The following is a 72,089-nucleotide window of genomic DNA, read 5'->3' as shown; positions in this document are numbered from 1 at the left end:
TGTCGGTTGGAGAAACAGCACAATAGAAACATAAAAAAAATTTTCAAGCTTGTGTAGATTCCAGTCAAAGTATGAATTAAACAGATAATGGTATTTTTTTGCAACATTCCATGGAAAAGATCCCTGTGATGATATTGGTGGTAATCTCAAATGAATGGCAAAAATTCCAGTCCTGTTCGCAATAAGTAATTGGAAAGCATTCGGACAGGACATTCACAAACTCAGGCTCAAGTTCTAGTACGCGAACCGACTAGGCTTCAACGTGAATCATCGAAGGAGAAATAGTATTGGTTAACAAACTATAATTTTTGATGTGTTGTAAGCCTGAGATAACTTATTTATGTAACAATTCTCGAACGTTATTTTTTAATAAATATTAAAAATGTAAGAGTCGTCAAGATAGTAAATTTTACACTTTGTTGTTTTTAAGTTGAATTACTCAGTTCTCCTTTATTATTTAAATTCGATCAGTTAAAGATCGTCAGTCACATTCTCGACCGAACAAAGCGGAAAACTTCAAACGAATAACAAGGGTGGCACCTCGTTTGTTTGCCAGCTACCTGAGATCAAATGATCTTTCCCTTCAATGAACCGCACCAATCATTGCCCATGGAGGTACTGTAACGATACTAAATAGATCACCGAACAGCACATATACAGTCGATATGTACGGTTTTCTACGACCCACAATCAGATGATTGTTACCGTGGACAGCCTTTATGATGGTCCGCCCGCTGGTAACGATGCACTCTGTGCGTATCATCTGAAGTTCAAGTATGAAAACAGCCACCGACTGGAGACTGGCGGCAGCACAATTAAAATGCAAACACTTTCGTTCGATTTTTGTACTGCTGATAGCGATGGCTCGTTGAAGTGTCGGTAAGTCTCTAGCATCTTCTGGGAACTGCACTCGTTTGTTCGTAATAGTGAATGCGGCTTTCAACGAGTGGCGGTGGGTTCCGGAGATGGAGCACAACGGTTGATAAGCGACGAACCTTGTTTTGTGGCGTGGGTGATGATTATTTCGTCGGATGTTTTCGAAAACAGTTCAAAGATGCCAGAAAATTGTGCGGTTATGAGTATGGGAAATGTTAAATAATTATACTAGATACAGCGGAAGACACTTTGGTTACTTTTGTACCTTTCAACATGCTGAGGTAGATGCAAATGTTTGTACATACGAGTAAGTAAAATCTTAAAACAAAAAAAAATCGTTCACCCGGATTTTCACAGTTGACAAGTGTGGGAAAGTGAATGCTTAGTGCTACGCGGACTGACCATGCAAATAAAATGCATATAAAATTGTCCTCACCCAAGGGTGGTAGGACAAATGATTCAACACTGATATGATTTGTCTTCTGTGGGTGAACGTGAGACGATTCACAAATTGATTGATTGAACCTACAGCAATGGGTAAAAACGATCCGGAAAACCTTGTGTTATGCCCATCATCAGCTGGTTCATTGTTGTCTTCATACACTAGGAAATTGCGCACAAACCCAGGCCAACACTAAACATCCTCCAGCTGATTTGAATGCTCTCGGTGTTAGTGTCGTAAAGTGAATCAGTAATTATTTTACTCCGCACCCTGCACTAATGGTGATGAGTCGTCGTAGTCACGATTTGAATACACGTCGGTGTCGTTGACAATTTTACATTTTCTCTAAGTACTTTGGTGTAATTAGTATGCATCGTTGGCTTGCTGGATCGATAAAAAAGGAAAACGGAATGAGAGATTGGCTCGACTTTTTTTTTGCGCACTGTCACTTTTATTTGTGCGAAGACGCCCCCTGATCCCTTGTTGGAAGGCAGATGGAAGATTACGCTAATGGAGCGATTATTCGCGGACAATAGGAATGTGGGTTAGTTAAGCTAATCAGTACCGGTTAGAAACCTGCGAAGACGTTTGTTAGAATAATCACCGCCGAAGGGAAGTATTTCTATCTGAAGGTTACACACATTACTATTATGTATAATTTATAAGATGTGGTAAGCGCCTGATGGAATGTCAATGAGTTTAGTTCTACTTGCGTGCAACCGGGTGTCGTTTTATAATTTATTTTTCGACCTTGTTTAAACGAATGACTATTATTATTGGTTTGGTACATTGATCGTTCGTGCTGTTTCCGAGTGTTTATACTTTTCAATTATTAGGTTATCGTTTAATCAGTGCATGAATGATATCAATATTTCTTCGCGTTTTGAATGTTGAAGTAGCGTTTTTTAGCTTCATTCACCTTCGAAACAAAAAATCAATGAGTGTACTAAATCGAAATAATTCCATTAATATTAATGGAATTTAATTGTATTTCGAATTAGTACTCTCATTTTACATTCCGTTAACAGTTACAGTTACAATTAGGAACTAAAAATTGTGTAGTAAAGCTTGCTTCATTTAGAATTGGAACAAACTTTTGCTCATATTGTGGCGCTCCTGGTGGACGGTTCTTGGCGCCCACGTATGGGGAATTTTGTCAGCTTCACGTATGATTTTTGACATTCCGCAAATCGACTGTACTTCGTAAACATTAAACAATCAACATGGAAGCTGAAAGAAGGGAAAAAATTGTGCACAGTTATTGGGAAAATCCATTGTGGTCTGCATCTAGGCTAGCTAAACTGCTGAAATTGGCCAGGAATATCGTATGGCGCATTATCAAATGGTATAAGGAAAAATTGACGACGATTCGGAAGCCTCAAGCCAATCGTCGGAGTGGAACTGTCGACCGGAAACTGCGTGGTAAGATTTTGAAGACGATTAAGAGGAATCCTAATCTGTCGGACAGTGATTTGGCCAGAAAATTCGGTGCTGACCATAGTACCGTGAGGTGAACTCGACTTTGGGAAGGAATCGGAAGTCGTATCGAGCTAGCAAACAGCCAAATCGGACCATGAAACAGAATAGTGGGGTCAAAATTCGTGCTCGGAAACTATATGACCAGGTGCTGACCAAGTTCGACGGGTGTCTTCTGATGGACGATGAAACCTATGTCAAGGCTGACTTCGGGCAAATCCCAGGTCAAAAATTTTTCTTGGCAACGGCTCGGGGGGATAAATTTGTTTTTGCCGACAAATTTGCAAGAAAATTTATGATTTGGCAGGGCATTTGCAGCTGTGGCAAAAAAAACGAAAGTTTTCGTTACAAATAAGACAATGACATCGGAACTATACCAAAAAAAATTGTCTCCAAAAACAAATTTTGCCGTTCATTCGATTCCACGACCATCCCGTAATGTTTTGGCCAGATTTGACAAGCTGTCATTGCAGCAAAGTCGTTCAAGAATGGTATGCAGAGAAAGGGGTCCAGTTTGTTCCGAAAAACCTTAACCCACCCAACTGCCCTATTGAGAAATACTCGGCAATCATGAAGAGGAGACGCAAGGCAAAGGAAAAGGTTGTCAAAGACACCAATCAGATGGCGACCTGGTGGAATAATATAGCTAAAACGATGGGCGAAGAAGGTGTGTGCCGTCTAATGAGCCGTGTTACAGGAAAAAATCGAGAATTCCTTCGAAACCATGACGAATAATTTTATCCGTATTTTTTCCTAAAAGTATGAAGAAAACGCTACATTTGTATAAACAAAGATCTTGAATTCAATAATAAATAACTGAAATACAGGCAATTGTTCCAATTCTATATGAAGCAAGCTTTATATGATTATGAGTGCACAAAAGCAACTCATCGAACATCTGGACATTGGCCAACAAGCTACCGTTAAGTGGCGTTAGTAATTCAACATAAACTGTTAATGAACTGATGATTCGGAGACGAAACGTAAAAATAAGAACTGGTTTTTGATTTTTCATAGGGCTAACACACACTTGCGGGCAGTCATCAGTCACCGGAGAATCCGAAGGATTCTGTCTTCGATCTTGTGTTGTTCTTATCGAAGTGTTTTGACTGCTGTCGTTATTGAAAGGCGTCAGAGATGTCTATCTCCTCTGTGTGACACGCAAAATCAGCAAAATAAAACAAATGTATTCGTTTTTCCTTGCAAGTTTTTCATAGCAAGGCCAGATCTACTCTCTATTAATTGAAGTTCACAGAAGTGTTTGCTATTTAGGTGTATTTAGGCGAGAATACGTGAGAGCGATTCCTGGGAAGAGAATGTGGTTCTCTCGCACTAGCTTCTTTCAACACAAGCACACACTCAAAGTCTGTCTAATGGACACTGAGAAGAAGTGCGCTTTTTTTGTGTGGAGCAAACCAAATGCATCCGCAGTGTAGAAATGAAACTTACACACTGGTGTATCACTCTAGTGAAATACCATCACAGTAAGGCGTTAACCTCCAACTTCAAGAAGGTTTTGTTCTTTGAAGCAAACGTTCAACAATGGCTCTGTAGTTTGATGAAATTTTGACGTTTTGTTTTTGTTGCGTCCGGAAACGTACATATGTTCGAAATGTTCTAGAAATGCGTTTTATTGCAATATCCGCTTCAATGCTCTCTGATGTTTTTTGTGTTCACGAATAAGGGAAGACAGTGCATAGAAAATCACTACTTTCGAAAAAAATCCTCCTGTTCTTCGTTTCGTCTTAGACTCATCAGTACATTAGCAGATTATATTGAACTGATAATGTTACCTCGCTGTTCAAAATAAACCGTGCATACAAAAATAAAAAAGTGCTGTATGCACGAGAATAAGCTCAGAAACAGGTACAGAAAGTACAGGAACGTGTACAGAAAACAGAAGAACAAAAACCCAACAGAGAGTATAGAAACAAGAACAGAAAGTATAGGAACAAAAACAAATAGTACGGGAACAAGTACAAATAGTGTAGGAACAAGTAGAGATATAACGGGAGCAAGAACAGGAACAAGCACAGAAAGTATTCAAACTAGTACAGAAACTGGTACAGAAAGTACAGGAACAGGTATAAAAAGTTCAGGAAAATATACAGAAAATCTAGGAACTAGAACAGAAAATATAGGAACAAGTAAAAAAAGTACAGTAATAATAACAGCAAATACAGGAACAAGTACAGAAGATATTGAAATGAGTACGGGGCTTAATACAGAAAGTATAGGAACAAATGCCGGTACAAGTGTATAAAGTCCAGTACATAAAGTACAGAAATAACAGGAACAAATGCAGAAAGTACAGGAAGATGTATGAAAAACAGAAAGTACAGGAACAGACACTGTAAGTTCAAGAAAATATGCCAAAAGTATAGGAACAAAAACTCGCTTAAGCTTACAAAAGTAAGTTCTCGTTTAGTCTTTGAACAAACAAACCAACTATGAATAGAATGAACGAACGGCTCTGCAAGAACGGGAGAAGAAATTACAAGAACAGGTAATTGAAAAAAAGATTGATGTTAAAAAGTTAATGCAAATGTTATCGTGGGAACAATTTTGACTGGCAAATTCGAATGTGAAGAAAATTTTATTTGACACGTTGCAACGATACCCACTTACTCACTCGTCCGTTTGGATTTTACTGCACCTCTATCAATAAAGCTCAAGGGCAATCGTTAGAAGCTTGTGGTGTGAATTTGGAGTATCTAATTTTTTCTCATAAAACAATTGTATGGTACCTTTTTATGTATCGTCAAACCATCGATTTTATATATTTTTACCGAAAATTCAAAATTATTGATGTTGGTTATCATATTACCTTTTTTCCCATACTATATTATTTCCCAATAATCATTAAAATTCATTGAAAGTAGTTTTGTTTTCTTCACCGCGAGTTTCTAAATTACACATCAATAGTCGTTTTAATGTTGAACAATTTTAGTAAAATCAAAGCCCGACCTTGAATTGCTGGTAACATTTCAAGTCGCGAAAGAAAATATAACATATCAGATAACACTTTCCCCCATCACCTATCAAGGAAGGAAAGTTTCAAATTTTTTTTCGGTGCCAAAACATTGGTATGGCACACTGACCAAAAATAAGCCGCCATTGGGTGGCAAGTGAATTTCTGTCAGTAGTAGCATGATTTGCATGAGCTTTTGGTTTGTCATTTGTATCTGCTGCACGGAATCATTCGATTTAGTGTTTAACAACATCGACTGTCAAGTAACAGGTTTCCTGGTTCAACAGAGCAGATAGAAACGAGTGCCAAGTGTAATGAATAGCTTTTGGCCTATTATACTGGACGTGAGGTAACGATTTATCTAATGCAGATTGGAAAATTATATCAGACCGGAAGCCGTTACGTCATCTAGCGTTAGTATTCGATGTGTCGCGTTGGCTGGTTTGTGAAGGTGGTGTGACTTTTGAGATTGACTTGTAGGACATCGAAAAATGATGTGTTTGCATAGTGCTGCAACATTTTATAAGCTAGGTTAGGCATTAGTATAACTACTTCGCTTAGTGCTTAACTAGTAAATTGATAAAAATAATTAGAGTACAGTGTCTGGCTTAAGTGATCAGCAATTGATCTCGCAAACCAATTGTAGTAGCAAAATCCTTTAACAGGATAATTTCGTAGTGGTAAAAGCCTAACAATCGTTATATACATTAAAAGTCTCGCTAAAGAAACGTTTGTGGTTAGTATTCATATTCTATAGCTTTAAGATGTGCTTTAAATAAAGCAAATTGAAAAGATGATGGGCGTGAAATTTTTAATAGCAGAGCAGGCTCAGTCTTACTCCAGTAGTCTAATTTGCTGTTACCTTTCAATCTGGCTGCCGTTAAACATGTACCATTTCTCCATATTGACTCGCCCAACATTGCACAGAGTCGTCCAGTAAGACGTCCACAGAGGAAACAATTGATGTCATCCCGAGGGATAGTGTTACAACAGCACTCAACCGACTGTCTGGTATTGTCAACAACTGGTGTCCCGGTATTTGTCGTGTTTTTTTTTCATTAGCAGGCTGGCCGAACGGATTTGATTGTCGGTCGGTCGGTCGCCGGCTTGTGTGGGCTGCCAGGCGGGATGGTTGACCCAGGAGTGTTTTGCGCAGGCGTGAAGAAACTAGCGGTAATTCTGAGTCACGTTCGTACCGAAGTGCATTTCCGATTTGAATTTGTTGTGTGGTGATTTAATTGGGAATTGTACAGAACTGACGGAAAAAATTAGAAAAAATCATTGGACTTAGTTTTGCAGCTACGGTATTCAAAAAGAGTGCAGTTCCAGAAACGGGTAGCAAGTCATCCGGCTTCACTTACTCTGATGAGGATGAAACTATATACACGCTTTCGATTTGACAACCCGTTTATTTTACACGAATGAAGGGACCATTTGACCTCAAGACCATTGTCACGAAAATATCGAACAATCCAATGTCATATTCAATTGTCGGCATCATTTACCACTACCTAACGCAATTTTGATCACTCGAAGAGAGTATTGGCAAAATCTTATCCCATAATAATGAAATGATAATCATTAAAAATAATTCTCACGATTGTTAGCTATGCAGCGATTTTCACTGAGCATGATGATATCCAGTGAGGTGAGTGGAAGTGCGGTAATATCAGTAATATGTTTCATGCTGCTGTTACGAAAATATTATACTGTTTACACATATTGCATACACAGAAGTAACAGGAGCGCAGCATTTCGCTTTTCTGGAGAATCCAACAAACATAGCGATTACAAAGAAACGTTCAAACGCTGCGCATGTAGGGTGCTCATGACAAGCAAAGTTCTACGCTCCCATTATTTCTATAAATCAAATTCATGCTACATAGTGTTTAAGCTGGGTTTAATCGAAATAGTGCATGGGGTGGAGTCAACCCGCTGGAATTAAAACAAAATCTAAATTTTTGCTTTTCTCATATAGGAAGGTTATGCAATCACTGTGAAAATCAACTTACGAGCCCTGAGGGCCGAGTGTCATATACCATTCGGCTCAGTTCGTTGAGTACGCAAAACATCTGTGAGTATGTTTGAATTTGCTGTTTTTTTGCACTAACTTTTATTGGAGATGGCTGACCCGATTTTCACTAACTTGGATTCAAATGAAAGGCCTTGTGGTCCCATATAAAGGTCCTGAATATTATTCGGATCCAACTTGCGGTTCCAGAATTATAGGGTAAAATGTGCAACAAATGTGAAAATAAGTGTATCATCTTTTCTCGGAGATGGCTTAACTGAAATTCGCAAACTTAGTGTAAAAATTCCAATTTCAAATTACTTACTCACTTTTCTCAGAGATGGCGTGAACATTTTTTACAAACTTAGATTCAAATGAATTGTCTTATGGTTCTTTACAAAACTTCCGGTTCCGGAATTGTTGGGTAAAATGTGTTGAAAATTGTTTACCACCACTTAGAGGGGCGAAACAAAATAGGTAAAAAAAAAATTCTAAACTGGCTTCAAAACTACTCCATTCGATAGTCAGTATCAGTAAACGGCCAAAAAAAACCGATTCCGGTCGCCAAACAATGCATTAACCCTTTCTCAAAAATTATTTTTAGAGTAGAACCGGCCTCTGCATCCATGTAAAATTACCGGCTCTTCGTTCTGAAGACGAATACAAAGTTTCATCAAAATCGGAGCAAATAATAGTTAAATAATAATTCCATCTATTCCGATATTCATTTTGACAGAATTAGTTTCTTTGTTTCAGGATTACTTACGTTTTACTGTTAGGGGAAGGAGGGATTTCATTCATTGAGGTGGCTAGAAAAACATTTGTTTCTTTTTTATAAAAAAGCTAAAAAATTATATGAAGTAGAAATTTAAGTTTCGCATAACATTCTGTCGAAAAAAATATATAAATGAAATGACACTGACATCGAATATAATGAAAATTAAATAGTTTTTTTTCAGTAACAATAATAACAGTTACAGATATTGTCCGGCTCGTAGAAAACACTATAATGTTCGGGAACAAAATGAGATCATTATTAAATACTACGAAACTTTTCTTCAATATGGATTCAGATAATATAAGATAAGATAAGAAATGAGTTTCTAGAATCTTTTTACTCACATACTAATGTTAATAAAAATGCCAAAGGCCGTTTACATCAGGGATTCCAGATTAAATTTTTAAGCAAGTTTTGAGAAGTTTATGCAATCAAACTGTTGCAGTGACAGTGAAAAAATATCGTGAAATACTTTGGCGAGCAAATTGAAAGTCAAATGCCTTAAGACGAAAATTTCAAATATTTTACATTTGATAATGAATAAAGTCCTTAAATATCTTCAGCGTTATCCAGAAATCTGTAAATTCAGAGATAAATCTGCATACGTGTCATCACTAGTTTTCATATACTGGGATTATTTGTATGTGTGTACTGCGGAAAACGGACGGTGTTAATATTTTTTTCTACAGAAGTCTAATCAAGTATAAAATGCTCAATAAAGACACACTCAAACCAAAGACTAGTGTCATCAATATATTACTTTTACAATAAAATGGAAAACCAGAAGCATACGCGGCTTTGCTCCGCTTTCCCCTACTTAGTTTGGAACAGCAACTGAAAGATATGAAATTTAATAAATAGAACTGGACGTTGAAGAAGAGTCTAGTGACCAAAACAGGAAACTGGCAATTGTACACTACTTCTACCAAATAAAAGTTGGTTTTTCTCGATTTATTTTTCCAGAAACTGAAATTTGGAAATCTTCATCAAACGATTGATTAGCTATACACTAAAACCTGAATTGACGCGAACTTAATTTACGCGATTTTTTACGCTCTTTTTTGTAATAACGCGATTTTTTATTTAATTTACGCGATGATCGCGTAAAACAGGTTTTTGCATAATGGAGGAAATCCTAATTTTTATACATATACAAAACAATTTAACATGCTTCAGGGAATCGAATATTGTAAAGTGTACATTAATGAATTGTTTAGTTTCAAAGAACGTCCCGGGTTGGCGATTCAATGCATAGGGCGCTGGTCTTACAAGCCAGTTGTCGTATGTTCGAGCCCCGACCTGGAAGGATTCTTAGTGTCAGTAGGATCCATAGTACTAAACATGCAATGATTTTGTACACTAAGAATCGGCTGCGAAGTCTGTTGAAACAGAAAGGCCAAATTCCACAAAAGGAATGTAATGCCAGCACTTTGCTTAGTTTCAAAGAATCTAAATAAGATCGTGGGTATCCAAGAATTATTTGGAAAGCAAATATTGTATATAATCAATTTTATATGACTATTGAGTGGGGTATGTACTCGTAGTACTATTCACAGAAAATTGACATACTGTGATAAAATCTGTAGAAGAACTTGCTCATCCAAAACCTCCTCGGAAAAAGGCCTTAAGGACAATGATGGCTCTAGGCCATCCAAAAACTACCTGGAGTTGAAGCTCTACGACTATGAACAGCATTGAAAAATTATGCACAAACTGTGGAATGTTCGTGTAAATCTTAAGACCTGTTCTCACTGAAGTTCTTGGACGACTGGGAACCTACCTGGAACAGCTATAAATAGATAAGTAAGCATTGTGTAGCTCTAAAAGTATGAACCACAAACAAAACGGGCATTAGCCGTTGTAGTTCTTGCTGTGACCCAGTGTAGTCCCTAAGGACAATACTTCAAGTAGTTCTTGGATATTGGAGCATCTCTTAAGCATTTCCATTATCTCAGAACATATTTAGAGGGTCCTCAGGCGCTAAAGCATCGCACGTAGTAGGATTGTTCATTTTATTTACACTAAAATCAAATGAAATTTGAAAAACCTTTATTTATGCGAAAAATTTGAAATAACGCGATGTTTTATTTAATTTACGCACCCCTAAAAAAACTAATGTTAAAACTAATTTTCATTCTACTTTTTTAAAATTAGTTTGGTAAAAAAGAAAAAAAATTCAGCTAATTTTGTTGAAGCTTTTGAAAGCATAAATGTTTTAAAAAACGGCGTTTCATGCAAAATGCGATTTGCCTGTTATATCTTTCATATCATTAACATATGTCTCCGGAACTGGAAGTGCCAGCCATTTGATTTTCGAACTTGATCAATGACTCAATAGTAGCTTGCGACCGAGCATAAGAAAATGAGTAGGGAGGTGTATATTCACACATATACACTTACATAGTTAGGCATACAAAGATATTTTTCGATTTCGTCGAGTTGAGTCGAATGATATACCCTATGAGTCTCGGGGGCTCCTATCAAAAAATGGGTTTCCTAGCAATTATATATAGAGAAGGCAAAAAAACATGTTAAGCAAGTTGTACGAATGTTTCATTCAGTTTTCAGTTTACAGTTTACGAAACAAAACCAAAACCTTAGGTATCACTGTTAGACGAGTGATGGAAAGCGATGACTTTTCGCAAATTTTAATTTACGATTTTTCATTAATCAATGTTTTTCAATCTAATTTTATTTCGCTTCTCATAAAATATTGGAGTAGTAGAATTTAGATTTATCCATTAAAATTTCAAAACATAGCAGAAAACACGAAGAAACTTTTAACAAATCACAACAGTTTGTTCGTTTCGTCTAGTGAATCGAACAAAAACTTTTTCATTTTTTTTCTCTAATTTTAGAAATCTAAAATCATCTGTAAACCGGAATGGTTATGCACATGCTGTTGCTCCGCGCCTGCTGTGTTGGTGAATTTCAACCTACACCGACCAAAGCACTAAAATTCATTCCTCGATCTAGTGCGCTGTTTGATTTCGTTGCTGGAATAAGCATATTGGTTAATTCTTTGCTGGATTGAACTTACACTCGACCACGCAGAATTTACACTGTTTGATTTGTCGTCGGGCGGACGATCGAGACGCAATGTTCGCTGGTTTACGAGATACGTACATTTATCGGATTTATTTATTAGCACGATTTTACAATGTGGGCAGACCTGGTTTGGTTTCGGAACAAAGACCAACTCTAATTAATTTTTAACAAGTCGTCAACTGAAGAGACAAAGATTTTTCTTTCGCAAAACGAGTCCCAAGTTCAATGTAACCTCGATTCCAACAACTGACAGTGATCCGTGGAACCGAGCACCGGCGGCCTTGTTTTTTAATTGAGGAGTGGGTTGTGCGTCCAGCCACCATATTTGGAGTGCACTTCATTCGCTGGTTTTGTTGAAGGAATCAAGGTCTCCGTAAGGAGACTATTTTTTTTCCAGTAGGAGCCATGACATTACTCATTTTTTTAAGTAGGTTAGCTTCTAAAACGTACAAGGCATGTCCGACATGTTACTTAGAACCCGTGATGAAAATAATTTTGATGATTCGATGAATCGTATCGTAAATACCCGGACTTTGCACTTTGTATTAATTTTTACTGATAACAATAATATCATAAAACAAGAACAGTGTTTGACGGTAAACTAAAACAACTTTGAGTAAATTCGAATATTTATTCAATTGAATTTAGACTAATATCGAACGCACTGCTCTATAAATACTTATTTACAAGTCGAAAAATGTTGAGTATTGTGCCTGCAAATGTACACCTTAGGATCCTACATGAGTAACCACATTCACTATGCCTCTAGACGTCTCGCTTCACTCCTCACGACTTCCCCCAGTACCACTGGAATTCGAATCCCTTAAGTCCGGCCTGCTTTTCGGTTTCCTCCCGGGGCGTTTCCTCGGGACTAACTTTTTCGAACTTGATGTGCGGCTGGAATCCAAACTCATTCGCCGTGTACGTTACACCGCGCCGAATACCGTCTCGGCCGATCGTGTAGTAGCCGCCTTCCTTGTTACCCTGTCGGTCACCCTGCTCGTGGTGCCCATGGAAACCGACGGTGTAGTTAAACCGGTACAGCAGCCCATTCAGAATGTGTTGAATCATCATGTTGGCGGTGTCGAGCTTTGACGCCGGCGAGCTTTTCGGTGGTGCAGACGGTGATGATTGTTTGTTGGATGGAGTCGACTTAAACGACGACTGTTTGTCACCGTCACCGTTGTCGATTGCGTTGGGTGCCGACTGTTGGGATTGTGATTTTGACTGGGAGGTAGGAGAATTGCTATTTGTTTGCATACCGTCAGGAGATTTAGACTGGTTAGTCGACTCTTTCGAGCTAGTATTTTGATCATTAAACTGTTTCTCGACGAGCTTTTGTGGAGTTTCTTCTGGATCTGATCTCGGTGTGTTACTAGTGTCTGCAGATGTCACAAACGATTTAGGTGCGGTGGTCGTAGTAATACTTTCAATGTCATTTTTGTTTACAATCTTGAACGGAGGAGCAATTGCTGTACTAGTTTCAGGCAGTGTATCATCTGTGGTGACTCGCGAAGTCGTGGGCGGTGGTTGTGGTATTTTACAACCTCCACAGGCAACGATGTCGGATGGTTTAGGAGTGGTAAACGACCTGGCAGTGGTTATTATCCTGAAGGGCTGTGGAGTGGTCGACGTTGTCGTTGTAGCTGTAATCGCCGTTCTCGGGAAGCCGGCTGTCGGAGGACTTGTGGGGCCCAGTTTGTAGTTTTTCATGCTGATAATCTTAAAATTTCCATTCTCATCGGTAGCATAAACAGTCACGTGGTACACATTATCAGCGGTAATGAATCCGAACTCGCCCATAACGATGCCATTTTTATCTGGAAGAGTATAGAAAATGTTAATATCTGTATTTCGAAGCTGAATGAAACTTGTGAAGATTTGTTGCAAAAAATATTGAAAATATATGAAGTATACTTATTTTATTAACATATTTCGAGCTTTGGTGCAAGTTTTTTTTAGGGATTTATGATGATTCACATGTGACAATTTGTACTCTCTATGTTTGGGATTCGTGTTAGCATACTAAATTCTGTCTTGATCTCAGTTTTTACCGAAGGAAAAAATAGATAATGAAAAATCGAAAAATATTAAATTTGAAAAAAGTATTACCCAGCGGAAGTTTTCGATCCTACAACTTTCCTCTTACCGTGAAGATGGTCTAGCGACTGAACTACTGTGGAATATGTGTGAACGCTAGGGTGGGAAAAAATTTTGATTTCAGCTCCGCCAAACTTATCGAGGTTTAAAATTTGTATGTTATTTGGTATGGGGAAATGGACGTTTTACAAAAAAAATCGGCTTTTGTATGCTTCGCACAACATTCGATAATTTTCACAACATTTCGATGAGGTGAAAGTAAAACAGGAAATTGGGGTTAAACAATTATAGCATTTTCAAAACTAAAAAGCAATATTTCTGTACACGCGTAAGTTTCAATTGTACACTGTGGATACATTTGGTGTGCTTCACACAAAGAGGAAAGCTCACTTCTTCTCACTGTCCATTAGACAGCCTTTGAGTGCGTGCTTGTGTTGAAAGAAGCTGGTGCGAGAGAATCACATTCTCTTCGCACGAATCGCTCTCACGTGCTCTCGCCTAAATACACCCAACTGATCACTGGCGCGTGATGGTTTGCAAGAAAAAAAGGAAAATTAAACAATAAATTGTTTTATTTTGCTGATTTTGCGTGTTTATACGCAAACCATACACCAGAGTGCTACACCCTGTACACCTCTGTAAAAGTATCTGCATCCACCTCAGAGAATTTCAAAGCTTTGCTCTAGCACTTTGGAGCGATTCAGTGGAGGAGCTAAAAGCAGGCCTTCCGAATGCTCATGCGTGCACAAATGCGACAGCGAGAGCGCACCGAAAATGTGTGTGTCGCATATAAATCCTATGAGCGTGAGCGCCGACTAAAAGAGCAAACCAAAAGCGTGTACGAGACGCGTAGCGAGCACATAGAAACGGGATGTGCTGCTCGAAATTTCAGAGCATCGCATTTTCTTCTGCGCGCGACTCGTGCGCTTTGGTCTCACGAGACAGCGCACGAGATTTTTTATGAGCGCAGCGTGTGTGCGATGTGAGCCACACTAAAAGTTGCTGTTATGATTTTTTTTCGTGCCTAGAGCGGTTCGTGCGGCTTGTGTCGCAGCACGGTACAAGTTGTTGGGCAGAGTTGGCGATCGATTTCAAAATAAAATAATCTTAATAAATTGATTATGATATGAATTTTGGAAAAAAACATTATTAATGCATCCTTCCTAAGAACAATATTTTCTATCGCAGCTCAAGACATTGACTCAAATTATGGTTGCAATTGTGCTATGCGTTTACATTGAATTGTATGGAATGTCAAGTGATATGGCACGTCATTTCCTCGGATATCAAGTAAATCCGAATATTATATGATATCAGCGGTTATGTGAAAATACTATAAATGCGAGGCGAAGATATTGGAAATCATTGAACATTAATCTGTTGATAAGCAAAATGTTGTGGTGGCTAGGAAAGATTAATATTGGTACAATTGTCCAATATCGAATAATTCTTATTATTACGATGATGCAGTCTAGAAATAGCAACTTTTGAGCATTTTTAAAACAATTGAATCAGAGTAGCAGATTTGAATTTACAAATAAATGACCATGAACGGCATGTGCAACGATACTTCTTTATATCAAAGTCAACAAAAAACCCATTTTTCATATAAAAACTTAGATGCACCCAAAAGTTACATAGTTTCTTTCTTATATTACTATTTTTGTCATAACATAACATTATATATAGAATTATGTTCACGCAGCCAGCCAGGGTCGATTCCCAACTCCGCACATAGGCTCAGAATCTTTTTCTGGCCCAAAGGGGTGAATCACTTTAAGGTTAAAACCTCCATATTAAAAACAGAAAAAAGGAATTATGTTTACTGCAAGCATTGTACATTTTTAAATTTCTTTGAGGTGTTGAAAACTGATTTAACGCAACTCATAGAGTAAAGCTTTGTCAGTACGTAAAATATTTTAATCTAATCCATAGAATCTAATGTCTTCCAATTTTAACTTTTATACGTTTCTCAGCAATAGCGAAATAGATTTTTATGAATCCTGATACTAGAAGTACCTTGCACGTATTGCATAATGAAGTGAAGTACATTATGTACATATCAAAAACTTTGAATAACATTTTGGTGATTCGATAATTATGTTCGAAAATGAAAAAGATCACGACATTTGTCACGATCACAAAGAAAACTGAATATATTATATTCCCTGTAATCGATTAATAGAAATACAGGTGACGAGAAATGACAATGTTATTGAGACCGTAGCATTTTTCCAAAGCTTTCATTTTCTCTCCCCTTCAAAGTTGGTAACAAAACCGAATAGCAACGAAAGTTCAGTTTGGGAAGTGTTTATTACAATTTGTAGGTATAACTATTCATAATTACAATTCATTTTCTTGTTCGACTGTTTAGGGTATTGGCTTTATTAAAACTCTTATAGCGATTGTGAAAATCAGTCTAAATATTCAACAGCAAATGTATGATCAATCTCAGAATTGAAGAATCGGTAGGAACGACGGTTTGCAATTGATGATTTGATTGAAAGGGCCATTTCTAGTTACATATCACGAGTGATTGATAATAAGTATACTCTTCAAGTATCAGTTCAGGAAGTATGTGAATACTTTTTTGGAAGTATGTGAATATTATTTTGTCAATCTTGCAGATCCTCATTTATTATTCAGAAAGAAACTTTCAGTTCTTCGTCCTAACCGAAGGAGAGTTCATTCCCACCGTATCTGTCGACGCGATCGGATGTGTATTCGCTTTAATCCAGTCCAGTACAGTCCGCATTAATCCGCTTTCAAGGTCGTTCTTTTGTTTTCGCAGTGTCGATTGTGATCGGACACTCGGGTGTGCGAGTGAGTTGAGTTTTTTTTGCACCGAGTTAGATATCGTGATTTGTGCTTTTTCTTCGTGGAGGTTTTTTCACCGTCACACAGCCATAGATAGACAATTGTGATTGTGCTTTTTTCCTCACGGAGTTTTAGGCATCTATTGAAGAGGCAATCGACCAAGATCAGGTCTTGGTGGCCGTTTGTTTTTGCAGCCGAACAAGCTAAGTATTGTTTGTATTTTATTGCTATCCTCTGATTATTTCACTTACACCATACATAATCAAATCTGTGCGGAGATAGCTCCGTGTAATAATAATGGTTCCCCCCCCTCCGGATGAAAAAATGGAGACAGATCCAAAACCACCCCCACTTGTCCCTACCCCTTCAGCTGACAATAAGATTCCGAGGGTAAAGAAGTATCCCGATGATCCTTTGCTTTCGACCGGTTCCTGTGTGGTCTATTTCCGGACCAAGAACAACAACAAATTTAACCTTATAAAAATATCTCACGAATTGACTTCACGATACTCTACTATTACACGTATTGATAAAGTACGCCCAGGGAAGCTTAGGGTCTTGTTAACCAGCTCAAAGCAGGCTAACGAGATCGTTCAAAGTGATCTTTTTGCGCGGGAGTATTGTGTCTACGTGCCAGCCCGCGAAGTAGAAATAGACGGCGTAGTCACAGATGCGAGCCTGACATGCGAAGATCTTCTTAAGTACGGGGCCGGCGGTTTCAAAGACCCCGTACTTAAGAATGTAAAGATACTGGATTGCAAACGGCTGCATTCAGTGTCGATCGCCGGGGATGGTACAAAATCCTATCCCCAATCAGACTCTTATCGAGTGACCTTCGCCGGCTCGGCATTACCCAACTACGTTCTCCTGGACCGGGTTCGTCTGCCTGTTCGTCTCTATGTGCCGCGGGTCATGAATTGCTCCAATTGCAAACAATTGGGGCATACAGCCTCTCATTGTGGTAATAAGTATCGTTGTGCTAACTGTGGAGGGGCTCACGCGGATGGCTCTTGCGGGAAGAGCATCGAAAAGTGCCTCTACTGTAGAGAGGACCATCATGACCTCGCGGCATGCCCTGCGTACAAACTGCGAGGAGATAAATTGAAACAGTCTCTCCAGTCTCGTTCCAAACGGTCTTTTGCAGAAATGCTCAAGAGTGCTACGCCACCTAAACTCACCGGAAACCTTTACGCTTGCTTGTCAACTGACGAGTGTGATTCTGACGATCCCCAAGAAGGTACATCTTCGGCAGTCCCTCACAGCTATAGGAAGAGGATAAATATTTCCTCTCACAAGCTCCCTAGCAAGGGTTCGAAGGTATCTTCTGAGGGTCCCCCAAAAGTAACAGCAATGGGAAGTGCTGGTAAAATGAAAAAACCAAAGCAAACAGCTCCTGATCTTGAGAAACTCAGATCTAAAAAGGAATTCCCGGCACTTCCTGGGTCATCAAAATCCCCAAGTGTCCCAGAAAACCAACCAGAAAATCGACCGAGTGCTGGATTCATAAAATTCTCGGATATTGTGGACTGGATTTTCACAACTTTCAATATTTCCGACCCCCTGAAACAGCTTATGATGAGTTTTATACCCACAGTCAAAACATTTCTGAAGCAGTCAACTGCAAAATGGCCCCTCATTTCAGCGATTGTATCCTTTGATGGCTGATTTATTGAACGAGGTAATGGATCCGATCACTGTTTTACAGTGGAACTGTAGAAGTATCATACCGAAAATAGACCCCTTCAAAGTATTAATAAACATCTTGGAGTGTGACGCATTTGCCTTATGCGAAACATGGCTAACTTCTGAAATACCAATTACCTTCCATGATTTTAATATAATCCGCTTGGATCGAGAAAACCCCTACGGAGGAGTACTTTTAGGGATCAAAAAGTGCTATCCCTTCTACCGGATAAACCTCCCTTCGATACCAGGTGTTGAAGTTATTGCATGTCAAATCACAATGAAAGGCAAGGACCTTTGCATTGCTTCCGTATACATTCCCCCAAGAGCTTCGATTGGGCACCAACGGCTTTGTGACATCATGGAGCTCCTTCCTACACCTACGTTAGTTTTAGGAGACTTCAACTCTCATGGTACGGGATGGGGCTGTCTTCAGGATGACAACAGATCAACTCTCCATTCGTATCCGAGCAGTCGTCCGCGATACACTTGTTGTTTTTTCGCTCCGTATCGGGACGGTATCGATTACAAAACCTCGAGTGCGAAGGTGTTTCCCTAGCAAGGGCTGGAGGAAACATTTTTTTGTTCTCTTAGATCCAGTGGTTGATCGAGTGATAAACACCGGCAGCAGACAGTGGTATACACACTTGCTTGCGACCATTTCTACCTGTCGCTTCAATAGCATCGGCACCAGCAGTGAGTGACTGGATCATCAAGGTCACGCGAGAGAAATAATCCAAGCAAAGGACCAACTCACCCATCAGCTCAACAAACCATACCGGTGAAGTAGTTTTTTTCATTTTATATTTCAACTTTTTTCCTACTTCTCACTATCCTATCTATTTTTTCTATTTTCCTTGATAGTGTGGGAGACTTTGTTTCTCCTGCACAAAAAATATGTCTTCCGATGAGGGGAACCTCGGGGAAGATGATGATAAACCTAGAGATGAGGAACGTTTGGATGAATATCCTGATAGTGATACATCTGAAATGGATATCCCCGCTCCCCCTCTGGGAAAACCACCAATCCGTCAGAAGGTCTATCAGGATGACGGATCGGATGGCCCGTGGGTGGTTTACTTCCGGCCCATAGCTAAATCCCTCAGAGTCCTCAATATTTCTCGAGATCTGACTAAACACTACTCGGCAGTAAAACACATGGACAAAGTATCTCCGAACAAACTGCGCGTTGTCGTGACTGATCTAAAACAAGCAAACGACATTGCTACCAATGAGATTTTCACGAGGGAATATCGCGTCTACGTACCTTCTCGGATGGTGGAGATCGACGGTGTGGTCCACGAAGAAAGTTTAACTGTCGAAGATCTGATGAAGGATGGGATTGGCCGCTTCAAAAATCCCGACCTTCAACCAGTGAAGATATTGGAGTGCAAGCAATTGCACTCTAAATCGACACAAGATGGAAAGTATCATCCATCAAACTCTTTTCGTGTGACCTTCGCCGGTTCTGCACTTCCGAATTACGTTGTAGTGGGAGGGGTTCGTCTACCTGTTCGGTTGTATGTACCGAAAGTAATGCACTGCTCAAACTGCAAACAGATGGGACATACGGCTCAAGTCTGTTGTAACAAACCACGATGTGGTAAATGTGGTGAGGGACACAGAGATGACTCCTGCAGGAAGTCAATCGAAAAGTGTATTTACTGTGGTGAGAATCCGCATGCTCTTTTTGAGTGCTCTAAATATAAACAACGCGAGGAAAAGCTCAAGCGAACCGTGAAGGAGCACTCCAAACGATCTTACGCGGAAATCCTCAAACGAGCTACTCCACATATCTCTGACAACCCATTCGCTTTTTTGTCGACTGACGCTGATGTTTTAAATGACCCCGACGAAGGACCTTCTTCTGTTCAGCTAGGAACAAACAGGAAACGACCAATTATGTCCTCTCCTAAGCTTCCTCGCAAAGGTCTTAAAATACTAGAAACTAAAATATTAAAACGGAACCAAAACAACAATGTCACAGAGCCGAAGCCAATACCTCCTGGATTTCGAAAATCGAATTACAACCAGGAATTTCCAGCACTTCCAGGGACACTGAAAAACCCAAGTGATCCCAAAACACAACCAGAAAACCCGACAAACGTTGGATTACTGAAACTCTCTGATATCGTGGACTGGATATTAACAGCCTTCAATATAACTGATCCTCTTAAAAGTATTCTAACGGCTTTATTACCAACAGTAAGAACATTTTTAAAACAGTTGACTGAACAATGGCCCCTCCTTACAGCGATCGTATCTATCGATGGCTGAAATACCTACAGAAATCGAGAATATGATCACTATACTCCAGTGGAATTGCAGAAGTATCATCCCAAAATTAGATTCTTTCAAATTTTTGATAAATTCGCGTAACTGCGACGTATTTTCATTGTGTGAAACGTGGCTCACTTCAAATATAAACTTTGACTTCCACAATTTCAACATTATACGCCTGGATCGAGGAGACTCCTATGGAGGGGTTCTTTTAGGGATCAAAAAGTGCTATTCATTTTATCGAATTAACCTCCCCTTGATCCCGGGCATTGAAGTTGTTGCTTGCCAAACCAGAATTAGAGGCAAAGATCTTTGTATAGCTTCTATCTACATACCTCCCAGAGTCTCGATAGGGCATCGACGACTTGCAGACATCATGGAGCTTCTTCCCACTCCGCGGTTAGTTTTAGGAGACTTTAACTCGCATGGTACGGGGTGGGGCTGCCTATATGATGATAACCGTTCTTCGTTAATTTATGATCTGTGCGACAACTTCAATATGACAATTTTAAATACGGGTGAAATGACACGCAATCCAAGACCGCCAGCCCGCTCTAGTGCGCTGGACTTATCCCTTTGCTCGACATCACTACAGCTAGATTGCAAGTGGAAGGTAATCCCTGATCCCCACGGTAGTGATCACTTGCCGATTTTGGTTTCAATATCCACTGGTGCACAAACACCGACATCAGTCGATATGACATATGATCTCACGAAAAACATCGACTGGAATTCCTACTCGATCGCGGTATCCCAAGCTCTTGAAACGAAACAACCAGATTCGCTTGAAGAAGAATACAAATCCCTAGCTGACTTGATCCTCAACGCCGCGATTCAAGCCCAGACCAAACGAGTACCCAAAACTACAATCACTACGCGACCTTCAACCCCATGGTGGGATAAAGAGTGCTCGGAAATATATAAAACAAAATCATCCGCGTATAAAAAATTCGGGAACAGTGGCAAGCGCGAAGACTACGAAAAATATGCATCATTAGAAAAGACCATGAAAAATCTGATTAAAGCAAAAAAAAAAGGTTACTGGCGTCGGTTCGTCAATGGCCTATCTAGGGAAACATCGATGACCACTCTGTGGAATACAGCCCGTCGTATGAGAAATGCAACCACTAATAACGAATCCGTAGAATATTCAAATCGCTGGATATTTGACTTCGCCAAGAAAGTTTGCCCGGATTTTGTTCGGGAATCGAATACCTATCGCGTCGCGTCCTCTCGATACACTGAAAACGATACCCCCTTTACGATGACGGAGTTTTCTCTTGCCCTCTTATCGTGCAACAACAATGCCCCAGGGCGTGATAAAATTAAATTCAATTTGCTTAAAAATCTTCCCAATATCGCGAAAAAACGTCTGTTGAACTTGTTCAACAAGTTCGTCGAACAGAACTTTGTTCCTCAAGACTGGAGACAAGTGAGGGTTATCGCTATTCAGAAACCGGACAAACCAGCCTCCAACCACAACTCGTATCGGCCGATTGCAATGCTTTCCTGTATTCGGAAACTGCTGGAAAAAATGATTCTGTTTCGTCTCGATGAATGGATGGAAACAAGTGGCTTGCTTTCAGATACACAATTTGGCTTCCGTAAAGGCAAAGGAACGAACGATTGCCTTGCGCTGCTTTCTACAGAAATTCAAATGGCATTCGCTCACAAGAAGCAAATGGCATCAGTATTCTTGGACATAAAGGGGGCTTTTGATTCAGTTTCCATAAAAATTCTCTCGGAGAAGCTGCACAAGCATGGTCTTTCCCCACTTTTCAACAATTTTTTGCACAACTTATTATCGGAAAAGCACATGTTTTTTACACATGAAGACTTGACGACCTCACGAATTAGTTACATGGGCCTTCCCCAGGGCTCATGCCTCAGCCCCCTTCTTTATAACTTTTACGTCAATGACATCGATGAATGTCTTGAAAATTCTTGCACGTTAAGGCAACTTGCAGATGATGGCGTGGTGTCTATTATAGGATCCAAGTCTACCGACCTGCAAGGACCATTACAAACTACCTTAGACACTTTGTCTACATGGGCTCTAAAGCTGGGTATCGAATTCTCCACGGAGAAAACTGAGTTGGTAGTATTTTCCAGGAAGCGTGAACCTGCACAACTACAGCTTCAACTAATGGGTCAAACCATAGCTCAGGCCTTCACATTCAAATACCTCGGAGTCTGGTTCGATTCCAAAGGTACCTGGGGATGTCACATTAGGTATCTGAAACGAAAATGCCAAAAAAGAATCAACTTTCTACGTACAGTGACCGGGACTTGGTGGGGAGCTCACCCAACAGATCTTATAAGGCTGTACCAAACAACGATATTGTCAGTGATGGAGTATGGATGTTTCTGTTTCCGTTCAGCCGCGAAAATACACTTTATCAAGCTGGAGAGAGTCCAGTATCGTTGCTTGCGTATAGCCTTGGGTTGTATGCAGTCGACTCATACGGGGAGTCTCGAGGTACTGGCGGGAATTCTCCCGTTGAAAAACCGTTTGTGGGATCTCTCATATCGACAACTCATTCGATGTAGCGTCTTAAACCCGTTGGTTATCGATAACTTTGAACGGCTAGTCGAGCTTAATTCTCAGACCCGATTTATGACATTGTACTTTGATTTCATGTCACGTAACAATAATTCTTCTTCCTACAATCCTCACAGTGTTCGTTTCTATGATACTTCTAATTCTACGGTGTTTTTCGACACATCCATGAAAGAAGATATTTATGGAATCCCGGATCACGTATGCCCTCAAGTGATCCCAAATATTTTTAATGACAAATTTAGAGAAGTCGACTGTAATAAAATGTTTTACACTGACGGATCACATCTCGACGGGTCCACTGGCTTCGGTATTTTTAATGAAAATTTCACCGCCTCCTATAAACTCAGTGATCCGGCTTCAGTTTACGTCGCAGAACTAGCTGCAATTCAGTATACCCTTGAGATCATTGAAACTTTGCCCACAGACCACTACTTCATTGTATCGGACAGTCTCAGCTCTATCGAGGCTCTTCGCTCAGTGAAGCCTGGAAAGTACTCGCCGTATTTCCTGGGGAAAATACGGGAACAACTGAGTGCTTTATCTGAAAAATCATACCGGATTACCTTGGTTTGGGTCCCATCACATTGTTCCGTAAGGGGTAATGAGATGGCGGACTCACTGGCCAAGGTGGGCGCATTACAAGGTGAAACCTATGAAAGACCAATCTGCTTCAATGAATTTTTCAGTCGTTCTCGTCAAGAGGCACTCGTCAGCTGGCAAACCTCCTGGAATGATGGATATCTAGGACGGTGGTTACATTCCATTATACCGCAGGTATCGACGAAAGCTTGGTTCCGAGGGTTGGATGTGAGCCGGGACTTTATTCGCACAATGTCAAGACTTATGTCCAACCACTCTTTGCTCAAAGCGCATCTTCATCGTGTTGGCCTTAGTGAGAGTAATCTTTGCGTTTGCGGAGACGGTTATCATGACATCGAGCATGTTGTTTGGGTGTGCTCCGAGTATTGCGACGTCAGACTCCAGCTAATTGATTCCCTTCGGGCCCAAGGTAGACCACCTTATGTTCCAGTCCGTGACGTTTTGGCAACCAGAGATCTCCTTTACATGACCTACCTCTATAACTTCCTCAAAGCTATAAACGTGCAAATCTAGTTCCCTCTCTTTCTCTTTCTTTCTTCTACAGTGGTCCTACCCCAAACGAACTAAACACTGGTCAAGCTGAATTGCTGGAAACCATCCATAAATGACACACCAACATCAAAGTACACCAACAAAGCATCCGAGTTTAGTATAGTCTCTTCCTCGTTACAATCTGGAGAACGTCGAGAACCCGGAAATGCAAAGTGTGTTTAAAAGATGCAAGCTATTAATGAATGATTTGTAATATCAAAATATGTTCAAAATCAATACAGTATAGGTCCCACCCTCCTGACACTCCTTTACTAACTCTAGGGGAGCAGGTCGCCCCATAATACGGCTTCCACTCTTTTCCACCTAACAACAAGACAATCGGCCACGTTAAGCTAACGCAAATGAGCCCAATAAAAATTTTTATTATAAAAAAAAAAAAAAAAAACAGATCAACTCTGATCTATGACCTTTGCGATAACTTCAATATGACAATTTTAAATACGGGAGAAATGACACGGATTCCTGCACCACCAGCAAGACCAAGTGCGCTGGATCTTTCCATTTGCTCGACATCGCTACGGTTGGATTGCACGTGGAAGGTAATCCCTGATCCCCACGGTAGCGATCACTTGCCTATCGTCATCTCAATTGCCACCGGATTAAGACCATCGAAGACAATCAATGTTTTGTATGACCTCACACGAAATATTGATTGGAAAAGATATGCAAACTCTATATCTGAGAAAATAGAATCAACACAAGAACTTCCTCCGGAGGAAGAGTACACGTTTTTGGCTGGCTTGATTCTCGGAACCGCGATTCAAGTTCAGACGAAACGTGTACCGGGCGCGAAAACTAACATCCGTCCTCCCAACCCGTGGTGGGACAAAGAGTGCTCAGAGTTAAACGCTAAAAAATCTGCAGCGTATATCATTTTTAGAAAAAACGGAACACCTGATAATTATCGGAATTACGCGGCGTTAGACATGCAAATGAAGAACCTAATTAAAGCAAAGAAACGCGGATACTGGCGCCGTTTCGTTGACGGATTAACAAAAGAAACATCGATGAGCACTCTTTGGAACACAGCCCGACGAATGCGCAATCGAAACACCACGAACGAGAGCGAGGAATATTCTAACCGCTGGATATTCGATTTCGCTAAAAAAGTGTGTCCCGACTCTGTTCCGGACCAGAAGATCTCCCGCGTCGCGACAGCGAATACAAACGAAACACCGTTTTCGATGGTAGAGTTTTCTCTTGCACTCTTGTCGTGTAACAATAAAGCCCCGGGGCTAGACAGAATCAAATTCAACTTGTTGAAAAATCTGCCTGACCCTGCCAAAAGGCGCTTGTTGAATCTATTCAACAAGTTTCTTGAGGGTAATATTGTCCCTCATGACTGGAGACAAGTGAGGGTTATCGCCATTAAAAAACCAGAGAAACCTGCCTCCGACCACAATTCGTATCGGCCGATTGCTATGCTTTCCTGTATCCGGAAATTGTTTGAAAAAATGATTCTCTTCCGCCTAGACAATTGGGTCGAGACCAATGGCTTGTTTTCAGATACACAATTTGGTTTTCGCCGGGGCAAAGGAACGAACGATTGTCTTGCGTTGCTCTCAACCGAAATTCAAATGGCATTTGCCCGTAAAGAACAAATGGCATCAGTCTTCCTAGATATCAAGGGGGCTTTCGACTCAGTTTCAATACATATCCTATCTGAGAAGTTGCATAAGCATGGTCTTTCACCAGTTTTGAATAACTTTTTGTATAATCTATTGTCCGAGAAACATATGCATTTTGCGCAGAATGATTTGTCGACAATACGATTCAGTTACATGGGTCTTCCTCAGGGCTCATGTTTAAGCCCCTTTTATACAATTTTTACGTAAACGACATCGACAAATGTATAAACACATCTTGCACGCTAAGACAACTTGCCGACGACAGCGTTGTGTCCATTATAGGACCCAAAGCTGCCGATCTCCAAGGACCATTACAAGATACCCTCGACAACTTGTCGACATGGGCTCTTCAAATGGGTATCGAGTTCTCTACGGAGAAAACTGAGCTGGTTGTATTTTCAAGGAAGCGAGAACCAGCACAATTACAGCTTCAACTAAGGGGTGAAACTATAGCTCAGGCCTTCACATTTAAATATCTCGGGGTCTGGTTCGACTCCAAAGGCACGTGGGGATGTCAAATTAGGTATCTGAAACAAAAATGCCAGCAGAGAATTAATTTTCTTCGCACAATAACCGGAACTTGGTGGGGTGCTCACCCAGGAGACTTGATCAGGCTGTACCAAACAACGATATTGTCCGTGATGGAATACGGATGCTTTTGCTTCCGATCCGCGGCGAACACCCATTTCATCAAGCTGGAAAGAATTCATACGATGAGTCTCGAAGTGCAGGCGGGCGTTATACCACTTAAAAACCGATTCTGGGATCTCTCATATCGATTGCTGATTCGATGCAATGTCTTGAATCCGACGGTGATTGAAAACTTCGAAAGGCTTGTCGAGCTCAATTCTCAGACCCGTTTTATGTCCTTGTATTTTGATTACATGGCTCAGAATATTAATCCTTCTTCGTTTGTTTCCAACCGTGCTCATTTCTTGGATACTTCTGATTCTACTGTGTTTTTCGACACATCCATGAGAGAAGAGATTCGTGGGATTCCGGATCACGTACGCCCTCAAGTGATCCCTAATATTTTTTATTATAAATTCAGAGCAGTTGACTGTGAAAGGATGTTTTACTCTGATGGGTCAAATCTCAACGGATCCACAGGCTTTGGTATCTTCAATAAAAACATCACCGCTTCGTACAAACTCAGTGATCCGGCTTCAGTCTACGTCGCAGAATTAGCTGCTATTCAGTATACTCTTGAGATCATTGAAAATTTACCCAAAGACCATTACTTCATTGTCACGGATAGTTTAAGTTCAATAGAAGCTCTCCGTTCAATGAAGCCAGGAAAGTATCCCCCATATTTTCTGGGGAAAATACGGGAACACTTGAGAACTTTATCTGGTCGGTCTTATTTAATATCCTTAGTCTGGGTCCCTTCGCATTGTTCCATTCCGGGAAATGAAAAGGCAGACTCATTGGCTAAGGTGGGTGCATTAGAAGGTGAAATTTATGAAAGACCAATCTGCTTCAATGAATTTTTTAGCATTTCTCGTCAGAGGACACTCGAAAGTTGGCAAACTTCATGGAGCAATGACGAACTGGGAAGATGGCTATACTCCATTGTTCCCAAAATATCGACGAAACCTTGGTTCAGGGGGATGAACGTGAGTCGCGATTTCATTCGTGTGATGTCTCGACTCATGTCAAACCACTACACATTCAACGCACATCTCCGGCGTATTGGGCTCACGGAGAGCGGTCTCTGCACCTGTGGCGAGGGTTATCAGGACATCGAGCATGTCGTGTGGTCGTGCGTAGAGTATCGCGACGCCAGGTCGAAGCTACTGGAATCCCTTAGGGCCCGAGGTAGACCACCTGAGGTTCCGGTCCGAGATGTGATGGCGAGTCGGGATAGTTCATATATGTTTCTCATATATCAGTACCTTAAACACATTAATATCCAAGTGTAATCTGATATACCTCGCTCAGAAAGTATAATCTCCACCTACAGGTTCGACACTAATATCCGCCCGATTCTCTCGATCCCCGTCCCTGTCCACCATCTTCATTGGAACTAACAAGATCTTTTTTTTTTGTCACTAACTATTCGTTCCCCCTTTCTCCGTCTCTTCACCATCTCGATGGCAACTAATTAGATCTTTGTAGTTTTCAGACATTTTGTTTCCATACCCCCTATATACCTCGGTTTCCACAATATTTACTTTTTTTTTCATTCTCTTCCGTAACATCACCATCACCGTCTACGGTTCTACGCTCCAGTCGATGACCAGCATGCGGGCCACCCGCCGGGCCTTCGTAGCCTGGGGGTGTTTCCCGCGGACCCACACGAACCGAAAGGAATCGGCCATAGATAGCGCCATCTGGAAGACCCATGCAACATACAATGGATTCTAGAAAATCTAAGACGACATAATCTAATGATACTATTCTAGTTTTAAGTTAGTCGTTAATTAAGATTAGAAAATACCCTTGGCATCTTAGAGCTTAAGCAGTGTGCCTAAAAATATATTATATTGTTGAATAAAAAAAAAACCGAAGGAGAGTTGATTCATAAGTTCATTACGAGACTTAGCTTTAGTTTAAATGAACAGCTTTCTAACCAAACAGTGTATATGTTTTAAAAGTATATAGCAGAACAAAACCCAGTGATTGCAACATCTACATTTCCAAAATTGGATTGAGCCTGGAAAAAAAGACATGATCAAGAGACTTTTCGAAGCTTGAATTAATCCTTCTGGTAGCTGTTAAATAAATTTGAGCCACAGTTTCTATTATACGGAAACCAAATATTTGTTGCAGACAACATTAAGTTAAGGATTTTTCCCATACCAGTACAACTTTCTAGTTCTTTGCAAAAACAGGAAGAAAATGATTCCCAGATTATCAGCTCGAATTATGTCGACAAAATAAATATAAATACAAGAACAATATAAAATCACTTATTTCGGCTGACTGAGTTTTCATTCGGGTTTTGCAGAAAGTTTTTTACGGTTCTTGCAAAAAAGATGATTTTAAATGATTTTTGCATTGCGAAACTCGTGTCCGGCTTTTGCACTGGATATTTTCATTCGATTTGCGGTTTAGAGTATAAGACGCTGGTCTAACAAGGCAGGCTTAATATGTTTGAGTCCTGACATGGAAAGATTATTTGTTTCAAGAATACTTAATCGGGTTTTCAAACTAAGTGAATACATAGATATACTGAAATTTGTAATCATCTAATGTTCATAATTTACTATGCAGTCGCATAAAAAGTACGACATTTGGCTCTTCTCATTGGAAAATTGATTGATTCATTATTTAGCATTTCAGAATAACACTCATTCGTTATTAGCATTTCAGAATCACGAATACCGAATACAGTATCTTCGATTTGAATATATCTCTCGCTACGAACTGCGCCAAATGTGCACGGTTTTCTTCGCTAGCATTTATTTATTTGCAACTAAGTGTAAGGAAAAAAGGAAGAGGATGAAAATGACACGCAAACCGCTCGTAGATCGCATGAAACGAGCGCGCCGCGCTATCTCATGCGACAAGAGCGCTTGAGTCTCGTTCTTGGCAGAATGCGATGAGATTATACAACGAAGCGGCATAAGCACGTCGCATGCGCGTGGTTGTCTTATGAGAATGAGAATAAATTTGTCTCAGCGCAAAATAAAGAGCGCGCGTGCATAAGGTCTGCCTAAAAGGAAATAAACAAACGCACTCATGATGATGCATACTTTATACAACAGTGGTGTAAGTTGTTAGTGCGAGGGGAGAAATTTTGCTTTCTCTTCGTCACAGAGGAGATGGATCACAGATCTCTGATGACATCTGCCAAATATATTTAATTCACACCAAGCTATTGAACAAACAACGTCATACATTTTCAATGTCGAATTTTGTTCCAGAAAGTGATAATTTGCGGAAAGCATTTTCATTTTGTTGTTGTCAGTTGAACAAAAGGTAATGGTGATCATGGTTCATCAGAAACAACATGCAAAAGATGGTTTAAACTGTTTAGACATAATTATTTTGAGGTAAGGTATCAAGAAGGTGGAAAACCATAAAAAAGCTAGAAGATGCCGAGTTCCAAGCAATATTGGATTAAGATAAAACTTCTAATCAAAAGCGAATAGCAACTATGTCAAATGTTGCACAACAAACAAATGGGTGTCACATGAATTGAATGAAAGACAGATGAAAAACCGATAAAAAACACTTGTGAAATTTTGCTTCAAAATCACGAAAAGAAACAATTCTGAAAAGAATTGTTACTGGCGATAAAAATGTTTTTTTAAGAATCGTAAATGAAAAAAAATCGTGAGTTATTCATTGCAAAACCAGATCGATTCGGCAAGAAGCAAAATGCTCTGTACTTGGAGGAATCAGAAATGTGTGGTGGTCATTAGCTTCTGTAACCTGGTGAAACTGTCAAAACTAATCACTACAGACAACAAATGATCAATTTGAACCATGAATTGATCGAGAAACAACCAGAATTTGACTGAAGACACGGAAAACTAATTTCTGTTACACGACAATGCACACAAAGCAAACCTGATTCGGGATACTATTAAAGCACTTGGCTGGGAGCTGCTACCTCTCCTGTCGCGTTCACCGAACTTAGCTCCTTCCGACTACCATTTGTTTTCATCGATGGGCCACACATTGGCAAAAGACGAGCATTCCCGTTGACGTGGTGTCCCGAAATTACCAGAAAGGTGATCAAGATGTGTAGAAAGCAATGACCAATATTTTGATTGATTTTTTCTAGTTTTTCCAAAGCTAGCGCTCTGTATTGATCGAAACAAGTGGTAGTCAGATGGTACCAAATCTGGGTAACGAGACGAGTGGGACAGAATGTTTCATTCACTTTTATCGAAACAAGTATTCGAAAACTCGAGAGACTACACGAAAAAGATTGAATAAAACATGAACTCATTGAACCGTAAGGACAGCACTGAAAGATGCGGTGGAGACTGTGGATTGATCGCAGTGGATAGCAGACGAGGTAGCCAGAAGCAGTTTGATGCTAATTTTAGTGGCAATGCCGTCCGATATTGTAACTACAAACTTCTGATTTGAATGAAACAACTGCTTCTACAAGAGTAATTGATATGAACTAATGTATGGCTCTTAAGCTAAAAATTATATGTTGGTGACTAAATGACTGTTCTTTCTGGATAAAAAGGTTGTTTTGATTAAAAACTTGTGGTTTTGAAGATACCTTGGTTGAGGTCTTCAACCTATTAATACTCAATAAAATTCACGAGGCTGGTTGTAATTAGTTATTTAAAATAAATATGGATGCCGGCTAACATAAGAGAAACCCTCGTGGACAACTAGGAAAGAAAGTTAAATTGTACGATAACACATGAATGAAAATGAATTGTAACTATATTTTTTGCGACGGACCTTAATGGCCGTTATAAAAGGTTCGAAACATACAAAAAAAAGTTATGTAAAAAGTTGAGGACTACGTCTTTGATTTCTATATAGGGGTGTGAGTTCTGATATTATTCTGGAAGGTGTGATGCGAAGAGCGAGGATCGACTCGGTCTTCCGAAATTCGCTACAATGTATTGACTTCGTTAACGACTACGATGTGACACGTAACTTTGAGAAGATGATGGAAACACACATCGGACTGAAAGCTGAAGCTAACCGTATCCGCTTGGCTATGAATGCGTCGAAAACCAAAGACATGGGAGGAAGATGCTCTAAAGGAGTAATACTACGCCTCTCACCACAAATATTGATAGATAGTGACGATATCGAGGCGGTTGGCGGGTTCGTGTATTTGGGCTCACTGGTGATGGATCAAAATCGTACAAACAGTGGTCAGGTTTTAAATACCTACATAATGACCAATTGTAAACAGTTTTTCGATTGCATTACACCTACAGCTTGAAAATATTACTACGCATTGTCTCGCGTGATATAATTATATACTTTAAATAATCGATGGTGGAATGTTCCTTCAATATCGAGCAGTGTCCAATTTTCCCTATCTTTCAAGCCATTATCATTTCCTCTAACAGAGACGACAGTTCCATATCCATAAAATCACGGGTTTTTTTTCGAGTTCCACTCATTATTGCGTGTGTTCGAATTTAAGAAAATCGATAATGCCGCAGAGAAAGTTGTTTTGCGCAATAACAAGTGATCCTTCTGCGGGTTTATTCGTGCGAGAAGCACAAGAGACAACGGTTTCCATAGTAACTACGCTATTCAGTGCATGTGCTTGCGTCTAAACCGTTTGTGAATTTGTATTGTGCGCCGTCCGCATCGTGCGAGAGACATTTTCATCGAAACTCACGCAGGATGACCTCGGTCATGGAGTGTTGTATGAGCGCGATCTGCACCTCTCATCGTCAACACTAACAAACTAAACAGTCCTTTTCAGAGCATCCGAAATTCTCATAGAATTATTTTCGCAAAAAATTTTCGCACAGACAAAAATAAGTTTCCATGGAACTCAAAAAAAACACTGCTGTCTAAATGTTCAAAACTGATGTTACGAGCAATTTTGACAATAGTTGTTTAGGCCTAGGTTTAGCTTTTGGCTTAGCCATCGAAACCATCACTTTTGGTCTACTTAGACTACTAGGGACACGTCAATTCATTGATAAATTTCGCTTCATGAGATTCCAGAATCGAATAACAGGCCAGGTGTATTTCTTCAAATTAAAAAAATGAAGCCACTGACTTCCCGAGAATGTTGTTTATTTCGCTCGAAACTTGTCAGGAATTTATTTGAAAAAAATACGCAAAACCGAATGAAATACACATAAATGATGACGGTTTGTTGATTGACAAAATTCAAGCTTTCATAATGATGCCAGAGATCTGCAATTGTTTTACGCAATCTGTTTATTGCGCCATCTTTTATGAAATGTGGAAGCGTACTTCTAGACCTTCTAGTTGTCGGTTTATTGTTTTCACCACTGTTAATAGTACTTAATCCAAGATGTTTGAATACTCTTTTAGGCAATTGATCATTAGTTGACATCGTTCTTATCGAGCCAGCAATGTTTCTGCAAACTTGGAAGAGGAGATGTTTCTGCAAACTTGGTTTTAATGAACAAATTTGCCAAAAAAAACTGATGATTTGGCAAGGGATTTGTAGTTGCGCAGCAAAGCCCAAAGTATTCGTGACGAATAAGACGGTGACTCGAAGCTGTACGAAAAAAATGCCTCAAAAAACGCGTACTACCTTTCATTAAAGCCCATAAAGGTCCCGTGAAGTTTCGACCAGATTTGGCAAGTTGTCACTAAAGCCGGAAAGTCATACCATGGTACCGTAATAATAGCATTGATTTCATTGATAAAAACTTAAATCCACAAAACTTCCTACAGTTCCGGGAAGGGTAAGAAAACTGGGAAACTGGCTCGAGATGTATCTCAGATGACCAAAATGTGGAACAAATGTGCGAAGAAAGTTGACTCCGGAGGTTTGTAGGGTTTGAAGGGAAGAATCAAGAAGAAAGTGCGAATTTTCATTAGAAATGACTAGTATTGATATATTTTTTCTTAAAGTACAGTGAATTTCCTTTGATTGGATGTATTAACCTTATTTGTACGTCAATTTGTTACCGAGATACAAAAGATCCGAATCCTAAATGAATATAGTGTTTGTTACGTTAAATTTTCTTTGCTGATTTTATAAATTTTCGTTCATCTTTATTTTCTGTATACAGTTTTTAAGAGTGACGAATAAACTTTGTACAATTTTATCATTTTTGTACAATCAGTAGAGTCCGATTTACAATAATTTTAAATAAATGCTTGCTTTAACAAAATCAGCCTTCGAATTGGCATCAGGTGTGTAAAATAAAAGGTTTGCCATCGTCGTACCTCCATCAATAATTCAATAAAACATTTATCTCCAATTTTTTCTTAGATTATCAGAAATAATTTACATTGAAATTGAACAATGATATATGCAATTGGTTTAAAAGGACATCCATGAAGAGATGAGTGAAGTTTAGAAAAATTGTCTGAAAAATTTCCATTGACATTTTCAAGTTTGGTATCAGTAGTCAGTTTCAGTTTTCCTAAAAAAATGATCGATTTTTTCATGAAGACACTTAAGGCTGTAAAGAATCAAAGAAGAATACTGTTTTGTTTCCTTAAATTCTTTTTTTGATTTTGGAACTTTTAGGTTTTACAGACATTGTTCTATTAAAAAAAATGGCACTGAATGAAATTTTTACACTAGGAATTTAAATAGTTATTGAAAGGTAGCCTCGAAGAAAATGATCACTCTTAAATGATTGTCAGAATTTTTAATGTTTTTGATTCTCTGAGGTCAAGATAATGATCACGTCCACCCAAAAAGACTCCTGTCACTGCAAAACCCGGATATTATGGCTTATTTGAATTTCACCCGCAGACGTTCACATCAATACTGTTTAACCATCTATCGAAGCTAAACGTTGTTTCGTCATTAGCCGGATTCAAATCACTCAATTTATCTTCTCTACCGCTGTTGCTCCTTGTCTTCCTTAACATATCACAAGCTAACGTTTCCCATCATTTTTCATTCGAGTCAAAATACCGCAAAAAAAGAGAGTGGACCCCTGATAACAAGTTGCTGTCTGCAACACGTTCGTATGACATCACTGTCGTCATCTATTTTGTGCGCAAACGGATTCACCGTTTTGCCTCCGGGAGGAATTGCTGGGATTGGTCTCCTACCTTTCGATTCTTTCCGATGCTGGTGACCTTCGATGTTGAAGCCAAACTCGTACGGTCGAATCGGGCCGTCATAATACTTGGATGCTGCCTTGACCAGGGAGAGCAGTAGGACAACGATCTGCGGGAAAGAAACAGCATTGATAAATGTTTAGAAGATGGTCGTTTATTTTTGCGTGTAGCATACGAAATGGGATTTTGGGCGAGGCAATTGTAGTCTCAATCAACCCTTTGGTGACTGAATGTGCTGTCTCCAGACGCATCGAAATAAACGTCAACTTGAATCTCAAACTGTGGTGTTGAAGGGGTCAGAGTGAAGATTTAGAATCAGTTTTATTATTTTGGATTTGCGCAGCCTTTTTGCCCATCCCCATGAAAAAGTTGAATTATTGGATAGGTTTGAAATCGATGCGATGTTATTCAGATGACCTGACGTTTAAGAAACAAAACGTTAGAATCATAATAATGTCAACCAAAGAGCACTTTTAGAAACTTTATTGGTGAATGGAACTGCTGGTGAAGTTGGCTGCTTCAATCTACAGACTAATAGGTTGCATCCAATGCCATATAATATTTATTTTATTTTGGAATTTTATTGAGTAGAAATACGACTTTGGATTAATGGAATGCATTGACTTTAGCCTAAAATCAAGCGTGTTTGGATCGCATATATAAATAAACTTAAGATGGTTTGAATTGATGACTATTGGGGAAAAAATAAGCTGATGATTCATCTTTAACAAGGAAAGAAACACAGAGGTGATTGGTGACACTTTTGAGAGCCACCAGTACATCATTTCATCTTCCTATTGTATCGCGCTTTTCTTAATCAAAGGTACTTCTCTGAATCATTTCTGCTGGGCTGAATCTATGCGGCAGGTAAACCTAGTCGAGTGACTTGATTTATTTGGATCCCGAACAAAGCAACCAAGCAAAATTAGTTGGCAATTCTGCTCCATTAGTGGCTCGTAAAACGTGATTCTATTAGGGATATTCTAAATAAACTACAATCCAATTCACGCTTCCAGCGATTTCATGGGCCATCGACCGTCCAACTATTAGCATAAACATTTGATCCAATTTACGATCGTTTCACACTAATGAAGCTATTCGGAAGCAACAACACGATAGATATTTTATATGTTCTATATTCGATGTAAGTCATCATCATTAGGAGCTAATGCTTAAAACATAAGCGAATGATCATAAATTCCATCGCGATACAGCCGATCCGATCAAAGACATTTAAAAATGAAGTGATGATTCCGACAGACCGAGGTAAATGTGTTATTTTTCCCTGAACCGTCGGAAGCTCTCCGCCAGATTTAGAATCGCAACGTTGTAAATAAACGCTGTAAGCAATAGCTGAGCGCTGAAATCCGCTAAAGCTCAGCAGATAGATGTTAGATAACTTAACCCCTTGACAGTGCGAGGTGCCCGATTGGATGAAAGCAATGGCTCTAATGAGCTAGAGGTGGTGAATCGCCACTGTATGCAAGATCCTATCAATTACATCATCATTCGGAGTTGTTTTCGTTGCTTATTCTGGACCATATTTTGTGTCCGAATTTTTTAATTTAGTATTTTGTTGGTTTTGAGTTAGGTAGACAATCAGTAGATGCAAACATGCCATAAGCACTTTAACTGCCAATTTGACATAAATTTAAGTGACTAAGCATAGCCAAAGTAAGTTTGTATGTTCATCAACTAATAGACCTACAAATTTGGACAATGTTTTCCATTTTCCACAAAGAGGAGTAAGGGAACTATCTCGTACCACCACTCAAAATCTATTGATCATGATGCGATCGATTTTGGGATGTGGTGCGAGATAGTTTCTTTACTCCTCTTTGTGTAGAACGGAAAACACAAGTTCGAGTTCTTGTGGATTGAATAACATGAAACATTACATTTCACTAGGAGGAAGTGTTCTTGAATACGGAATTACATTTTGGGCTCATGTTCACATCGGCCTTGACAGAATTGTCTTCGATTGCCACGTTACGAGAATCGCTGTGCACTCATCAACCTATCGAATCGGCAAAAAGACGAGTACTTCATTAATTTGAGATTTTGAGCACTCAAAATTCTGTATTTCTGGTACCAAATAAAACCTTTCATTTGGTTCCATTTCATCATTTTTGGAAATCGGCTCAGTTATTACAGGTAAATCGATGTGCATTCTGTTTCGGAATATTCGACCGTTAATTCTGGAACTGAAAACCAGAAACCGGTAAAGCCAAGTTTGTACAAACACCAACTAACGAGATCTTGAAATTCGAACGGTTTTGAGCCAAGTGGAAAAGACTTTTCTGTTTTTAATGCATCGATCCTTCTAAAAACGATTTGAAATTTTCAGCACTCAACGCCCAATATATCAGGATCTAGAAACTGGATCTCGATGAAATTGAATGTAATACGGGATAATAACACGTTTCATTTGAATATAAGTTAGTGAAATAACCACCAGAGGTTCCAGAACTGGTAAAGTCAACTGGCCCCTTCAGAAAGGAAATCTTAAGTACGGGCCCAGCTTGACATGTTGCACATTTTGCCATTTGCAAGTTTGTCTACACTAATGTCAGCCACTACACTTCACGACTACAAAGTTTGAAAATTCCACAAAACCTACAAAACCTACAAAATCTACAAAATCTACGAATTCTACAAAACCTACAAAACCTACAAAATCTACAAATTCTACAAATTCTACAAATTCTACAAATTCTACAAATTCTACAAATTCTACAAATTCTACAAATTCTACAAATTCTACAAATTCTACAAATTCTACAAATTCTACAAATTCTACAAATTCTACAAATTCTACAAATTCTACAAATTCTGCAAATTCTACAAATTCTACAAATTCTACGAATTCTACAAATTCTACAAATTCTACAAATTCTACAAATTCTACAAATTCTACAAATTCTACAAATTCTACAAATTCTACAAATTCTACAAATTCTACAAATTCTACAAATTCTACAAATTCTACAAATTCTACAAATTCTACAAATTCTACAAATTCTACAAATTCTACAAATTCTACAAATTCTACAAATTCTACAAATTCTACAAATTCTACAAATTCTACAAATTCTACAAATTCTACAAATTCTACAAATTCTACAAATTCTTCAAATTCTACAAATTCTACAAATTCTACAAATTCTACAAATTCTACAAACTCTACAAATTCTACAAACTCTACAAATTCTACAAATTCTACAAATTCTACAAATTCTACAAATTCTACAAATTCTACAAATTCTACAAATTCTACAAATTCTACAAATTCTACAAATTCTACAAATTCTACAAATTCTACAAATTCTACAAATTCTACAAATTCTACAAATTCTGCAAATTCTACAAATTCTACAAATTCTACAAATTCTACAAATTCTACAAATTCTACAAATTCCACAAATTCTACAAATTCTACAAATTCTACAAATTCTACAAATTCTACAAATTCTACAAATTCTACAAATTCTACAAATTCTACAAATTCTACAAATTCTACAAATTCTACAAATTCTACAAATTCTACAAATTCTACAAATTCTACAAATTCTACAAATTCTACAAATTCTACAAATTCTACAGCTGATCATTGATCAGTGATTCACAAATATTCTTTGGAATCGTATGATCTTTCATTTGAATCTAATCTTGTGAAAATCGGTGTTACCATCTCGAAGAAAAGTATGTGTCGGATTCAAATGAAATCATAAAGGAGAACATACATACAAAAATATATTTTTGATCTCGTCGATCGACTCAAACACTTTGAGCAGCAATTAAACTAGAGAAATACAATCATTCCAATGCCATACTTGTAGAAGGATACGGCTTTTGCCTCAAAATAGGTTTCACATTCAGTAATTGCATCTTTCTTTGAGTTAATTTTCATATCGGCGAGCATTTATTTTTGATCAGTGGATAGCCAGTAGTTACTGGAGGCCAGATCTAGACTATGCGATGGGTGAGGAAGAAATTCGAAGTGTAATTTGTTCAATTTAACCATCATTGCCATCGTTGTTCAATTTAAGGCCATCGTCCAAGTACCATGCGCTCGGATGGTTTTTTGAAATTTTCGATGGAAAATTTTCCAAAACCAAAAACATACAGACCTTTGAAAAACTTTTATATATCTGCAGGGTGAAAATGGCTGAAAAACTCGGAGGATTTTCCGAGTGTTATCAATAATAGCTCTAAAAAAATGAGCGTTTTTGTGATCTTTTATAATTATTTGGAAAAATAATGCGATGATATGTTTTTTTTCCAAATATATCTTATGCTGGTTACAAGGATTACATTCAGACACATTTTTGGAAAAGCTTTCCACGCTTTTTATGTAAAATCAACAAACTTCATATAATCGATCTCGTTGCATTTTGATGATTTGGAAGTACTAAATGAAATACATATTATTTTACAACAATGCTAATGCACTTTCGAAGCGGAATAATGATAGTTTTGTAAAGTTTTCTTAGTTTTCCACAGAATAAGATTAACTTTTCAATGAACTGAAAAAATCTGCATCGTTGCAAAATAAGTTGTATTTCATTTCGTACTTTCAAATCGTCATAATACAACGAAAACAGTTATATGAAATTCGTTGATTTTTCATGAAATGTGTCTGAATGCAATCCTTGTAGCCACCATAAGGTTTATTTGAAAAAAAAAAAAAATCATGTTATAACATTTTTTCCAAATTATTTGTGAAAAATCACAGAAACACTCATTTTTCAAAGCTATTTTTGATAACATTCGGAAAACGTCAAACTCTCGGAAAACCCTCCGATTTTTCAATCATTATCACCCTGCAGATAGATAAAAGTTTTTCATAGGTCTGTATGTTTTTGGTTTTGGCAAATATATCAAATTTTCCGATGGCCTACCATCGTTGACTTGTGAATAATTGTGTATTGTCTTGGTAAAACAGTAATTTATTCGTCGACATATCAGGTTTTTTTTCCTTGATTCTTGCATTTAAACGATCTAACAACAGTCTGTAGTATATTTAGTAGTTTTGGTTTCGAAGTGAAATGATGGATCCATGTTTCATCAATTTCCACATATCGACGCAAAAATTTAATTTATTACATGTTAACATGACCGAACACTGTGAGTAAAGATGCACCCACTTCGAAAAGAGATCTCTCGTGGTCTTACGTAATTGTAGAAACACTGCCTTCTGATATCTTTACCGCCTTAGCTATCTCACGCAATTTAAATTTACGATTACGAAATAACCAATGACTTTTTTATGTTTGTTGGAGTTATCATCACAATTGGACGACCAGAACGTTCTCCGTCATCCGTGTCGGTACTAACATATTTGAATCTTGTAGAAGCTACACAAATGGTTCTCTTCGATGGAGCAGAGTATGTAAAACATCTTTGAAGCCATTGCTAAGCTTAAACAGTAATTTTTTGTCATCAAGAAGCAATGAGAGATAGTTTTAAAAGCATTGTTTTGAAAATGTCGAAAGTAGCTTCATTTAAATGGCTGTCACTTTCGTTCGGAGATTGGAATGTCTGAAACAGCACACATCAGCTGTTTTTCCAAAGAAGGGCGAATCTAACATTGACAGCAAATGGAGAAAAACATCGACTAAGGTTTCGACTTTGGTTTTAATTCTCATTTAGAAATTATCGTATATTCTTAGATCAATTTTTGCTAAATCGATGAGCTGTTCGTTTGTCTTTAAAAGGAATGCAATTTTTTCCACTTTTTCTATATATCCACTGAATAAATAAACATAAAAAGAGTTTCGCCCGTTTTCGATTTTGATTTTTCGTAAAAATAGCTGGCTTCTGTGACTAAGACAAATCGGCGGTTAAATTTATCGTTTCCTTTACTATTTCCAATAGCAAAAAACTCGGAAACCATCTAAAATACCGAAAATAAATAGATTCGCCTTTCCTTTCTAGCAATTAAAATCTCTATTTATCAGCATGGATTTATGCCTGGTCGTTCAGTCAGCACGAATCTCTTAGATTTCACTTCCAGTTGTTTTTCGAGTTTGGAGAATAAAGTACAAATTGATGCAGTATACACTGATCTGAAAGCAGCTTTCGACCGAATTGACCACCGAATACTCTTGTGCAAGATGTTGCGGCTGGGCGCCACACAAATGTTTACTGACTGGCTACGCTCTTACTTATGTGGTAGAGTCCTGCGAATTAAGCTCGGCTCTTGTGTATCATCTTCGTTCTCAAATTTATCAGGAGTTCCTCAAGGTAGCAATCATTCTTGAGGACATTTGGCGCTGTTGAACATCTTTTTGAATTTGATTAACCAACACACAAATTCGCGCAGAAAGTACAGCGATCTACAATTTTATGATTTGACTAATACATATTCATTAGGACCATTTTATTGTCAAATGAATAAATTTAATAATAAATAAATAAATAAATAAATGAATAAATAAATAAATTGAAGTATCGTCCTGTTTGTTGAGATGGGCGAAACTTACGTAAACAAATGAAATGACATTTTCGCCTTTTATACATAGTTCTTTGTATTACTAATATTGAGATTTTTGCAGAATTCGAATTTTTAGGCATTTATTTTGAAGCATTTATTCGTAGGAGAGAGAAACTTGATATGTTTACTTTTGTAAGATTCGCCCTTCTTTGAAAAACAGCTGACATAGTCATTTGAAAGCTGATACTCCATAAACGTCATAAAGATTCGACAATGATATCTCCATCTGTGCGTCATTCACATGAATTATAAAGTGATTATTACGTTATTACGTTTATTACGTTTTTGAGTTTGATGGCACCAAACCCGAAAATGAGAAATATTTCGAACACAGCTGTTTACAGGTTTTAAAATTGATTATTATTTATTTTCACGCATCCAATGTTCAATGTATTCTAAATCAGTAATAAATTTAACGCTAAAAGAACCCGGGAATATTAGAGAGGTTCGTTGCACTGAAACAACGTCGAACGTCATTGTTTGAGAAGATGCCAGGTGTGAAATTTTCCCCACAGGAACGGTAAACCAGTCAACATGCATACGTTAACCGACCTAACGTAACCCGTTAATGACTGCATGACATCCGGGTTAGAATTAGCCCCCAGTACGAAGCGATCGATCAACAGAACTCTTAGCGGTAGCACGGTCCATTTGAGCTTGTTTGCCAGGGAAGACGACCGAAGACTACGATGTACGCGAGGTACAGAAGCGCACTGCATCGTGGTAAATTGACTTCAAGTGATTGAACAAACATGTTAAGTCGTGACATTAGCATACTGTCAAATAAATGGTTCTACCACCGTGGGTAAATTCAAGGTGACTAGGTTCATGCAGTAATTTGCGATTTGCTAATAATTTTGATAAGGTATGCCGGTTCGCAAATGTCATCGAGTTGCGGTGACTTCATGTTCACGCGATTGGATTGGAGTTTTTTTTCTCTCGATTTGTTGATTTAAATGTTTTTAAATAAGGCCGTATTTTAGTGTTTCCTGGGTGGGAATGATAAATATTGATGCTACAGTTATGATTCATCGCGGCACGTCAACCACAGCTGGAATTGATAGAGCCGTTAAACTAGTAAATGATTATTCACACCTGATTGCTCAAAGGATTACCATAAAAAAGTAACTTATTTGCTAAGGACATCTCGATACACATCCTGACGTAGATATGGTGCCTGCGGCGGTATAAGCTCAATGAGCAATTAATGTACCAATTGAATTATTCATCTCTAATGTCACGACATCAGCATTCGATTCATTGAGATATTGTTGTTCGATGATATTGAGAATCATAAGCTTTGCCATGTTTTATGGCTTAGATGATGTATCAGTTTTCCCATGAGAAACTAGCTCAACACTGGTAAAAATTACGTGAAATTAAATGATAAATTTGACGAATTTAGGCGCAGTTATAACTCGCGAAATATTAATTATTCCTTCGTATTTTGCGAGTTTTTTCCCTGCTCATATTATTTAGCGATTTTTTTTTCGGTGTGTAATGATGACCATATCTGACCGTAATGGTAATCATCGGTTGAGTGTGAAATACGATAAAGTTATCTCGATAGAATGCGATACCGACTGTGAGGAATACTTCATCGCCATAATCAATTATACCCTTTTCCAATGCATAAGAAATTGCCTTTTAAATGATGGGGTGCATTGAATTGAAAATCGACGGATCTTCGAAAAATAAACTGAAATCCTTATAAGGCGACTCGATTTTTAGAACAGCAAAAAATAATAATGCTAATGCTGTCTAAAAGAAGTAATTACTTTAGGACATTTGATTGCAATTACAAACGACAGCAAAGTCAGCAAACACATATGCAGTAATCCGTCGATTTCGCTTCTCCTAATCCTTGGCATATGTACTTGTTGAGATTTATTTCTCTTGTTCTACCTAACAATATCAATTAACGGTTGCGCTCAACATGTCGCTGTTCGTTATGTCCGCGCCTTATCACGAACCCGTGCAGCCCCTCTTGATTAAACGATCACGATCGCTGCTCATCGGCCAGTTTGCTTCGAGCTGTGAACAGTCACAACATTGCTACGAAACTAGTGACATTTTATACCGTGGTTAGTTAGAATTTTTAGTTTAATACCACTATGCCACATCTTGGTGAGATGATAAATGATTGCTGGTTATTTGCATACGTTCGTACGTACGCACGGCTAACCACGGTGAGTTATGGAAAAAGAATTTATTTTGTGGATTTTCAAATTTCCAAACTTCCAATCAATTTCAAATGTTAGGAGTGTTTTTTCAAATTATCGAGCTGACAATCGACAATCTAACCAAATAAAAATCACAATACGATTGTTAGTTCTGATTTGGTTTTGAAGAAATCCTGAACTTTTCCTTCCAATAGCGCTCATTGGTTTCCTGTAGCACTTCTCCGCAGTTGTGATAGCTTCCTGAGTCAGACCAAAATTTTTACAAACCCATTGTGAGTTTTAATGTATCCAAATCCAGGATAGGTCAAAAACTTAGTTGTGGAGAAATTTTTAAACTTAGTGAAAGGTAGACCAAGTGTTAATGGATTTAATTTTCCTCAATCCTATATTGAATACGGGGAGAACTCTATGGAATTTTATGACACGGGATTTGTTTTGACTTGAACACGTCTTACATTGATATGAGGCGCCTTTTCAAAATTCACTCTGTACAAGAATGGGCAGAACTTAATCGTGAATATCACTTTTTTATATTTAACGCAGTAACATACGCAGTTTTTTGCCTTACCATCGAAAATATATTCACCAATTTATGATAAAAATTTCAGTAGTTTAAGATGACCATAAATATTTCAAAATTAAAGTTTTCTTAAGTGTTTGGTAAGAACGAGCATTAAGTTGAAATTCAGTGCCAAAATAAGGCGCACCAAATTTTTGAACTCATTTGAATATATTTTTCGAATTGGCGAAGAAGGCTTTCTGAAGGCTCTCTGTTAACTTTTTTGTTAGAATCACGCTACAGCCCAGATCACACGAACTGTTCTATTGTTGTTATTATTTGTATTGGTCTACAAAATTGGCAGCTTCTACTATATTTTCAAAGTTATAAACACAAGCACCTTATTTTGGAAAAATAATGTAGTTTGAACTTGAAAGAATTGATTAGTAAAAATTGGCCATTCGACTCAGTTCATCGAGTTGAGCAAAATCTTTGTGTGTGTTTTTTTGTTTCGACTATAGAGGTTGTAATCTTTAGATTATTCACCTCTTCGGGTTAGCAAACTTTTCTGACCCCATGTGCGGGGGATTGGGAATCGAACTCAGGCGGGCTGCGTGAAAGGCATATACTTAGCTATCACGTTATACCCGTCCCCTGTATGTGAGTTGGTGTGAGCAGTGCAGTAAAACTTCATTCAATTCAGTTGAAACTGAATGTGGAACACATTGACGATCTCTCCACTGCAGAAAACTTCACTCTCTGACACACACAATGTTTGCTGACGGCCCGAACGAGCAGCATTTAGTTCATCACTAGTTTTTCTTCAATCGAGGCTCAGTTTAATTACCGTCAGTTGATCTCTTGAAGTAATAAAATATCTCCTTCAAAAGTGTGAGAGCGGCCTTCAAATGAGGTTCATGTAAACATTCGAATTGGTTCAAGGTAATTGATGAAAGTCTAATCAGATAGCTGAAATATCAATCACAGAATACACATAAATTAATTGTTTTCTCCTTCAGTTTTCATTTTTAACATTTTACTTCATTTATTATTCTATTCGTTCGAATCTGCTTAGTACCAAGAGCGAAGACAATGAAGCAGCTATACTACTTGGCACTTGAAAACAAAGCAAGCAAAACTTCAAATGACTAGGTACGATTATTCAACTGACGATTAATTCTGGGAGCTTCACTTGAAAATGGCAGCAAAAGTCAAATGAATTAGTAGGGATATGCTGACGGTCAGCGGCCAGAAATTTCATTTTCATCTTATATTATTCGATTGAAAATGAAATTTTACCGCACTGGGTGTGAGTGTATCAAATAATCTCACTAGGTTTTCTTGGATATGGCTGACCTGATTTTTACAAACTTAGGTTTAAATGAAAGGTCTTGTGGTCCCATACAGAATTCCTGAATTTCATCCGGATCCGATTTCTGGTTCCGGAGTTATAGAGTAAAGTGTGTTGAAAATGGAATACTATCACTTATAATTATAAAGTAAAGTGTTAAAAAAATTATACCATCACTTAAGTGGGTGTAACAAAACACGTAAAAAATGCTCTAAACTGGCCTCATAACTACTTCAATCGGTAGCCATTATCGATAGACGGCCAAACAAACCGATTCCGGCTGATCTTTCTAGAATCTAAGAAAATTATTCTGAAGAATGCCACGTATGTATGAAAGTATTATTGATATGAAAAAGGTATCATTACACCTCTACATGGATTAACACAGGGTTCTCTCTTCAGCTTCTGCTGCACTTTACGGTTACGAGTAAGATAAAGCAACCGGATTTGAAACTATTGGTGCATTGGAAGCCTCAAAATTCAGAGATATTAGTTCATTGAGAGCCTTAGGGTAAAGCCAGAGAGAAAGCGACGCGAAGCGAAACTTGACAGATCGCACGGAGTCGCGCGTCAGAGCTTCGTCCACTCAAGTTTAGCAGAAAAATGACAAGTATATCAGAGTGAACTCGATGCGTTGCGAAGCGACTACTGACCGATCGCATCGCACTCACTATGACACACATGTCATTTTTCTGCTGAACTTGAATGGACGGAGCTCTGCCGCGCGACTCCGTGCGATCTGTCAACTTTCGCATCGCTTCGCTTCGCGTCGCTTGTCGCTTTCTCTCTGGCTTCACCCTTAGAGCTCTGAACTAACTCATACCCATGCATTAGTTGCTTGCTGGTGCCACTTACGTAATAGTTTTCAATTTGTTTATCACTAATCAGAGAGCATCCAATTTATTCAAAAATAACTCTGGTTTCTAGTTATAGAATATTTAAAAAATCATATTATCGCTAGCGCCCCCTGGAAGAAAATAATGAGAAATATTTTGTTATCTATTGTCAAAATCTTTTTTCCGAGAAATCATTTTAGATAGTCATCATGATCATGAGACATAGTAATTTTGACTTTGGAGCCCCAAGTGATAAACTTTTAGTTCCTTAGATACTTCCTATGTTATGATCAGATTCTCAAGAAGTGTCAATGTTTTACCCATTTTATCAATTACAAACGAATGAAATACCTAATGGTCAAGTTAAATTGTCTCTGGTGGAGCATTTTCTAACTAATTTTTCATCAAATGAATTGAATGTCTAGGCTACTACAAAGTGTTTGCTGAAGATAGTATGGTGTTATATGCTGACAGATGCGAGATAATTAGCCAAAATTCCATATGCTTCGGGATGGATTCGTATACCGTTTTCGTTTATTGATCAGAGCAGCCCGACAGTTGACCTAGAGTTGCTCAAAAAACTTTTGAGATGTTTGTTTTAGCAACCTGGAATCGCTCTAGATCGGACTCCAATCGCGTAGTTTCGCTCTGAAAATTTTTTCGGGTTGCACCACGCATCCATGCGAGTTTGTTTATTTTTTCTTTTTTTATGAGCTGTTGTTTAGGATGCGTATCACGTGTTCGTTTTACTCGGAGTCAGAGTCGCCCGCGTGTAGGTTCAAAAACGAAAACGGTATTAGTATCAATAGGATCATAATACTAGCCATGTGATGATTTTGTATGCTAAGCATCGGCTGCGATGTCTGTTATCCAGCACATAATCGTTTTTACTTTTCTTTACGTTTAGCCTTAGACAATTTGAACTGCTCTGTACCGACGAGTCTAAGACGAAACGTAAAGAAAAGTCAAGACATTGATTTTTGGGAATTCCTTATAGCCGATTTCCGTGTTCACGTCCCAGTGAATGTTTTTTTCCATAATATTTTTATTTCGGCTCATATACGCTTAAGCTTAACGCGACCGTTTAACAATGATAAAAATTTAATTATTTTTTTCTTATGGCTGGAACTAGTTTGTCACTTTCTTCCTTATAGGAGAGGCATTTTCATTGCTATCCAGCGAATGAAGGGGAAGCAGTGGTTCGCTATTCACGCTCCCGTCCGTCGTTCGCCCAGGCGTTTGGTGCGTTGACAGCTGCAGCTGGCGTACTTTGTTCGATATGGGATACTGATGGTTTCGTTGAGGATACACTGGTATGTTGTATTTGATTTTTTCATGCTCTACGTAGGAAACAGTTTTATGCTCTTTAGTGAATTGAATTGCTTCCAACTCTTTATAAAACTGGATGTAAACAACATTATTTGTCTTGTTGCATTGAAGTAAATGCACACTTTTTTATATCAAGATGCATTTGCTCCTTACGAAAACCTTCAACTTTTCGTATCGTAGATCGAATTTTGCACTACCTGAAATCAACAACAGTTGTACTGTTTCGTATTGGCTGCGGTAGCTTCTGTTCATTTGGTTAAGAAATCGTTCCACTGTTCACTACACAATACTGTACTTGGTTTCTACCGCCCCGAACGCTTTGTTTTATCGACTGACTAGGATGAGATATGAAAGCGAACTGTGGCTGTGAATGGTTGTGACCAACCAAACGTAAAAGTTTACGATCTAGATTATTTGATCATCAATTTTATTTCTCCATGGTTCGTCTAATAAATTTGATCATCATCAGTTCAGCATAAACCACTATCCAGACATAAAATTTCTGCTATGTGCAGAACACTTCATTAGTTTGCACTGAAGTGCAATGTCTTGCCTGACGTGGCGAACGTATACCGTTTAAAAAACAAGGTTGAGTTGCCACATTTGAATCTGCATTTTCGCAGGAGAAAAATTTGTAATTTTGTATATCTGTGTCGGGGGATCAAAAATCTGTATTAAAAATCTATGTATGCAAATGATGAAGAAATCGAAGCACCAACACTTTTTTTCTTCTGAATTTTATGATGTTGTAATTCAAAAAACGTTGGAAGTGACTTTTTTGTTTGGGCGTCTCGAAAAGATGATATGATATAAAACATTTAAAATCCAATCTGCAAATGGAAAACTTGTTCTGTTTAGTTTTACTTTCGTTTATTTGGTATACATAATGTGATTGGCAATCTATCTTCTTAACCGTCTCACATTATGACCGAGGCCATAATCTTTCCGTCTTATCAGAAGATATTTTTGAAAGCATAAGGAATTACGCTATACTAATTGCAAAAAAAGTTAACATTGAAAAATCTTAATTAACAGATGCAGGCGCGCACCCTAAAAAAAAAATTCGAGGGTGGTTTTCATAATATAGGGGAGATCATTTATTAAAACTGGGGTTTTACCGAAGTCATCTCTACCGCGTCATATCTAAGCGCATCTACAAAGTTAATCCATGAATCGATTTAATTGCAAGTTTATAGGATATTTAAGCTGGACAGTTTAACAACGTGTCCGGTCTAAGACCTGTATCGCCTAATGATTTCTTGAGTCTCTCGAAGGCGGAGGGGGTTTGAACCCATAAACTCTCCCCTTACTGTGTACGCTCCTGAGCAGATGGGATTGTATCATTTGTAGTGTTTACTGCCCTTGATATTCTCTTTTAAGTAAGTTTTATTCATTTTTTAGATATTGACACAAAATCCTGATAATGGTTTACTTCGAGAAAAAACAGTATACTTATTCAACATATTTTTACTCGATCATCATTCAATTTTACATTCACGCTATCAAAAATCTGTAAAATCTTTATTTCTGGCGAAAAATCTGTAATCTGCATATACAATGGGCCGTATGAATAAAATGTAGTAAAGTCTGTTGTTTGTAGTATCTTCTCAAAAACATAGTCCACAGAGTAAAACACGTTTGGTTTGGTTTAAATTATTCTACTTCACTTTATCAGCAAACACACGAGTAGCAACCTCTGGACCGAAAAATTCTAGTAAATACTACATGTTCGAATGTTGTTGTGTAGTAAAGTCTCTGCTTTTGACAAGAACGTGATCCACATGTAGCATTTACTACCGAAATTCAAGCATGCTACGTTTTATTCATACGGCCCAATGGGTTGTATGAATAAAACGTAGCATGCTTGAATTTCGGTAGTAAATGCTACATGTGGATCACGTTCCTGTCATAATCAGAGACTTTACTACACAACAACTTTTGAACATGTAGTATTTACTACAATTTTTCGATAGGTAGCTCCAGAGGTTGCTAATCGTGTGTTTGCTGATAAAGTGAAGAAAAAAATTAAATTAAGTTGCAATTTTGCGCAGTAAGTACGTTTCTTGCTTTGTGCATACTTATTCCAGTTTTTCCGGCTCCGAGTCGATTCGGCATGCAATAAATGCTCAAATTCGAAGGCAGCATTAACTACATGTTCGAACTTGTTTTTTTTATTCATATTAAACGCGTTTTACTATGTGAACTTTGTTTTTGAGAAGATGCTACAAACAACAGATTTTACTACATTTTATTCATACGTGGCAACCCCGCGTATACGAATTTTGGCATAACCGAAACATAAAGTATACGAAAATGGTTATGTTCCACATGAACGAAAATAGATTAGTCTCTAAAAGACATGTTGTTATGTGTAGCGATGCTGATAAAGTTCAGGTGTTTTTCAGGATTCGACTGAACATTTATTGTACAGGGTGCTCCATCTTTTATGTCGATATGTAAACGCTGAATAACTTTCGCATTTACCAACCGAGCGATTGCATCAGATGATGATGATGGTCCCACCTCATACCCCTACAAAGGTGTGAGCAGAACGAGTTATCTAAATGATAATTATTATTTTAGCACATATCTTAACCAGTAAACAAAAGAAAACGATCTGAATAATCTAGCAGCTATAGATTCTTTTTCAAAAGAACGACTGACTACAAAATAACATTCAAATATTTCGGATTTACTATCCAGGGTTAATCAAGAAAATTTCCAATCCGGGAAGATCCTTGATCACATCAGGAAACGAATCCGATATCTTTACCAGTATCAGACAGTAATTCACCTGACCCTTCCCGCCGGACCAGTTCATCGCTACAAACATCAGCTACGAGTTACGAGCCAAACCCACTTCCATCAACAACTGTCGATCCCAATATGTGTTTTTTGAATGTCAGTTCAGTACAATTTTGCAATGGATCACTTCACACCGAAACAACGCTCTGAAATACGTCGTGAATACCCAGATCACCTCACGGAACGACCGAAATTAGCTATGCGCCTAATTCGTATTACTGTTTTTGAATTAGTTGATTTTAACAACAAAATTTCCAAAATAACTAATAAATTAGTTAACATTTAGAATTTACTTTGCTGAAAAAAACTCTTATTTTTAGAGAATGTGTTTAGTTGGCGAATATTCTGGACACAAACCAGCAATATTTCAATCCAACACGAAATTCTCATTGACAACTAATTTTGTAATTAAAAGCAGAAAATTTGTTCCTATTTATCTATCACCATCATTACTGAAGGACAGCACAAAAAAAAACAAAAATGAAATTGGTTTTATTAACAAGTTTATTAGTCAAAAACTAATGCATTTGTGCGCATTTTAAGCAATTGTGCGTAATAATGTTTTTACGCGGAACAGTGAAGTGAGTTTCGAATGTTGCACTCTAATTGTTCGTGTCAAATGATGTTTTTTGTATCTTCCAACCTTCCGGGCCACGCCGTCCGGTGCACTACTTGTATTCGGTTTTTGTTTTCCGAGTGCTTAAAGTTTTCAGTGAGAGATCCGATTTCGCAAAGTCGAATGAAGAAAACAGCGATTTAGAAGAAAAATTGTCAAACAAAAATTATGTTTCGTTTATGGCTTTTTTTCCAATACAACATCGTATTTATACCTGCCAATATAGAAAAGACAACCGCGACTGAAATTTTTTTCGGTCGTAGTGTGCCATCTAGTGGCTAGTAGTCATTACGGTGTTAACGTTTTTACGGTGACAGAGCGCCATATAGCTGCAAATTGCAGAAACCAATTCAACCATTTATGTTGGTTGTAAACAACGTTTTATTTCTCTAATTCAACTAAAAAATTAGTTGAATGGATATGAAGTGTGCCTTAGCTAAGAAATGACAGCACGTTTAATTGGTGAATTTAACTAAAAAAAATAGCCATTTCAACAAATATTTTATTATTATTAAGGGAATCAGAATTAAAAAATCTAAATTAGCAAAAGTAAGATTTTTTTGTTTGTCTCAAAAAAGAAAATCAACTATTTTTTTCGCCAAAATGCTAAATTCGGTCTTTCCGTGCTGATTTAACCCCCGCGGACTTCTTTCTGTGGGGTTATCTGAAAAGCAAGGTTTACTCCAACCAGCCTCAAACTATTGACGGGTTCAAGGCAAACATTCGTGCTATAATCGACACGCGAGATGCTCGAAAAGGTAATGACAAACACAGAAAAAAGGATTCATTTTGTAACTACTAATTAATTGATATTGTTTTTAAAAACTAGTCCAAATAAAAAGGTAAGGAAACAAACTGAATAAAATTACATAACTTTTATAAATCGGCTGTTTTTTCTCAAAGTTATTGAATGTTTACATACCGACATAAAAGATGGAGCACCCTGTACTAGGGCAATACATATCAAGAATATCATGCAGCGTTGTTCACATTCCCAAAGATTATAATCGACTGAATTGTCACTTAAACTGGCACCGATTAAAAAAAAAACTAGACAGTTGTGAGGTCTATATTAAAACAATGAAAAACGGAAATGATTTCGGCATGTGCGGCTAACAGCTGTCAAAATAAGAGACGAGACTTGCGTGAATAGTACACTCAACAGCATATGGAAATGAATTTGACTGATCTAAAAAAGGAAATTGTAGTGCTCATCAAAACTTTTGTTCCCAAGCGACCATTATATACATAATTTTTAATACTATCAAATTTGTCTTTGTGAACCCATTTTGAACGAATAATTATCCAGTTTCTACTGGAATGATTATCAAACTTCTTTACTACTCATATATAGTATTTAATACTTCTTCTTTCTTTCAACTTGAAAATTAAGCGTTATCAAGTTCAATTGAATTCATTAAACTTCAAACTATATTTTTCTTTAACCTGTCGAGAAAACGCATCATATTACAGTGAAAATAATAATTGATTTCTAATTATATCGATAGGTGACATAAATTGAAGTAAATTGCACAGTGATTTTTTTCAAAGGAGACGCATAGTCAATAGTTTTTCATGTTGAGGACCTTCTTCTACGGTTCCTGTTGCAGTTGTTATCTATACCAGCTTTAAATAGCAATCTTTTATATTTGAATAAAAGTGGCAGTAGTTATAAGTTATTGGTTCCGTATAAATTCAGCGAATATAATTTTAGTGAAATAACATACTCACAAAGATTTTTATGCTCATGTTCGTAAAATGATCTCCACAAAAATATCAACCTGTATAGAATTCAAATCCAGGACGATCACTGTTTTCACTAGAATTTTATACAGTCAACATGTTGCTATCATCATTTTTAATAATCTCAACCGAAGGCGTCGTTCCTCAAAACACAAGAGAATACATTAATATCACAGAATGTTCGTTTCTTTTGAACACTTTCACTTAAGAGCACAGTCAAAGCACGTCACATCGTTCCTCTCGTTTGAAAACTGCGGCAAATGTTCACTTTCACAAACTGTTGTTGGTAAGTGCAAAATATTCGAAGCAAACCGAATCGTGATCCTCAGCTAGGCAAGCTTTCGACACCCCGGGTACGGCAAGAGTGTTTCCTACTTTTCCCCACGACGGCCCACAGAAGAATACGAGCCGCGGGAAAAACGATCATCGTCTTCAAATCAAACGAAATGTGATTCTGCTGCTGATATCTACGGCCCGTTCTCGTCTATGTGCTCATCTACCTCCATACCTAATCTCCACTGAAGGGGTTCTTGAGACACGGAGAGATTCCCAGTATGCTGGGAATTAGCAGTAATGCGAAAGCTTTTCCTCCGTGTCCAGCGGTTCATTCAGAAGTGAATTTACATACAACTCTACCAGCTCGTCATCGTTGATACCGGCGAGAACCGCGTGTGTGCCCCTCGAAGCGATAACATATGCGCCTATACTTTTCTTGATTTGGCCATGTTTTATGAGATGCGCTTTATTGATTCGTTCGCGTTTGAACGGTGCATCACTGGGTAAGCGACGATCGATCTTTGATCGGCACATCGTACGAGATGTTTTGCGGCAATTTAGCACTTTTGTGTTTGCAATGACGGCCACTGGTACGACGATTGCAGAACTCAGAGGCAGACAATGCTGGCAGTTACTACTACTATGCTGTGAGAGCCAAGAGCTGCCCTTGCCAGGGTTAGGGTCAGCCGGTTCGAGTGGCAGCTTTGGACAATGTTTGCTGCGAATTTTGTAGTTTCGCGACGGATTGTTAGAGGTTCAATCCGTCATGGCATCTCTCATCGTTATGTTTCAATTGATGTTGAAAATAATTACCAGAAACATGAACTTGATTGCACATTATCGCAATTTGTTAGAGTTAGAACTAAGAAGAATGAAAAAAAGGATGTCTTTTCAGTATTTTCCAAAATATTAGTTACCCGCTTTTGTCTCTGATATAATACAAATAAAAGAATATCTAATAATTCGATTGTTTTCCGTGAGAATGAGTCAAAACCATTTCGTCGAATAGTTCATTTCGTATGAAACGGTTATGTTACTGAAAGGGTAATTTTGTCGAAAGGGTCGTTTGACTGAAAATGACCTAAAGAGCACATACAAACATCCTGATTTTGAATCAATAGAGTCAATTTTAAAGGCAATGTCATATTGTGATGTAATCGACTCAAGCGGTCTCTTAAAAAGAAAAGGCTGTTTTGTTACTCGACCTCTCGACTTGAATCATACTTGAAGTCGAGACTTAAAAATTAAATAAAAAATCTTTTCTGAATTTGTGTAATCTCAATATAAATCTCAAAGATATTGTGTATTCCCTAGAAAATGCATCGCGCAAAGTCTTGAATCTAGAGTTGCTAATAGGTTTAAAGTGGCTGTAATTGTTCACTATTTTTGCAGCTTATGGTGGACAAGAAATGTTTATACTTTCCTTAGTATTAGCCTGAAAATAGGGATGTGTTGATAATTTTGAAGCCATTACCAAGAGAGTCAGGCTTAGAAGTTTGATACCGATCAATAAATTTCTTTTCAGTTCGGTTTTACATCTCATCCAAGTCAAAAATTCGACCTTCGATACAAGAACTTGAAGGTTTGCTTAAGGAGCAAATGCATCTTAACATTAAACGTGTGTATTTACTTCAATGCAGTAAGACGAATAATGTTGTTTACATCCAGTTTTATAAAGAGTTGGATGCAATTCAATTCGCAAAAGAGAATAACAATGTGCACTATGTGGAGCACGAGAACATTAAGTACAACATTCCAGTATATATGGATGATAGTGCTATAGAAGTGCGTGTGCATGATCTTCACTCAAGCGTCACCGAATCTTATATTCGCAAAACTATGTCCCAATACGGAGAGATTCTCTCTATCGAAAAAGAAAAGTGGAAGAATTTTTTTCCCCGGTATTCTAAATGGCGTACGTTTATTACGCATACACTTGAAGAAGCCTATACCTTCTTATGTGATTTTCGGACAAGATACAAGAATTCCGTACAAATCACTTGTTACCTATGACAATCAGATGGCCACATGTCAATATTGCCAAAAAGCTGTTCACTACGGTAAGCCATGTGATAAACTGTACAAGGAGACAACTACACCAAAGGACAACGGTGCTTCCTTCACACCAACCCCAAGCCACCTCAGTACACCTGTGACAGCCGCCAACAACAATGAAGCATCCCCTTCGACGAAACCATCAGTATCCTCTATAGAACAAAGTACACCGGCTGCAGTTAACAACTTACCCTCCAACCAACCAGCAATTGCAACCAATATACAACAAGGTGCATCTACAGCAACTAGCAACGAAAATCCTCGCAGGAGGGAGATGGAAGCTTCTATCCCCCTAGAAAAAGGGTGACAACGAGATCCAACTCAAAAAAAAAAAATTATTAAAAAAATCGGCTCAATCGGTCACGTAAAGCTTGTACGCAAATAGGCATGAATAAAAAATATCTTTTAAATAAAAAATAAATTTCTTTTATGGCTGAAAGAATAAAAATAACTTAAAATTGTTTTATGTATAAAAAACTCGAACGGTTTTTATTCTTTCAGACATCGTTGTCACAACATCCAATCCCAATTATTCTGTACTAATGATCAGGAGTGTTACATCCTACTTGACAAGAGATATTTGTAATTTTAATGGCTGAAGATGGTGGAATAAACTTTAAAATTTTTGGCTAGCAACGTAAAATTAATATTTAAGTAAGAAATAAATTGTACAAAAAGACATATATTGATCCAATCCGCGAAACATTTTTTATATTCAGTTTTCGGTATGGCCATGAGAGCCATCTGCGATTTTTCCATAATTTCATCTCGGGTGCTGAAACGCGTTCCACGGAGCGGTTTCTTGAGTCGACCAAATAGGAAAACGTCGCAGGGAGCCAAATCAGGTGAATTCGGTGATTGCTGAATGGTATTCGTTTCGTTTTTAGCCAGATGTTAACGGATAACGAAGGCATTGCACAGTGGTTCAAAAGCGCAATTTCACGCTCTTAATTGATAACTCATAGAAACGTGGTTTTTGAGGTACAGTACCTTCAGCAAAGTTGCTCAGAATGGTAGACGCCACTGTGGGACAAATTCTATTTTTGTGATTAATCACAAAAATAAAATTTGCCAAAAGATGGCGTCTATCATTCTGAGTAGCTTTGCTGAAAATACTGTTCCTCGAAAACCACGTTTTTAATGAGTTATCAATTAAGAGCGCGAAATTGCGCTTTTGAACCACTGTGTATTGGTGTGTTTTCGTGGTGCAAGATTTACGAGTTGCTTATCCACAAATCTGGTCTTTTTCGACGAATTGCTTCACGCAAACGTCTCATAACGCCCAAATAATACTTCTTGTTGCCACTCTGGCCTCTTTCAAGGAATTCATGATACACAACACCCTTGAAATCGATGAAAACTGTGAGCATAGCTGTTTTTCTCTCATCATCATTCACAGACTCACGGCCACTTCTGAAACGTTCGTGCCACTGATAAACGACTGTTTTCTCCAAAGTATCGTTGCCGAAACACTCTTCTAACATTTGCAATATCGTCGCACCATTGAAACCTTTTCTAACGCAAAATTTAATGCAAACTCGTTATTGCAAATTCAATTCCATTTTGAAAATTGTTCAAAATCGAGGACACGCACAATCGCAGATTTACTCAATACAGCGGAACTTTTAAACATATCCAGGTATCAAGTTGAAAATTTGATAGAATGTCAATGACAGATGTGACAACCTAAAAATCGGGTGACTGAGAGCGCCACACGGTAGTGATTCCGGGAACTTTTTGATCAATATGTCCCTGTGCGCCGTCGGTAGGATCGGGCTCTTGTAAACAATCCTGTTATCACCTCGTTTGCTCGTTCGAACTACTCAAAGCTATGCGTCTTTATTTTTGTTAAGGGAGCGGTAGGGTCTAAATGATGAAAAAAATCATCGTTTTTGTGACTTTATTTCAGAACTATCGTTCAACAGAATAAACTCGAACGTTTTGCATAATACAAAGCATCATTCGAACAACATTTTGTACTTCTTCGTGGAAAAATATTGCGAAATGAGTCGGTGAAGAGGTATTTTTGATAACGCTTCATAAAATCATGATTTGCGGTGTCCACTGTATCTCAGCGCAGACTAATGCCGTTTTTCATTGAGAAACACTGGTGGCGTGGATTGCTCTGGTTTTTCACTTTCGAGCAGAAATGCAACATTCTGAAGGTGTTTCATTGCGATTTCTGCTCGAAAGTGCAAAACCAGAGCAATCCACGCCACCAGTGTTTTTCAATGAAAAATGCCATAATTAGAAGTCAACAAATCAAAGCAGCACAGATAGAGTAGATGTTTAGACCCCAACGTTTCTGTTTGATATTTTTTTATTTTTTTTTTAGGTGGTTGTTTAAAGTCAAATCTGAGATTTTTTACGAAAAAACTCGCCATTTTTCTTAACTGTATAACCTTCCCAAAAAAAAAAAAACAAACAACAATAAGAGAAAAGTTGGGGTTTGGTATTTTATATGTAGGAAGTGTGTGCAAAATTTGCAAAAAAATGGTGCAGTAGTTTTCGAATGAGGATGGACACGGATTTTCAAAACCTGCTTTCGAGTAAAACGCGTTTAATGTTGTTTGGCTATAAAATCGAAGGAAACAGTTTATTAGTTTAGGGAGCCCGTATAGTCTAACAGTTTCAAAAAATCATATTTTTTCTTTTGTATTTTGTTATAATGAAACATTTAAGAACGTTTTGTCAAGTTTTTAAGTCAATCGAAGCAGAAATCTTTGGCTTTTGCGCTGAGCTCTCACTGCTTTCGGTGAAATGGCTTTCGGCGAAATGGCTTTCGACGGAATGGCTTTCGCGAAATGTGAAATGACTTTCAGCACAATGGTTTCGCGAAATGACTTTCGGCGAAATGACTTTCGGCAAAATGGCTTTCGGCGAAATGGCTATCAATGAATTGGCTTTCGGTGAAATGGCTTCCACGATCGCATCCAAAATTTCATCTACTTTTACCCAGGAACAAAAAAGTTATACATAAAAAACAGTGTTGCATTTTTTCCGAGCACAGTCTTCAATTCACATACCTTATATAATAAATGCACCTCGCTTGCTTAAGAACATTAACTTTTTAAACGGAAACGAATTATTTAACCCTCCGTTTGACAGATATTTTTATACCTTCGGTCTGACTGATGGGTATGACCAGACCCCTATTCCTTTCCGCATTTCGGTGTAAATTAGATGTTTATTCAGGTAATTCAGGTAATAAATCTAATTTACGAAAAGGGATTTTTCAAGAAATATGATCTGAAATTTTTATGAGTTTGTCGTTGTAGTATTTATGCAAGCAAAACATATGTATTGAACTTTTGAATGCTGTTGGCAAACTGGAGATGAACAATTTGTAGCAATAAAAATGAGTGTTTCGGTGTTTTTTTCTGCTTCATGTAAACATATCTTGCAGTCTCTCTTACATATAATATGTGTTTCGGTACCGATGCTTGTTTTTTTTTATTCAATAATATAATATATTTTCAGGCACACTGCTTAAGCTCTAAGATGCCAAGGGTATTTTCTAATCTTAATTAACGACTAACTTAAAACAAGAATAGTATCATTAGATTATGTCGTCTTTGATTTTCTAGAATCCATTGTATGTTGCATGGGTCTTCCAGATGGTGCTATCTATGGCCGTTTCCTTTCGGTTCGTGTGGGTCCTCGGGTACCGATGCTTGTACGATTAGCCACAACAATCAATGGAATGTTGATTGGTTTACCGAAAAAAGTTTCAATAGACGAACGAACGACAAAATTTTTGATTATATGAACATTATTTATTCGGTTTTCAATGTTCGGCAAAACATTATTTTTGTTGTATCGTCGAATTATTTGTAAATGAATGCCAATGCTATCACATCCAACATGTTGTTAAAAAATTGCAGTGTTGTGTACGAAACTCGACCGATCATGATGACATAAAAATGCAATTTTAAAACTCTTCTATCTACAGATATAAATTTGAAAAATAGGCAAATAATTGCTTGTCTGTTTATGAATGAACACTTGTATATGTACGATATGAACTTAAGTGAAGATTAGAATGGAGAAATACAACGAAAACATTTAAAAACATCATAAACATATATTATATCATATGTCTTTCTATATAAAATATATTGGGTCCAGCCAGATACCATTGATCAGACCGAGGGTAATGTTCCAAACCAGCCGTTTTTCGTCCTTTTCGAGGACACTGTCCATATGATGCAAATTGCAAAGATCGATAGCCAATAAAATTTTATGAAGCTACCTGAACCTCAAGTCGATAGATAAATTATAAATATGTAAAATTGATGGTAAAAAAAGAAAAAGGTTTTGGCTGGACCATCAGTCAGACAGAGGGTTAAACAAAAACAGGTTGGGGAACTTTATACTGAAAGTTTTTTATCCGATAGTTTAAGAACTGGGCATGTTGTTTTGGTAATGTTCAGATTATGACTCAAACTTATTTGAGGTAAAAACTTAACTTTAGAACAAAGCACAGAACTAACCATGGTTAAGAAACTCGAAACACCAATTGCGATATTCAACAGTTTCTTAGACTATAACGGAAAAACGAGGTATTCTACATCAAAAAGCCAGAAAGTTGAACCATTTTAAGTCACAAAATGACGAATAGAAACTAACAAAACAACTGTAATCAAGGCTTTTTTGCCATTTCTCTCTAAGAGGAATCCTGGTGCATAATTCCACTATGTTTTTAGGAGAAATTATTTAAATCATCTCTTTTTTCATTGTTTGAAAACACAATATTTTAGTGATAAATAATAACAGAACTTTTAATTATGTTTTATTGTTATAAAATAGTAACTTTTGTTTATAATATACGTAATAAATTTTAAAGCGGCTTACAAATTTTAATCAAATTTTACTCATAACTCTTTTAATTTAATTACTACGAACTCTAAATTTTGGGTCCATGTCAGAATAATGATTTTTAATTAATAATGAGTCCACGTTTTTCATAGGGTGAAAGATGTTTAGTGGCGGCCCATTGATTATGAAATCCAGTAGCGATGAAACATTATTTAGTAGAAGTCTTTATTAAGTTCATCCTATCTCGCACTCTCTCGTTACTAGTTTGACAGTTTTCTCTTCAACTGATCAGTACGGGTTTCGAGGCAAACTCGACTGGGGGCGTCATACTTGCGAAAAATAATATGTTCGTAAAATCTGGTAATCTAATGACTGACCAACGTGCTGAACGTGGACAGCGGGTATACGAAACGAAGTTGCCTTCATCCGGTTTTTGCATTTAGCCGTTGGATTCGAGTTAATCTAACGTTAGACACGTTTTCGATTATTAGGATATGAAGCATCACGCGAACACGTTTCCTCGTGCCGGTCCTTAGTAATCTTCTTACTTCGGTAACTGACGAAATGTCATATGAGTTATAATGAGTTATACTATACAGAGAAAGCAAAGTTGGGATATTACAAATCCTCTTTTGCAACTGTTTCGTAAGTTTTCAGGATAATTGCATGCGCTAGTTCGCAAGACCAGTACCGTATATCAGTTGTAGTCACGGTCAATTTCTAGATATCCAATACAGACATATTTTGCGTGAAAATGATCGTATATTTTTTGTTTAAACTTTATGTTTTCGCTATTATCAATATGCGTTCATTATTATTGATTAAATGAGGTGAGAGAGAAGTGAAAATTAATGAGGCGGTGTGTGTCGAATCATCCGGCATCATTCGTTAAATACATTCGATAATCCATAAATCAACATGCAAAACTCTCATCGTATTCCAATTGCCAAAGTTTCCAAAAGGTAATAAATTCATCCGATACGATCAGTTGAACCAATTGCGACTCCGGGAACGATAATGTCACTAATTGGGACTAGCATCAAACTGTTGAATCTCCCAAAGACCGATGATATCCGCCTGATGCAAAGGTCACTCGTTGCAACAAAAACAATCTGAGTCACGTCTGAACGATGAATTGGTGAATCCTCATTGTCTCGCATTTTAAAGCATAGGCAAAACACATATGGTTTCCAAAATAAAAAGCAATATGTTAGCCTTCGTGTGAGGATTAACGAGCTGATGCCAAAATCAATCACTCCGGCAAGGCGATTGATTTTTTTTGACGTCGGACAGTCAGATTAAATTGCAATTATTACTTGTAACACCTGTTTTTCGCGTGGCCGGAACGTGCGGCTCTCGCCAAAGAATGCGTCTATATTTCATTGCCGCGCAGGGATTACGAGATCGGTCGTTAGATTCAAGCCACCCACATTCTAGTGCGAGAACGGTCATATCAGGAGCCATTGTTGTATGGGCGTTGTGAGGTGCAATCGTGATGAATGGGCCCAAGATAGCTATAAAGCTTCAGTCGTTTGTTCGAAGGCCCGTTCGATAGAGTCGTCTCGGTCAGATTGCATCCGCGCTGCCCGGGCTCCGAGTGTGGATCGGACTTAGACGACGTTTGTCCTACGGTGGGTGAATTTTGGTTTTGGTATGATGATATATTGACTTATTCAAAAGCGAATAATTCGTCCTTCTGTTGTTAATAGCGTTGAACAGTTAAGCCGTCCGATGTATCTGAAAATGCGAGTCAATTTCGTCGTGCGTTGTAAAAACAAACAAAACATTCCAGGCGAAACGATTTTTGCAGAAGTTTTAAACAGATCTTCTTAAATAACGGATATTTTTGGATTCTGTTTATTCTAAGCTTCATAGATTGGCTCTGTGTACACGAGTTCTAGCTAAAGAGTGAACATGATTGATGTAATGTCAGAGGCCAAGCTATTTTTGTGGAATCCAATCCGTATTGATAATGACATGTAGGAAATTAAGTTATAATATTCTCCATAAAAAACCGGAATCCGTTTATGATTTACCTCGAGCCGCGTCCTCCAAATCACTGCGTGTCAGAAATGAGCTGCTTGAGCTGCGACAGGTAAAAATTCAAAATTACGTGAAATTATATATATAAGAATTATTCATACGAAAAAAAATCAATCGATCATATTCCCTGAAACGTAACAGGTTGTTCGTCGTCATTGAAGCTATTCCGTAACGGCTAGTGTTGGTGCTTCGTCTAGTCACCTTCCCGACACTGAATGGGCGGATTAATGTCTCCACCTGCTATCAAGTCAGTGCGATGCGTTCGTGCCGGTAGAATAAGCGGAGGTATGACCTTACGAACGATAAATTTATGCTGGAGTGATAGTGGCAAGTTCGTCTCTATTGTTAGACTATTTTTTCGCTGTGCGTTACCGGGTGATGAATGCTGCTTGAAACCGACGATGACAAATAGACGAATTGGGGGAAAAAATTGCCATGTAATTATCGTGTGTTGTCGGCAAAGATATGTTGGCCGTCAATCAATGCCGACATTATTTGCGAACTTTGATCGTTCCTATTACGGTGGAAATCGAAAACCAGATTCGCTAACATTTCCTCATCAGCAGTACCTATCGTATAAAGAACCTCTGAAAAAAAACGTAACCTTTTAACGTTCTCATCTGTGATGGTCTTCCCGGTTGCGAAAAGATTTGGTTTCGCTTAAGGGCCTTCATCTCGAGTATACGTTTAGCACCTGAAGATAGAAGAATCTGATATTAAATTATATTGATTTGTGCGATTCGATATCCGGTACATATTGGTGGTAAAATATAGGTTTAGGCTGACATATCCGTTGATAACAAACAAGTTTCATTTGATGGAATAATTAACAGATTTGAGCGAGTTCTGGTTTAAAGGCCACAGTGCAAAATATTTTCTGATTATAAATGTTTTCACGTTCTCTTGGTTTTTGATGGAATTGGAAAAAGTAGTCAAGAGCAATGTTGGCATTATCATTCTCGAAAAATCCAAAGCCAGCCATCATCACCGAAAATAATCGTCAGTGATTATCGTCATCGATCATGATAACGAAAATCGGTTGATTTTCTGGGATTGATGCTGGAGCAGCTTTATCACTTGGTCAGTGTAGCACAATTAGCACCTAGTCAAAAATCACCGCTGAGTATAATCTCATTCCTATCGGTATCCCTACAGTTATATTCTTTAAATTCACATATAGTCATGGATGATCATTCTCACGGTTATCAGCCATGCAGTGATTTTCACTAGCAGATGATAATATTCAGAAGTCGGTAGTGTGATAGGCAATAGTAATATGCAATGCAAATACAGTGAAAAAAAAAACATTCTGAATATTAAGTATAGAGTCTATTTAGCATGAATTTGATTTATACACGGAAAGACCAAAATCAGCGTTTTGGCGAAAAAATTAGTTGATTTTCTGATTTTAGTTAGTTATTTTTTGAGACAACTAAAAAAATCTTACTTTTGCTAATTTAGATTTTCTAATTCTAGTTCCCTTAATAATAATAAAATATTTGAAGAAATGGCTATTTTTTTAGTTGAATTCACCAATTAAACGTGCTGTTATTTCTTAGCTAAGGCACACTTCATATCCATTCAACTAATTTTTTAGTTGAATTAGAGAAATAAAACGTTGTTTTCAACCAACATAAATGGTTGAATTGGTTTCTGCAATTTGCAGCTATATGGCGCTCTGTCACCGAAAAACGATAACACAGTAATGACTACTAGCCACTAGATGGAACACTACTACCGAAAAAAATTTCAGTCGCGGTTATCTTTTGTATATTGGCAGGTATAAATACGATGGAGAAAAAAGACATAAGCGAAACATAAACTTCTTTTTAAAAAAAATTCTTCTAGAACGACGTTTCCTCATTCGACTTCGCGAAATCGACTCTCTCACTGAAAACTTTGAGCACTCGGAAAACAAAAACCGAATACAAGTAGTACACCGGACGGCGTAGCCCGGAATGTTAGAAGATACAAAAAACATCATTTGACGTGTATAATTAGAGTGCAACATTCGAAACTCACTTCACTGTTCCGCGTAAAAACATTATTACCCACAATCGCTTCAAATGCGCACAAATTCTGAATAAATATACTTTCCACTAACAGTTTACGTCATTTTTACATATCGGTATAGGAATTTATATGGATATATCGTAACACATGCGAAAACCATCTAAACAATTTGCAAGCAGTTTCAACAAGACTGTCCTTTTAAGCTTTTTAATTGATTGTTTTGCTTTGACACTTCTAATGAGTTTTTGGCTAATAAACTTGTTAATAAAACCAATTTCATTTCTGTTTTCTTTGTGCTGTCCTTCAGTAATGACGGTGATAGATAAATAGAAACAAATTTTCTGATTTTAATAACGAAATTAGTTGTCAATGAGAATTTCGTGTTGGATTGAAATATTGCTGGTTTGTGTCCAGAATATTCGCTAACTAAACACATTTCTCTAAAAATAAAAGTTTTTTTCAACAAAGTAAATTCTCAATTTTAACTAATTTAATAGTTATTTTGGAAATTTTGTTGTTGAAATCAACTAATTTAAAAACAGTAATACGAATTAGGCGCAGAGCTAATTTCGGTCGTTCCGTGTAGAAGTAACAGGAGTGCAGGGTTTTGCGCAGCGTTTGAACCAGCCCTCTGCTGAGAAGCTATTTTGGCTATGAATCGGGCTTTTTTGTGTTCGCTCCTATTACTTCTCTGTATGAAATTCATGTAAATAGTGTTAATTATTTTTGAAATTGCTGCTTGAATGCTTTGTGATGTCATTATATTTATTTTTAACCACAGCATCCCATATTAAAATGAATTTGAAATTGATTTTCATTTTATCAACCACCACATCAAATATCACAATTTCAATACAAATCGCAGCAGGGCTGATCATGTGTGAGTTTATGGAATATCATTAAAATAATGAGATTTGGTTCATACTCTCTTTTCGCAACACTGGCTTCCATTAATTACAAGTCAGTTATAATAAACAATGTCACCTTTTCAAAAATTTACCCTGTATAAGTGTATAGAACTTTTTAGTTTTTTGCTGTATTTAACGCAGAAACATATTTTGTTCTCCATACTATCGGAAATGTGTTCAGCAATTTATGATAAAACTTTCAATAGTATGATATAAGTAACTCAAAATAGAATATTCTAAAAATGTTTGGTATGAAAGATGCTGATACTCAATTTTTTTATATCTTTGACATCACTCACCCGTTGCTTTGCGCAGAAGCCCTCTGCTGAGAAGCTATGTTGGCTACGAAGCGCTTGGTAGAGCGCCATTTCACTGGGCTTTTTTGTGTTCGCTCCTGCGCTCCTGTTACTTCTATGTATGAACATCAAGTAGATAGTATTAATATTTTTGAAATTGCTGCTTGAAACATGCTTTGTGATGTTATTATGATTCTTTTCAACCACAGCATCGCATGTTAAAATTAATTTAAAATTTTTATTCCTATTAAATATCACCATTTTCTGTACAACTCGCAGCAGGGCTGATAATCGTGAAAATGATTTCGAATGGTTATCATTTCATTATCACGGGTGAGTTTACAGAATATCACTAAAGAGATATTGAACGGGATGAGATTTGGTGCATACTTTCTTCGAGTGATCGTAATCATCGTTGATTTTGCGGATAGTGATAATCGATACTATAATCGGGCATGAATTTTTTCAACAATTTTATACTTCAATATTTTCGCAACACTGATCAAAGGCTTCCTTTAATTACAAGTCAGTTATAAGAAACAATGTCGTTAAGGTGAAATGTAGCGGAATGCGCGTGTTCCGTTTTCGATCAAATATTTAAAAACTAGACAGAATTTCTAAAACCCAAATGCATTTAAGCTTTCTTAATTAAATTTATCACAACTAGGTGTTCTATTTTTTTGCCGAGCCGTAATTAGATTTTTAAATGTAAAAACGGTTACTGTTCCGTTCAACGGGCATGGTTTTAGAACTGAAAAATAGTGTTTGAAGCGAAATGTCACAAAGAATCTGAAGAGGAAACTCAAAGTTATGAAACATTACCCGAAATAAACGAAATTTGAAAAAAAATCAAGTGAATTTCATAAACTTCTCATCATTTGTTGTATTATTTGCGCGCTGCTGTATTGTATGGTGGTGGTGTAAGAAGTGCACGGTGGGTTCGGTGGCGTTATATTGTGAGTAAAAATTACATATAAAATAGTGACACGAATTTATGCAACATTGGGTTTTCTGTTGCAATAACAACGAGTTGAATACAATAAAATGGGTAGAATAAAAATTCGTTCATTTTATAAGACTACTGACGTTTATAATGCTAGTAATGCTCAACTCTGTTTAGCTCAATGCATTGATGTTGCTGAAGCAAAAATTCTTTGTGGTGTAATGTCATATGATACATATTACCTTGACAGGCACTGAATGAAATGAATACAAGCCAAGTATTATCGTTCATTTAAAACATTGAAATATATAACATTTATGTAGCCTGGTGCAAGAAACACAATTTTAAAATGTATACGTTTATGAAAAATGTATTTATTTGGTACAATTATTTTCTTTGTCTGGTGAATGTGCAATAGTTTCTTATTTCAACAGTTTTGTCGTGAATACGACTTACTTTACTATGGGAGACCTTTTCAATAAATTACCCTGTACAAGAATGGGTAGAACTTTATCGTGAATATCTCTTGTTGTATTTAACGCAGAAACATGATTTATTCACCATACTATCGGAAATGTGTTCAGCAATTTATGATAAAATTTTCAATAGTATGAGATAATCATAAGTAACTCAAAATAGAATATTTCTAAAATGTTTGGTATGAAAGAACCAGTGCTGAAATAAATCACGGAAAATTTGATTGAAGCAATAATTGAACGAATCTTCGCGATTCGCTTTGCGTATCGTGCAAAATTGACACATCGAAATACGAAATATTTTTAGTGATTGAGAGCAGTGGACTAACTATACGTTTTTTTTACTCACATTTGAAGTAAAAGTTTGTAAAATTCATACAAGAAATAAGAAATGCAAAAAAAAATTACACGATTGTGTGGAAGACACGACTGGTTGCGATGACAGTAATTCAAACATCAACAAAATCATATTAATAGAAGAGGTCACAATTCTACGTTGTAAATACAAGGAATAATATTCGTCTCATAATATTTCCACTGATTTGTGAAAAAAAGGTATAATTTATACACAGATAAAAGTTATGAACTTTACAGATGACATAATTCTACAAACGATACAATTCATTACTACTTAGTTTCTCAAATGACGCAATATTCCATTCGTACAGAAATTTACTGGTTCCGAGTGTAATTTGCACTCGGTTAGCAAGTGAGACTGTATGAATTTATAAGCACGATTTACCAGCCAAGTAGATATGTGCTCCTGTGGCTTAGTCGACTAACTGGTGTGCTTTGTGATCGAATATTTTTCGGTTCAAGTCGCATTGTTGCTGTTGATCTTTTGATTTTTATTCCATTCGTTTTTAAAGCCATGTATTTTTCAAATCACACAATTTTACATATTCTTCAATATAAATTTGTGTGAAATATGACGCTCCATTTATGTAAAATGTAAAATCACAAGAATTTTTCGAACTGTGTATATTTATTATTTTGGATAGCCCATGCATTATTATAAATAGACGTTTCTATTTTTTCCTATACTTTCATCTATATTGGTCTTATTGTTAGTATTTTTATTATTATTATTGTTATTACTATCATTATTATTATTATATTTTCTTTAGCCCCATTTTTAACCTGTATTGGTCGTTTGCAGGAGTTAATATCATGCCTCATAAGGACACAATTTCATTTTCAGCGAGCTAATGTTATTCGTATTCACATCAATTCGGTTATGTCTTTGACTTCACCCACTCGCTGATTTTTAATTTGACAGCTCTCTCTCTCATGCGAAGAATTACTGCTTGATACTGGCAAAGATACCGAAGATACTTGAATGTTTTCTTGTTTTCAATAGTTTTTCAGAAGGAAAATCTATTCTTGCTACTGAACTCGGACATTTACATTGTAAGTATATTAGTCAGTACATATGCATGTAACCTCATGTTAGTCAATTATAAATACTAATGATTAATATTTCTAGAGTAACAGTATTCAATAACAATAAAGATTGAATAAGGTTATATTCCAATTGTGGAGTATTCAAAAATCCATTATGAATCAATAAGTCTTCTTTACAAACCAACAGAACTTGTGGTAAGCCCACTGCGCTCAATTAGCAAAACATTCTTAGTTTCTATGTGTCGGTTTTGGCTGTTATGCTTTGTGTGATGATTCGTTCAACTCAAGGTGCTAAAATTTTACGCGCATTTTTTGGGACTAAACTGAAAATCAAGTATACCTATTTTATTTAAGAAGAAATCACTCATTGCCGAGCTCTTCTATAAGCTACCCAAAATTAGGACGTTATCTTGTCAAACTTTGACTTGATAGTAAAAAATGTGTAGCGTGCTTTGCCATGGCATAACACTTTGGGTAAACTTACATTTACATAAATTTTGAGGTCATCACTAGTTACCTAAAATTGGGAAGATGCAATTTGTTGATTTAGGGTATGTTTTGAGCGGCTGGTAGAAGTGTACATTTCACTTTAAGGGGGGCACTCAATGGAACGTGATCTATTTTTTGTACTTTATCTTTACGGATCATAAAAAAAATCAGGAATATCACTTTTGGAGTATATGTGGATATACGTTTGATGATAAAAACAGTTTTTAAGAATGAAACTCATTCAGAATGGACTTATCGAACATCTACCGAGGCTGGTTCAAGAAAAACTTCTCTTGAAATCTAATATATCCAAATATTGTATTAAATTGATCAGGAGCCATGCTCCAATAGTGCGAACCTAACATACTTTGCGCGTGTTTGGGCGATCCAAAGGAATCGAGTTCGAGAGTAATTTTAAAGAACTACACACTTAAATTGGATTATCGATCTCAGCTGTTCAAACCGGTAGCTGATTTTTTCAGTAGAAATAACATTTCATCACAGCGGTACCTTAAGGTACTGCTGTCAAAATATGTTTATTTGTGCTGATATATCAGTAGAATTAAAATGTTCGGTAGTTTGACTGTTCTAAGCTCGTCAAAAGATGGAAAAGTTACCGAACGAAGTTTAGTGTGTAAGTCTCCAAAATATATCCGAAGTTTGACTTTGAAACTTTGAAATTATGTTGCCTGATTGATGCTGTTTGATTAAAGTAATAAATAATAAAAAAATAGATTTTCCAAAGAATGCCCCCTTAAGAAGATTCTCGATCGAAAAGCGTTAAAACGATTGTTTGTGTTATTCATCTTCTACGATAGATAGCTCATTTCGAACAACCTAGTGTCAGGTTATCATTAGTGTATTATCATCGCCTTTTTACAGTTGAAATAGGTTTATTACTTTTTTTCTCGAAGTGGATTCGTTTTTAGAGAGCTTTTTGCGCAGCTTACTCTCGCATGGAACATATGCTTGAAGCTTAAACACGCTAGAAGCTTTTAATCTCTGAGAGTCATTTCTGTTAGGTCTACAGTCGATATACCTTCGATAGAAGATCCTACTTGCATCAGACTTTACTTGAGATATTGTTTCACGATTTATTCAGAGATGTCGCTACTGTATAGTATCTCTTGAGCCGATTAGTCCTGAAAGTCCTGATACTAGTTAAAAAACATGATTTGTCAATTTCGTATATCAGTTTAATTTGCAAAGCATTAAGAAAGTAGGCATAAGGGTAATCTCATTAGTCGAGTCACTCGACCTACAATCAATGGAGTGCGTTGTGATCGAAACTACTATATTCGCTTTGGTGTAAACAAACAATATTAGAGCTAAAATGAGGACAGAAATGTGCAATACTTATGTTATAGTAAAACAAAATTTCTAATCGAACTTGCCTGTTTCCATTCTAGAATATGAGCAAGTGCTTTGATCACAAATGGCATATCTTACTTTAAGTAATGACTTACATTTATGAGATGAATGGTGGAACTGAGATAATTAAGGGTTCAGTTACCTTGTATAAGAATCATTTTTGAATTCATTTCTCGTTGTATTGCGTTCTGAAAAAAAAAATTGTTCCTAAATTTATGGTGAATCTCAGCATTCTCACGTGGTGTTTTATTTTTAATTATTGCATTTGATGTTCAATTAGTCTAAGATGTTTACACATCATTTGATAATCACATCGCGATTGTTTCAATGCTTTCTTTGCTTAATAGATTCAAGTGAACATAATAAAACACCATCTTTCTTTAACCTTTGCTCCTAAGAATTATTTTTCTTTCAATTATAAAGAAAAATCCATTCTACGTTCGTTTACTGATGACTCGGCAATTCATGATTCAATCCTGATCGTTTTTACCGAACTAACAGTAAAATTTCTGCTCACATGTTCGGCACTAATTGACAGTTAATAAATTAAGGATTGCTGAGATTTTCAGTAATTGTACATTTTGCGAGACGAATAAAGAGCACTCGGCTGTGCAAATCTTGGCAATTTCTGCTGAGATTCAGAGATAAAATTTTAGTGTGTGTGCTTGCTTACATAACTATTATTAGAAATGCTCCACGATAGTAACTTCTCGTTTTCATTTTTATAAGACAAATGTGAATTGAAAAAAATGCTTCCCTATCGTTATATATGACTAAACATGTGTTACTTACGTGCTTGATCTCGTACTGCTAGTTAAAATGGTTAAAATTAACGATTTGATTCAGTCTTGCTAAGACGCAGAGCCGCCTTGAGCAAGTTTCAAAGTTTGAAAAAATGACATTAAATTAAAACTGTAAATAAGTTACCGCATAGACCGGCACACGAACCAGATTATACAATAAATCAGACAACAATGCTGAAAAGGTTTCAAAAAAATTGCATTATAAAACTAGATTTGCCTTATAGCTGTGCGTAAAAAATCGTAATGGACCAGTTATAGTCAGAGGGGCTCATCGTTCTTCCTACTCTTTCTATTGATCTTAAAAGGTTTTAAAGGGTGATTATTTTACTTGGTATCTTTTTGGCAACACTGCTTTTACCAGATATCGCGATAATCGCATCTTGTGGCATTGTCAAACTTGTTCAGTTTGGTCTATAATTTAATCATGAACGGACGCTGGCAAAGTTGGAGGAAGATCCACTTTTACATTGAAAAATTGTGTTCAACGACGAAGTTCGTTTCTGATTGAATGGATACGTCAACAAGCAAAATTGCCGCATCTGGAGTGAAGACCAGCTAGAAGCATTGCAAGAGCTACCAATGCATCCCAAAAAAGTCACTGTTTTGTGTGGATCATGGGCCGATGGCATTATTCGTGAAATACCGGCCGATATGTTTACCAACAGAAAACACAGGATAATTTAAAAAACGAAAGCTTTTTGGAAATATGTTAACGAACAGAGAAAGGAAAGTGGGGTGCCAGAATTTATGGTAAACGGTGATATTGAAGAAAAATGGACTGATAGTATTTGTAGTCTTTTTCGTGATCACTTCAGAAGCGTTTTCGGCGACGAGAAACTCGACATCGATTCCATTGCTGAAGCCGCTAATAATGTACCTTGTTTTCCATCTGTCGGCTCTCTGTGAAACATCGACGGCTCCAGCCTTCTAGGACAACTCAATATAAATATCAGACGCAGAACTCTCCGGAATAACCCTTTTCTTGTCCCTCAGTTTTCTAGAACGTATTATTCGAAGAACGAACTTGTATCAAGCATGATTCGTATATTTTATCGTTACTACACTATATTTGATTTTAATCTGTCTCGTACTACTCTCAGATGATCATTTCTAGTATTTTTTAAGAACTTAACGTATGTATGTTTGTATTTAAGTTTGTGAATTCTTAATATATTATGTTATTTTGTAAGTGTACCTTGTATTTGATGTATCATTTGGATTTGATTATCTGTTGATACAAAAGATGAGGAGGTTTTATGCCTACTGGAGAGAGAGAGACTTAATAAGTATCAATTTCAGTGGGTTTTCCCTGCTCCAAGTAAATAAATAAATAAATAAATAAATATGTTAGAGAGAGTGTGCCAAAATTGGATCTTGCACATGGACCATCTAAAGTGGAATCGCGAACAACATTTGCATGAAAAAATCAATTAATTAATTCAAATCTAAAATTTGTTGTGTTGTTTTTTTTTTCAAATCAAATTCTATGCCTCTTAAAAATCATCCTTTTGAAGAAAGTTTGGCATTCCTTATGGGATAGCGAACCTAATTCTGCTCATAATATTGCGAATCGTTCTGCATTCTTCCGGGATTGTAGATTACTGTAGTTTTTGTGAATCTCGAGATCCTTTCTCGGATTGAAGGTTCTAATAAATGAGCATTTGGCACCCGTTGATCGTTCAACATCGTTTCTGGGGTGCAAAACGATTTGTTTCTGTTTGCTGTGTACTGTTTTCCCAACTTCTCCACTACACAATTCCTTTCCATGTTCCTCTTATCCTTCTTTTATTATCAGCAAAATAATGAGAAGAATGCCATAGCAAGGTACAAATTTTCAAATA

At 37.4% G+C, this 72,089-nt stretch overlaps 1 protein-coding gene across 1 annotated transcript; it reads right to left on the bottom strand.

The window, feature by feature from the left end:
- Positions 1 to 12,257: 12,257 nt before the first annotated feature.
- LOC131435434 (protein lethal(3)malignant blood neoplasm 1) lies at positions 12,258 to 52,752 on the bottom strand. Its single transcript, XM_058603310.1, has 3 exons — positions 52,342 to 52,752; positions 34,487 to 34,604; positions 12,258 to 13,422 (listed from the first exon to the last, which is right to left on the bottom strand). The coding sequence occupies exons 1-3, from the start codon at positions 52,357 to 52,359 to the stop codon at positions 12,389 to 12,391; spliced, it is 1,170 nt and encodes a 389-aa protein (XP_058459293.1). The 5' UTR covers positions 52,360 to 52,752; the 3' UTR covers positions 12,258 to 12,388.
- Positions 52,753 to 72,089: the final 19,337 nt, after the last annotated feature.

This window comes from Malaya genurostris, chromosome 3 (assembly GCF_030247185.1).
Source record: "Malaya genurostris strain Urasoe2022 chromosome 3, Malgen_1.1, whole genome shotgun sequence".
NCBI classification, from domain to species: Eukaryota; Metazoa; Arthropoda; class Insecta; order Diptera; family Culicidae; genus Malaya; species Malaya genurostris.
The sequence above is the reverse complement of the archived record's forward strand: the minus strand, read 5'-3'. Positions and strand labels throughout refer to the sequence as shown.

Bases quoted from the DNA above. Each gene is read 5' to 3' on its own strand.
- LOC131435434 (XM_058603310.1), bottom strand. The intron at 13,423-34,486 runs GTAGGAGACCAA...ATACTCTTCCAG, and splicing joins GCATCGGAAAGAATCGAAAG to ATAAAAATGGCATCGTTATG.